General features: G+C 44.3%; 1 protein-coding gene across 1 annotated transcript; it reads left to right on the plus strand.

The window, feature by feature from the left end:
* The first annotated feature begins 7,374 nt into the window (after nucleotides 1-7,374).
* Nucleotides 7,375-56,842, plus strand: LOC126471116 (deoxyribonuclease CdiA-like). Its single transcript, XM_050099198.1, has 4 exons — nucleotides 7,375-7,549; nucleotides 20,445-21,736; nucleotides 49,945-50,067; nucleotides 56,810-56,842. The coding sequence occupies exons 1-4, from the start codon at nucleotides 7,375-7,377 to the stop codon at nucleotides 56,840-56,842; spliced, it is 1,623 nt and encodes a 540-aa protein (XP_049955155.1).
* Nucleotides 56,843-72,089: the final 15,247 nt, after the last annotated feature.

The following is a 72,089-nucleotide window of genomic DNA, read 5'->3' on the forward strand; positions in this document are numbered from 1 at the left end:
GGGTGATCTCATTCTGGAAGGTGCAATGGATCAACACAAATATGTATCTATCCTTGGAGACCATGTCCATCCATACATGTGGTTTGGTTTTCCTCGGCGCGATGGCATCTACCAGCAGGACAGTGCAACGTAACCCACAGCTCACAGAGTACGTGCATGGTTCGACGAACACCGTACACGCCTAGCCACCTAATTCTACGAATTTAAACCCAGTCAAGAATGTGTGAGGCCATCTCGATCTGGTTGTAGAAGGTGTTTATTCAGGCTTTTGACATGTGGTTACATTAGTGAAACTGGAAAATATAGTAGTACAGATAACGACTGTACTGCGGAACCTGTGAAAACTGAGTTCTCCGAATGCCTATTCGTAGCTACGATATATAACGGAGTCTCGGTTCGAAACTATGGAACCATGAAATACATTTTGAGGGACCAGAAATTCGACGTGAGTTTGTTTGTTCTCTTTTTGTTGTGCCCTGATCAAGGACAGTCTGCTGTAAGCTTAAGTGTGCTGTTACTATTCACAGGGCCGGCCGGAATGGCCGAGCGGTTCTAGGCGCTTCAGTCTGGAACCGCGCGACCGCTACAGTCGCACGGTCCAATCTTGCCTCGGGCATGGATGTGTGTGATGTCCTTAGGTTAATTACGTTGAAGTAGTTCTAAATTCTAGGGGACTGATGACCTCAGAAGTTAAGTCTCATAGTGCTCAGAGCCATTTTTAAAAAACTATTCACAGGGGCATTTCGTTTATGGGTCTGCCTTAAGCGAAATAACAACTTAGAGCTTTTTGTATTCTGAAACTGCAAAACATAAATATAAATACACTTTAATAACGAACAATGGGAATTAATCAGTGCCGGCCGGGGTGGCCGTGCGGTCCTAGGAGCTACAGTCTGGAACCGGGCGACCGCTACAGTCGCAGGTTCGAATCCTGCCTCGGGCGTGGATGTGTGTGATGTCCTTAGGTTAGTTAGGTTTAATTAGTTCTAAGTTCTAGGCGACTGATAACCTCAGAGCCATTTGAACCATTTTTTTTAATTAATCAGTTTCCAGCAGCGGACATCCTACATTAAAGAAGCCGATACTGATGTTTTCCGACGGAAAACACGTCCAAGGTATATCTGGGAGATGATCCAACTTACAGTGCACGAGCGACACACACACACACACACACACACACACACACACACACACACACACACACACACACACACAGTCTGTGTACAAATGCGGGATACACGATTATTTTGTAATTACACTTGTGTCCAAGAAGATAAGTGTATTCAGGAAAGAGGAAAATGGAAAAAGAAAACTTGAGCAAGCGCTCGAATCGATCGTCAAGATTTACCAACTAACGGAAAATTTTTTATCTGTAAAGAAAATATTTGTTTCCTGCTTCGAGTAGGTTGTACAACGCTCAAAATTATCCAAACGCTCTGAATTGCGTTCCGCCTGATTTGCAAGCAGCCCACATAACGTAACTGTCTTGCAGGTCCTCTAATCATTTCTACGTACAGTCTTTTGGCTACACAAAACGATTACCACAAGTGACCGCTAGAGAGCAATGACCTACACGGCTATATCTCCTCAAATAATTTCCACGATACTAAGAATACCATAAAACACCTTTTTATAGATATGACAGTTCTTTATGTTTGTGAACTGAAATTTTTTACAAAAGTAGCGTTTCTAAAAAGTTATCACTTTCATTATCTGAGACAACTCTACCACATCAACCGTTCCGTAATCCTTACTCAAATCAAAATTCATTTGCAAATAAGAAATTTTTCAAGAACGTCTGATTTAAAATTAAGTGATAATCTGAAATATTCTTGCTCTCTAGAAAGTCTGCCAAACACCTACTAACCATCATTAACTTGGCGAGTTGTTTTGCATAAGGTGGTTGATGAACTAACCAGGTAGAAAAACCATAATTACAAGCATCAAGCGGTCTGTCATCACCGTCAACAACCTATCAATAGTAATTTCACTGTATTCGTGATGCCATGTAAATCTGTGTACGGCTCTAAAGTCATCTATCATCCTTGATATCTAACACTAAGTATAATTTTAAAATATCTGTGTTATTCATGAGAAGCTATTTTTGCACTTGTTTGAACTTTAAATGACATAACGAACTGTTTTGTTCTGGATCTGGATCAAAACCCAGCTCTTATACGCAATTTTAATTAAAAACAGCTATTATGCCTGACCGAAACTTGAACACATGACTGATTTTCATTGCTGACTAGGCACAAGTAGGTGTGATATTGAAATTACATGCCAAAAATCTTCGTACTGCACTAGGTGTCCAGCAACTGTTTGCACTAACCAACCAAAAAAAATGTTAAATATGATTGTGTACACAAGTAACAAAGTTAAACTACGGGACGCAGAGTTTTTTGCTGGATGGGGATTCGAACTCATCACCTAATAGGTTTGTTATCTAAGCACAAGCAAATGTCACATATGTAACTGTCTCACAAATAACGGGATGTCCAAAACTGGAATGACTTGAGAAATGAATAATTTCTGTCTTCCCGGCATTCGAGTCAAGCACACGTTATTGCTGTTTTCAATGGACATTAAATATAGGTTTATTTCACCATTTCCGAGATGGGCGCATGTCTAAACTAAAAATAACGTGACGAAGAGTTCAATGCTGACTGGGAATCGAACGCTTCACATATCGTCCTTGACTGCATGCGAAGAGACGACAACTATTGAATTCTTTTTCACCATTTGCTGGGAATGGCATACTTGGAATCGAAATGAAGTGACCAAAAGTTCTGTGTCTCACTGAGACTCGAAACCGTCACGTATTTTTATTGCAATTAACGAACGTAGAAATATGGTTCAAATGGCTCTAAGCACTATGGGACTTAACAGCTGAGGTCATCAGTCCACTAAACTTCGAACTATTTAACCTAACTAACCTAAGGACATCACACACATCCATGCTCGAGGCAGGATTCGAACCTGCGACCGCAGCAGCCACGTGGTTCCGGACTGAAGGGCCTAGAACCGCTCGGCTACTGGAGCCGACCCTCAATTAGGGTTTCCACATCTTCGTAATGAGGTTGCAAAAGTGCTACAATATTTCGATCAACATCTATGTATGAAAGACTATTTTTATTATGAAACTAAGTCAGCCGTGATTATGTGGCAATCTGAGTGTAAAAATCTGTGAAATTGTCCATGTCTGTCCATATGCTGACTTATTGTTCGAGATAAAAGTTATGTCTTCGGTGCATCAAAAAAATTCAAATAATACTGAAAAAGATGTTTCATTTATTATCTGTGTTGCTGAGAAGTAACGGAGAGACGTTAGAAATCAACAGTTAGGTGCGCTCATGCTAGGGCTTGAAAGGACACGATGAAAACTTGAATGCTGAACCATGATTACAACCCAGACACGCATCTTATGCGGAGGCGTCGAGGAATTTGAAATCTTGATCAAACAATGACTTGACTGAATTGCATCGTCACGAAGGGATCAAGTCAAGCGAATGGGAAGTTCCGAGTCGCAATGTCTTTCCAGAAGCAACATATTCAATATCTCAAGCTCAAATAAAGGATGAAATAAGCGCCCTGTTACTTCAGATGGCGTTTGGTTCAGTAACTAAAATAGACTTATTTGCGCGATATAGGTTACCGGCGACAGACTTTCTACGTGCCGTGACTGCCGCCTCTGTCTTAGCCGAACGTGGCCTCCATTCGGAGGGAAGGGACATCATGTTTAATGTGAATTTCCAACTACGGTGCAATTGTACGTTCTCTGCATTACGGAACCAGAGTGAGCTGGCATCTTTTGTGCCTATTAAAACCCATCACCTGAAGTGGTGATAGAACACACGCCTCTGGTATAGTAGCCTGGTAGCAATCCACCAGACCACCGAAATGCACATTTAGCAGGGTCATGATTGTGTCGTAACGCAGGTGTGTTACACCTCATTCTCTGTCTCTCTGGAGTGAATTACAGCCTGTTCAATACATTCATTTCCTTGTACGGTCGAATCACCATTAACCAGCTGCCTTGGCTACCCAAGACGTACATTCAACTTCATTTTGTAATCACTTAAATAAGATCGTATAACGGTAATCTACACAAGCTGCAGCACTTTACGAGGGCCGGCCGGAGTGGCCGTGCGGTTCTAGGCGCTACAGTCTGGAGCCGAGCGACCGCTACGGTCGCAGGTTCGAATCCTGCCTCGGGCATGAATGTGTGTGGTGTCCTTAGGTTAGTTAGGTTTAATTAGTTCTAAGTTCTAGGCGACTGATGACCTCAGAAGTTAAGTCGCATTGAACTTTACGAGGCAGAGTTTCCACAGGGAGTGTTACCTTCCATTGCGCTACTCTGCTGCACAACCTGTCCATGTTAAACGTCTTGCATTACGAAAGAACAGCTGAGTTACTCTACTCGATTTTTCTGTAACTTAATAAACCGCACCACGTCTGGATGCTAATAGTATCAGTCTGTTGGAAGCTTAGAGAAAATTTACTTCATTTTCTAGCCCGCTAGGAATAGCAGAACCTTTTACAAACTTTTCCGTGAAAGAGCTCCTGCCTGTCTGTCTGTAACAGAACAGTTTCTGCTCGACCGATTTACGACCGCCCACGTAATCGCGACGCAATGCACCTTGAACTTTTGATCTACAGTGAATATTTCTGCACTCATATTGGCAAGCATAATATCACTGAATATTGTAGTTTGGTTTCCAGCGTGATAAACTTACAATAAACAATTCAGTCCCGAAATAGTGTTCCACGATCTCTCCAGATGCGAATACATCGGGAATCAATCTCCAGACTAACTAGTGACTCAACTGTGAAAAGAACATTGACCCCCTGTTCGACCGTCCAGGTGGCATGTTGTTGACTCCACTGTACACGTCCCCTTCTGTAAGGACGCGTCAGAGGTAGACATACTATAAGTCTCCGACTCACCGTTTGCCTCGATACAACACGTCCAGTGGATGCTGCGTGCTCACATGCCGTGCAGTACTAAGGGGGCACTGTCGTGCCCTTACAGCCGAATAATGGTCTTCTCTTCTGAAGTCACACGTGGTCGGCCCTACCCTGGTCTTTGGGATACAGCTACGAAACTGTCGCTACATCCGAGAAACAACAGAACAGTTCACATTAAGCCATCATGTCACATCAGTTTGCGACTGCCCTGCGTCTGCAGCTCGTGGTCGTGCGGTAGCGTTCTCGCTTCCCGCGCCCGGGTTACCGGGTTCGATTCCCGGCGGGGTCAGGGATTTTCTCTGCCTCGTGATGACTGGGTGTTGTGTGATGTCCTTCGGTTGGTTAGGTTTAAGTAGTTCTAGGGGACTGATGACCATAGATGTTAAGTCCCATAGTGCTCAGAGCCATTTGAACCATTTTTGACTTTCCTTCTTCCTTTCTTTCCATGGCTCTCCACCGCAGAAAGTCTGGTTTACTTCTTCTCTGTACATACTGCACCGTCTGTGACTCTGTATACAGCGACTGTAGATGTGGAACTACTCGGCAAACACTATTTCGTTTCATAGGTGACACCATCGCTGGCATGGTTGCCCGTTGGCCGGAATGCCATCTTCCGTGCAGAGCACGATCGTACGGACATCTGGTTGACAGTTCGTATGATTATATGGTGAATTAGACACAGGACGGGGAAATAGTGGTTTGTTGCTTTAATTTTCGGACACCAGTGTGTTTTACAATGTCTCTTCTCTCAGGCATGCATGCATCAAACATACATAGAGTATGTTACGATGGAGTACGGTTTCTGGTTTTATGTATGTGACATAAAAGAATGTAATGAACACAATATGTATGTAATATGTGACATAAAAAATGTGCTTGATAACTACTCACCCCCGAAATGAGCTAATAGCACGATTTTAATAAGGCACAATACAGTCGACAACGGACAATATTTTCTTTTATTAAAAATTTAAATGCTGTGGATATCCATGGAAGCAAAATTTCATAAAATATACAGGTAATGAAACATAAGAAAAGATCCTGAAATTTTGAAGTTTCCTTTTACAAAGACGGAACGAATGGCAAATACATCTGTCAACGGACCAATTCATGGAACTAACAGATACCCTACGAGAAAAATAGATTTTGATTTTAAAATATTGTACAGTGTAATTGTACTTGAATGATTGTATTTGTCACATTCTGTTAGTATATGTTTAATTTCCTCTTCAGTGAGGCATGAATCATAGCTTGGAGAGGGAATTAATTTTAACAGATGTCTCGTTTCTTTTGGGTTCTCGTAACCTATTCATAGTCTGTTAATAGTAAAAATTACTCTTTCCGTGTTCACCAATTTGGGAAACCGAGGGTGGCGTGGAATCTAGTGCTGAATCGTCAACAGCCTTCCTTTGACGTTATGGTCCATGTCCACTAAGTTTGTTTGTTCTGTCGTTTTTCTTGGCTGGCGAGTCTGCTAAAAAAATCACTGCATGGTAAGCGTATGACGATGGGAAGTAAATGCTGCACCATTTTCGCCGATTTCTCTACACGCTTGTCGCCCCAAATTTCAGGTGATCCCGGTGTCCATTGTAGATGAATCATTTGACGAGCTCCTTTGCTCGACTGAAACTTCTCAGTGTGTCGCGTTCCAACAGATTTCCATATTTTGTTTCGGCTGCCCTCGTAAGAGACTGTAGAGAACTCCTCGAGTCAGGATATATTAGTACTTTGTCGACTTATAACTTGACTTTGTAAGTAACAGCTTGATTAATTCCATAAACCTCCATAGTTCTTATCGACGCTTCTGCAGGACACGGGAAAGATTGTCCACATTCCGCTCGTTCACCGAAAATGCGATTCCTGTCAGACATAGATTTTGGAACCAGCCGCGTACAATTTGTACCAGTCATGCCAGTTAAGATTCAAGTCCGAGAATGCAGAGGTCCTCATTTCACTCGAGGTTACGGATAATATACAACACAGTGAATTCTTGAAGAAATATCGTTTGCTTGGGTGCGAAACTAATGTTAACATCAGGATGTCAGCTCTTCCAGGATTTCACTATATTATATGATGTTTTTATTAGGAGTCTGGATATCTTCGACCATATGACTTAATCTTTATCAGGTGTAGTAATCGAGGTAATCTGCAATGTAATGGATGATAGATTCAGGATATGACCCTCAACGCTGGACTGTTAATAAGGACACGCCCAATTCGACTTTCTGTTCCGTCGGCAATAACGTCGTCGTCGACGGTCCGTTAAGCCCCAGCTCTCTTTTTCTTCCTTTCCGAGGTGCTAAGTGTTGCTGCATGGGAAAGGAAATGCTTTGGTCTGTGGTTAAAGAGGCCGCAACTAGCGTACGCAGTTTCCCACGGAAACCAAATGAAAGGAAAGGGGTTGGGATGGAGGGGGCGGGCCTAACCACATGGATTAAGCAGGACGCTGGCATCCGTTCTTTAGACCGCAAGGGACCGCGCACAGCTGGCCCCCGGATGGAAGGGCTAGATGTGGAGTTTCATCATTGTGGACCACGATATGCAGATGAAATAGAGCACGCCCCCCTGCAGGCCTCACAAGGTATTCAGGACTGTGGATTGACTCTGAGACCAGCCAAAAGAAAACTATCCTCCATGGAGGAAAGGCTGACCATTTAATTGGCGCTCGAATGGAATCAGGTAGGAATGAAGAAAGAGGTTTAGCTTTTCGTCGACAACAATTTAATTAGAAGCGGAGCACAAGTTCAGACTGAAAAAGTATGAGCAAGGATTCCTACAGCGTCCTTTTCAAAGATGTAATCCCTGTAAGCGCCTTAATCGTTTCAGGGAAAACACAAAAACCTAGATCTTGATGGCTGGACCAGTAACACAACCGAGCGAAGTTGCCCTGTTGTGTAGGCGCTGGCGGACCACTTTTCAAATTCATGTCTAGTATTCCACTTTTAGGCTTCTCTTGGATTCTCTAAACTGATTACAGGGAATTCAAGGATGATTATTTGAAAGGGACGCAGGTAGTTTTCTTCGCAGCCCTTATTCAATTCATCCTACTACTTTTTTCCTTACGACCTCGTCGACGACGCGTCGTTAGGCTCCAATTTAATTTTCTTCCTACTTGGTAAATATCGTACTTTCTGCCACCTGTTGTAGGCTTTGATAGCGTCATGCGAGCTCTTTTTCCTCTGATTCTGATAAGATTCCTTTTTATTAGCATTCTCGTGTCCGTGTAATGTTTCTCAAACCATTCTAACACAATGTGATAATGCATGATGTTGCTGAAGGTGCAAGTCGGCCGGGAGGTGAACAAAATGGATACACATCACACAGGAGGTTTCTGTTCGTTCGTAAATTAGAGGAGTATGACAACCATTTGAGGGGCCCCATTTCATACCATGTTAACATATCCGGCACAAGTATGGATTCACCCGCCCGAAGTAGTATGCGTTGGCAAGTAGTATGCATCTCCTCATGTGACTTCCGATGTACTCATAACCTGCCGTCGACGACTAACATCGTGTAGTGTTATATAAATCATTCTCGGTTTTATTGCTGTGAGAAATCTGAGTGAAACCTAGAGCTTTCGACGAAATCCTCCATCGCCTTCGACAGGAATAACTGACTGCCGTGACTGTTTTGTGGCGACCGTGCATAGACCACAGAGAGCTTGTTAAGGCGTATTTCGTCATTACGTCATGCTGCTAGAGACGGTGACGCAACTGCTCTCGTAGGAACGTAAGCAATTCACCGCAGAATACCAAAGGCACATAAAAAATCGAGAACTTAAAGAAAATCATTAGTAACTGAGCAAGGTCTAAAAAATAAACACAGTATAATGTTTGGTGAAACAAAGTTTGTCCCACACTTCTACGTACTAGGCTTCTTGGAGATAACTGGTTCCAACGAGATACGGGCTATAGTTGTGCTCGGAAGCGAGCTCTCGTTTCTGAGAAGAGACAGAAAAGTATGCTGAAATGTTTACGTTTCTAAAAGAGCTGTGGCACCACTAGCAGACATGGACACAATTTCTGGCATAATGACGACGTACGCGGGCCAATCACAACCTGTCTATGGGTAATGGTCACTGCAAGAGCGGCGACGAAGACAATGGAGGGATTCGTCGAATGATCGGAGATGTTACTGAGATTTGACGTGACAATAACACGGAAAAGGCTTTATACGAGGATGACGTCGCGAGAAATTTCGGTCTCTTAACGTGTACTGTTACTCATAATTTTAGGCGACCTTTTGCTGTGCTTCCTGCACCTAAGCTAATTTCTGTGCCTTGTGATGCGCGTTGGGCAGAGGTATAGTTACAGGCTGTTAGCTTCTGTCCCCATACAAAAGAGAAGATTCTGCATTTTTTCAGCTCTGAATTATCACTGCTGAGCCCTCTGCCTGCTGTTAGAATCGATTATAGTGGACAATAAGTTTTGTCAGCCTTGTCCACGGCAGCCGGCCCTGGCCGTTGCGGCCGTCCCCAATTGTAGGTGCTCGCGGAAAAGTCTTGACTCACTGTCACCTAAAAAGCCCACTGTCTGGCGCATCTCGGAGATGGGATGTCCCATGCGTTGACCATTCACGACTTGTTGCGGTCAAGTGGACTACTAACACCGGGCGCCGTCCCCCTGTTGCGCTCGATTGCCACGGTGGTGTTCGGTACGAGCTTTCGCCATGGGTGCGGCGGCATGTTCGTTGCGTCTCTAACACCGTAGCTATCTCTAGTATAATTTTGGGTACACGGCCGTTTAACTCCTCTTTCGGACCCAGGGGTAAATTTTACGTGGTTTCCTCAAGTCGCTTAGAGGAATGCAATGTCGATTTTTCTTCACACTCCTACCCCTTTCCGAGTTTGTGCTCCGTCTCAGATGATCTTGTTATCGTCAAGCCATTAGACCATAATCTTCCTTTGTCTAGTATACTTGCTCATCAATGTAAAAGAATACAAACTGACACAGTGCTCTCTGAACTGTGCGTAGCAGCAGTTACCAATAACGCACACACCAGCAAGTTATAGGAGTAGATTTGCACCAAGCTCATACTAATGACAGCTACACTCTAAAGCATTACTTAATCAAATAGTGAAATGTTACTGCTTGAAGTCCAGAACTAAATTTGGACATGAGGGGCTTTTATCTTAACTGACATGACAAAAACAAATAAAGATGAATAATATCACAAATACAATGTTAAAGCTCCTCTACAAATAATCGTTTTCCTTGGCAACAGTAATAGTTTAATTATTTCCTAATAAGTGGAGAATACGATGGGGACCCAATAAACTAATATAGTTTCACTAGTCAACGCTCTCTGATTATTACAGTAGAAAAGACTAATTCAAAAAGCTAATCATTCACTTCACTTGGAGTAGTTCATAATTTACTTTGCAAGACAGGAAAATACAACACTGGGCTTAATTAACTTCGAAAAGGAACCATTCATGATAGAAATCAAAACCACACTATTTTTGAAAATGAAGTTAACGTATTTACCTTTTTATCACCTGTGAAGCAAGTATTCTAGACAATAATATTTACACAATTTTGTTCTGTAATCCTACAAAGCTATAGTTTATAATAAACTGAGGATACTTTAGCAAAAGCATATCCAACTTCACTTTTGTGGTTTTAACTTTAACTTTTATTACTACTCTTATATTAGACAAAAAAATCACTTTTAAACTCTTGAATGCAAGAATTGTTCATTTAAATCAGGATACTAGGTTTTAGTGGCACTTAGGTGAGGACCCTGCATAGGTTCGTGTTCAGGATTGAAAATATGGTTCCGGACACGTATTTATAATGTTATGATTATTATTAAAACAATACACAAATTGACTGGTCAGTGCCCATATACATTACTGAATGGATGAAGTTAGTGAAGCAGTGGCGAAGATTGGTGGCAAGCGACATGGCGGCTAACTGTACTCACGGTTCTTGATGTTAGAATGCTCTATAAAATCTCTTCTTGGCGTCGTATTTTCAACATATTGGAGCCATTTCTTTATGCCGAGAATACCAAATAATAGCCGGATCCAGATCCAAGGCAAATCCTTTGTAAAGCAACTTTCAATTGCCTCTCTTAGCACCGTCGAAGTGTACCGTGCTACGGCTAGCCACATAGTGCATACCGATCACACAAAGGAACAGCTCAGTTCGACCGCCAAAACCACCTTCTACATCGCGCCATTCCGCTTCCGTTGCGGGGGGACTTAAAAATGGGACAAATGGCTCTGAGCACTTTGGGACTAAACTTCTGAGGTCATCAGTCCCCTAGAACTTAGAACTACTTAAATCTAACTAACCTAAGGACATCACACACATCCATGCCCGAGGCAGGTTTCGAACCTGCGACCGTAGCGGTCGCGCAGTTCCAGACTGTAGCGTCTAGAACCGCTCGGCCACCCCGGCCAGCCAATGGGGAGGGGTGGGGGACTTACCTATAGCTTCTACATGTTACAAATACAAGTGCCCTAAGTATGAACCAGCTTTCAATAAACATTTTCTTTTGGTGAACATACACATATTATAATAATTTATCATTTTAACGTATCTTTTTGCTTTTTTCATATATACATTACAAAACTCTAGTTTTCTTGTCACATATTAAGGAGATTAAATAAATCAGAATCCACACTCCATAACTGCAGATACACAGTTACATAATAGAAACCTACTTCCAATCGATATAAGTGTTACATACGGAAAGAGACATCGAATAGGAGTAGAAAAGCTGGAATTCACCTACGTAAGGCAACGATTCTGAATCTCTCATTAGCGACGGAAAGTTTCCCGAAGATAAAAAAAGTAGAGATTTAATTTTATTTGAACCCACTTCGACTATTCTGGATCCGGGAAGGGAGGTTCCAGGTATTTGTGATTTCTGCAAATAAAATAAACTTAGTTGCCGTACTAAACTGCAAAACTGTATTTTGTATTTTATTACACATAGTGTATTGTCTGTCTCCTTACATCGTGTTTCTTGCCAAACATAGTTTGTTTTCTACATCTTCAATCCTCTACTATTTATTACCCGCCTATTTCCCTTCATTTTTCAAATTACTTTTTCACAAGATATAAGTTGTCAAGGTAAGCTACCTTTTCTATTCGTTTCGGTTTCGTGCATATGAATCATGCTGATAGTAAATTATGCTCACAAATATAAATTGTATTCCGTAATACTCCAATCTCCTGTAATTTCTGAGATACGAAAGTTGCGCCGACTATCGACGCTTGGTGCAAGGACTGGCAATTGACCTTCACCATCAAGAGAAGTTTCTTCATTTGTGGATTCACAGTCTACAAGTAATTTCGGAATGATGAGATCATTTGAAATACCTAGTGTACGCTGTCAAATTCTTTATAGACGACGACCTGTATTGCATCATTTATTACATTACATAAATGTCTCGTGTCGGCCACTGGCCATTTTAAAACGTCTGTAATAACAATATCAACAAAGTAAAAAGGTAAACCACTTGTTTGACAATTGTAAATAATCTATCAGCGATAAGTGGTTTACCGTCTTACTTTGTTGCTACTGTTCTTACAGGCATTTGAAAATGGTCACAGGCCGAAACGGGTCAGTTTTGTAAGTTAACACATGGCAAAATAAACGTCATCTTGTATAAAGTGCAGGCCGGAGTGGCCGAGCGATTCAAGGCCCTTCAGTCTGGAACCGAGCTACCGCTACGGTCGCAGGTTCGAATCCTGCCTCGGGCATGGATGTGTTTGATGTCCTTAGGTTTGTTAGGTTTAAGTAGGTCTAAGTTCTAGGGGACTGATGACCTCAGAAGTTAAGTCCCATAGTGCTCAGAGCCATTTGAACCGTTTTTTTATAAAGAATTTCACAGCCTACGGTGAATATTTAAATTGTTTTATCACTGGAATGAGATTTTCACTCTGCAGCGGAGTGTTTTATCACTCATTAACAAATGTAACGTACTGCGGATAGATAGGCAGAAAGACTCATTACTGTATGACAAGAAGAGTGCTGACGAGTCACAGGACGCTGTTACATCTATTAAATAACTGAAAGAATACGTAAGGGGTCATTTAAAATGGAATGACCACATAAAACTAGTATCATGTAAGGCAGATGCCAGACAGAGTCATTCGAAGAATCGACAGGAAATGAAGTCCATCCACGAAATCAGTAAGCTATAAAACCATCGTTGGACAAATACTTCAACATTGTTTGACAGTGTGGGATCCTTACGAGATAGAATCGATAAGAGAGAGACTGAAAGAAGAGAAACGCGTTCAGAGGTTCATTTAGTAAGGGCGAAAACGTCACTGAGATGCTTATCCAGATCGTGGCAGACTGGACAGGAGAGGCGTTGTGCTTCACGGTATGGTTTACTTTTAGAATTCCGAGAGCGTACAGTTGTAGAAGAGTCAGCTAGTATAGTGCTTCCTCTCACGTATACCTCACGTAAATACAACGAAGGTAAAAATCAGAGAGATTCGAACTCACACGGAGGATTGCCTACAGTCGAATTTCCCACAGTCCATTCTTTGCTGGAACGGGAAAGGAGGAAATTGGAGGACAAAGGTACGCAAAGTATCCTCCGCCCCACACCATAAGGTGGCTTTCGGATTATGGATGTAGAAGTAGACGTAGATGCATATTCGATACTGTAGCGATTACTTAAGAAACTTACTGGTATTTTGCTTCGTATTGTAGTAACTTAAGTTGTTCCTTCAAGTCGCTAGCCAACAAAGTGGTGTTCTTCAGGGGAGCTAAGAAAATGAGCCTTTTCTGTCATTCTTATTTGGACCTAGCCGGTGCTTCAATGTCCGTCCTTTTTGAGAAATCTGAATCATCCGCTTAGAAATCGATCGATTCAACATGATTCGATATCCGTATCAGAAAATGACGGAATTGTATCTGTGCAAAGGAAAGCGCATTAGACTACCTTCGGAGGCGCAGAGATCCTAGCATACCGGCTAGTGAGTTTTTGCGTCTGTTTTATACTGGTCTAGCCGGCTTAAAGAAATAACTGCTAGTGTATACTCGAGTTCAAGAAGGCGTCAGGAATATTGGGGTTTAATATCCAGTCAACTACGAGGTCTTTAGAGACGGTACTGACGTTTACAAATATCGATAGTACTTAAAAAGGTGATGTAGTCCACTTGGAACGACGCCTACATTCATTCTGTCTTTGTATTTATATTAAGGGTAGGTGAGGAAGAGTTCTTTTTATATAAAGTAGCTATAGTACGGATAACTGTAGCAAAAATCTAGCTACATTAGCGTGCATTCTACTCACGCTATGTGTTGAGATATTACGGTATATTTCAAGCACAAAATGGGCACCGGATACAGTATCATCATGATGATGATAATGAGCGAATGGCATTGGTGGCCGGGAGACCCCTCGCGGGGCGGTTCGGCCGCCGCTCCACAGGTTCTTAAACGCCACTACGGCGACTTGCGAGTGAATGAGGATGAAATGATGATGAAAGACGCACAACACCCAGTCATCTCGAGGCAGAGAAAATCCCTTACCCCGCCGGGAATCGAACCCGGGACCCCGTGAGAACGCTACCGCAAGACCACGAGCATCATCATGATCATGAACATGTGTATCCTGCGAGTAGGTCTTACTCTGGAAGCTCAACGTTTTAGATTTCTTAGTCTTTTTCCGCAATCATTTTCGATTTACCTTTTCTGTACTTAATCCTTTCGTCCACTCACAGTTCTTCTAAATGAGGCTCATCCAAGAATTGCGCCCGGCGGGCGCTGCCGCGACCGCGCCCCGCAGTCGCAAGTCAGTGTAGTTCAGCGCCCCGTATGCGATCGTGTGTCGCTAGTGTCGGCATAGCAGCGACAGAGACAGCTGCGGAGCAAGTGAGACCGCACACACTGCTCTGAGCTGGACTGTCCCGTGGTCAGAGCCAACGAAAACAAAGTAACAGAGGAAGCGCAGCTCTGTAAAAGTGGTCGATGAGCGGTAAAACAAGCAAACCATTTACTGTTTAGGTAACAATTAGCGTTCGTGTGGCAGAATTACTACCCAAAGCCTTAGAAGACAATATCCAAAACAACAATCGGAGAACAACTTAGTAGTTTTCTAACCCACAAATTGATTCTATTAGTATTTTACATGAGCACTCGTCATATGTACAGTAGGCGTCTTCTGTAAGATATCAATTTCTTAAAGTAACTAGTATCATAAATATTTTATTTTAGAAATAATTTTACCTAAGCGATATAGAGTCTCATTCTTACTGTTAGTAGTTATAAGTAAATATTTTTTTGTTGTACTTCGTGCTACAGCTTCTTGTATCCCTCTTCAGAGTTTAGACATCGGAGCCTTAGTTTGCTGTTTTGTAAGCAATGATTTTATTTGACCAAGTTTGAAAACTTACGAAAAATATATAATTAAGGTTATAAATACATTTAATCCCGCCGAGGGGAATTAGCCGAGCGGTCTATGGCGCTGCAGTCATGGACTGTGCGGCTGGTCCCGGCATAGGTTTGAGTCCTCCCTCGGGCATGGGTGTGTGTGTTTGTCCTTAGGATAATTTAGGTTTCGTAATGTGTAAGCTTAGGGACTGATGACCTTAGCAGTTAAGTCCCATAAGATTTCACACACATTTGAACATTTTTCATTTAATCCTTACAGTCAACATTGTAAAAGAAGACAATTTATTACACGTTTTCCTTATTCGAGGAAATGATTTTGTCTAGCTTTGGTATAATATTCCGGGAGACGGCTAACCTCAAAGAATTAGTCAAATTTTTATCGCTAAGTAGCGAACGGTTCCTAGTTTTAGCAATCTTTAAAAGGGAGAAAAAGCGCTCACAAATATACGTGGAACCAAACATTGAGAGAACTTTGGCCGCGTGCTTGTGCAAAGAAGGATACTTTTCTCGTGGAAAACAGCTGTAAAAGTCATCCGAAGTTTTACACAGAAAAAAGCGGTCCTTCAGGCGGATATCGCACTGCAGGTCAATCAACACTGCTTGAAACACTTCTGATACGTGCTCTGCACGAAGGGAAAACGGGCGAACAAATATATCTAAGGCCTGTTGAAGCCAATTTATCTCCAAAAATGTGTTTTCAAACTCTTCTTGTAATTCGCAAATGATTTGAACATAATCTGAAAATTCGACATCTTCTTTAACGCTGTCTAATGCACGTAAGTGTCTACAATTCTCCTCGCGCAAGTGTTGTTCCACAAAATAAGTTTTTTTCAATTACTTGAATCGTCTGCACTAAATCAACAACAGAGTGATTTTCCCCTTGGAGTGAAATGTTTGAAGTATTTAACTAATCATTTAGGTCACACAAAAGAGCCAAATTCGTCATCCACTTAGGATTACGAAGTAGTTCTTCTGGACGTCCTTTCATTTCCAAAAAGTTAGTGATTTCGTCCCGCAAGGAGAAAAACCGATGAAGCACCTTCCTCTGCTCAGCCGTCTTACTTCGGCGTGGTAGGGGATCTTCGGGTATTCCGCTTCGATATCATCCAGAAATTATTTAAATTGGCGATGTGAGAGTCCATGCGAGCAAAGATAATAAACCGTTCGGACAACTGTGTCCAAAACATTTTTTATGCTGACAATCTTCGCACAAAGTGCCTCCTGGTGTAACAGACAATGGACTGCCGCGAATACGGAACAGCCGACTTCAACCAATTTTGACCTGAAGTAACCCAGGAACCCAGTGCGTATCCCTCGTAGCGCAGGTGCTCCATCCATTGTTAGACTGGTCAGGCGTTCCCATTTTAAACCCGTTGACTCGAACACGTTTTCCACGGCTCTAAAAATATCCAAACCCGTGGTTGTGTCTTTTAATGGTATAAGGCCGAGAAATTCTTCGGTGAAGATTGTCGTCCACACCCCAAATGAATATGATGAGCTGAGATACGTGCACAACATCCGTGGAGTCATCAAGAGCGATAGAAAATGAAACGAAGTTTGCCGCTTTCTCCATTAATTACTGCTCCATATCTGAGGCCATATCTAGGCGAGCAACAGTTTGAGGCGAAACAGCTATTTTTTAAAATTTTTCCATGAGGTCTGCTGGACAAATACAATCCACCGTGTCGACCACGCAATCTTTGATGAGATTCCCTGCCGCAAAGGATTTCCCTGCTTTCGCAATTCTCAGCGAGCGTTTTTAACTTGCTCGCAAACCTAGTCCATCTGTTTCCTGCTCCTACCACGGCAAAAAAGAACCTCACAACTAATTTTATACAATCCTGTTTTTAAAAAATTGTTTCATTCATTGAAATCCAAATAAAAAATAACAAAAAAAGATTGGTTTTAGGTTAGTTTTCCCCCCAGTTTCTCTGAAAAGCGGTCATAGACGCTAGCAAGGACAGCGAAATGCCGGCCGGTGTGGCCGTGCGGTTCTAGACGCTTCAGTCTGGAACCATGTGACCACTACGGTCGTAGGTTCGAATCCTGCCTCGGGCATGGATGTGTGTGATGTCCTTAGGTTAGTTAGGTTTAAGTAGTTCTAAGTTCTAGGGGCTGATGACCACAGATGTTAAGTCCCATAGGACTCAGAGCCATTTGAACTATTTTTTTTGACAGCGAAATGTAGTACCAAAATATATTTTTATCTATTGGAATATTTGCGTTTTCATTAATTGAAAACACAGATAAAACTACAACATGTTTTCCCATCCATCAAAACACAAATACATGACTCTTAATGACACTTTGCTGACCGAGAGAGCGTTTGTGATGGCTACTGTAATAAAGTAAGTGGAAAAAATAACGCAGCTGAAACTCTTTCTTATGTCTGTGCGACCCAGATATAAAAATTAACCAAAAAGAAATGTTCCTTGTTGCTGACAATCTGATATGCGGTAACTGGCACATTGCCAAGTGATATATCAGATTATAAAATATAGTTTCTTTTATCATCTTTATAAATAATAAAGAGTCCTACGACAGGAAACACTTACTTCACTGTAATGCTGCTTGAAATTTTCTTTCAGTTCTTCAAGCTTTCACTGGCGGTCCTCTTGCGACACATTTTCGAACTGATCTTTGTCACAGGCATGAAAGTGCCGTTCAATCGAGTATTTTTTAAATACATGAGTTTCCGATGACATGCTAAATATTTGGCATGATTTTGGACAGCAGTACAAAAGAAATTAATTTCCCTCTCGGGTTTAAATAATGCGGACGCACCGCTCCTCCTTTTTTTTATTTTATTTATTTTTTGTCTTATGCTGTTCGATCCACTGTAGCTTTACGTCTGTTGACTAACGTCTTTGTGTCGTATCAAAGCATTTGACCTCTGCTGGCACGGCGGTCTGTCTTCCTTATTACAAAGCCCGCGTACAGCGGCACGGAGAGGCGCGGCGGGCGGACCGCACGGTCAGCTAAGCGACACGACTCGGCCACAGCAACAACATACAAATTCGCCCGGGACGCTGGCCTTGGACGATCGTGGGCGCTAGCGCTCCAGGAGCAGAGTTTGGACGAGCCTGTTCTAAATCATCTATATTGTTTCTGAACTGATCATCTCCTCCTCTTATGATGTCATCATCGATGGGACGTTTAACCTTAATCATCCTTCCCTCCTCGAATGCCTCAGACAATTTCTTTTCCTACGCTGGATCATCCTTATGAAACGTCTTCCTCGTTTACCTTTATTAGTTCCTCCACATTTATTGTTATATATTTCCAGATGCTGCGTGTAATATTTCTCGAAACCTACATTTCCTGCTGCTGCTCTCAGAACTTTCGCAGTGTCCATATTTCATCACCATATAAGTCAACATTCTCCAGCACACCAAAAACTTATTCATTAGCTACTTATCCAAGGGCTACAGCCCCACACTAAATATAGAAGTGATATCTGGCGTTCCGGTAGGTAGTGTCATAGGCCCTCTGCAGTTCCTGATTTATACAAATGATCTAAATGATAATCTGAGCAGCCCCCACTAGATAGTTTGCAGATGACGCTGTAATTTACCGTCTAGTAAAATCATCAGACGATCAATTCCAATTACAAAGTGATCAAGAGCGAATTTCTGTATGGTGCGAAAAGTGGCAATTAGCACTAAACAAAAAGTGCGAGGTCATCCACATGGGTACCAAAAGAAATCTGATAAATTTTTGGTATACGATAAATCGCACAAATGTAAGGGCTGTCAATTCGACTAAATATCTAGGAATTACAATTAGGAGAAACTTAAATTGGAAAGACCACATAGATAATATTGTGGGGTAGGCCAAACAAAGACTGCGCTTTATTGGTAGAACACTTAGAAGATACGACAAACCCACTAAAGAGACAGCCTACATTACACTTGTCTGTCCTCTACCGGAATATTGCTGCGCGCTATGGGATCCTTACCAGGTAGGATTGACGTAAAACATCGAAAAAGTGCAAAGAAGGGCAGCTCGTTTCGTGTTATCGTGCAATAGGGGTGAGAGTGTCACTGATATGATACGCGAGTTGGGGTGGCAGTCACTGCAACAAAGGCGGTTTTCTTTGCGGCGAGATCTATTTACGAAATTTCAATCACCAACTTTCTCTTCCGAATGCGTAAATATCTTGTCGGCACCCACCTACGTAAGGAGAAATGATCATCGTAATAAAATAAGAGGAATCAGAGCTGGAACGGAAAGATTTAGGTGTTCCTTTTTCCCACGCGCCATTCGAGAGTGGAATGGTAGAGAAGTAGTATGAAAATGGTTCGATGAAGCCTCTGGCAGGCACTTAAGTGTGAATTGCAAAGTAACCATGTAGAAGGAAATCAAATGTTTCCTTTTCCATCGTTTTTCTTGTTTTCACATCTTCGAATCTCATACTGCTGCTTATTATATGTCATTACTACTTAAAACTCTTTTCCTGCTCCTCCATTTCTGTCCAAAGTCTGACATTCATTTTCATTCCCACCCTGCCTATCACCCTTTCTTTTGTCTTTTAACATTTGTCTTCATAGCTTACTGTTCAAAGATTCTCCTTACTTCCTCCGAACTGCTGCGGACTGACTGCTCATCTTCAACTAACAGTGTAATTATCGGAAAATCTTATATACCTGGTCTTCTTTCCACTCACTTCCTTAACGCCAACGATTTATTAAAAGAAATTTCAATCTGCAGCAGAGAGTGCAGTGTTTTGCAACTTCCTGCCAGAGTGACACTGGCGGCAGTAAATTTGTGGGGGCTGGTTGGGAGTCTTAGTTGGACAGCTCAGTCGGTAAAGCATTTGCCCGCCATTGGCTAAGGTCCCAGGTTTGAGTCCCATACTGGAAATTTGTAGTAAGGCCTTATGGGACCAAACTGCTGAGATCGTGGGTCCCTAAGCTTACACACTACTTAATCTAACTTAAATTAACTTACGTTAAGGACAACAAAAACATCATACCCGCGAGAGGATTCGAACCTCCAACGGTGGCAGCCGCGCGGACCGTGAAAAGACGGTTCAGAGCGCGCGGCTACTCCGCGCGGCGGTCTCACTCTGGCAGGCAGTCTCACTCTGGCAGGCAGTCTCACTCTGGCAGGCAGTCTCACTCTGGCAGGCAGTCTCACTCTGGCAGGCAGTCTCACTCTGGCAGGCAGTCTCACTCTGGCAGGCAGTCTCACTCTGGCAGGCAGTCTCACTCTGGCAGGCAGTCTCACTCTGGCAGGCAGTCTCACTCTGGCAGGCAGTCTCACTCTGGCAGGCAGTCTCACTCTGGCAGGCAGTCTCACTCTGGCAGGCAGTCTCACTCTGGCAGGCAGTCTCACTCTGGCGGGCAGTCTCACTCTGGCGGGCAGTCTCACTCTGGCGGGCAGTCTCACTCTGGCGGGCAGTCTCACTCTGGCGGGCAGTCTCACTCTGGCGGGCAGTCTCACTCTGGCGGGCAGTCTCACTCTGGCGGGCAGTCTCACTCTGGCGGGCAGTCTCACTCTGGCGGGCAGTCTCACTCTGGCGGGCAGTCTCACTCTGGCGGGCAGTCTCACTCTGGCGGGCAGTCTCACTCTGGCGGGCAGTCTCACTCTGGCGGGCAGTCTCACTCTGGCGGGCAGTCTCACTCTGGCGGGCAGTCTCACTCTGGCGGGCAGTCTCACTCTGGCGGGCAGTCTCACTCTGGCGGGCAGTCTCACTCTGGCGGGCAGTCTCACTCTGGCGGGCAGTCTCACTCTGGCGGGCAGTCTCACTCTGGCGGGCAGTCTCACTCTGGCGGGCAGTCTCACTCTGGCGGGCAGTCTCACTCTGGCGGGCAGTCTCACTCTGGCGGGCAGTCTCACTCTGGCGGGCAGTCTCACTCTGGCGGGCAGTCTCACTCTGGCGGGCAGTCTCACTCTGGCGGGCAGTCTCACTCTGGCGGGCAGTCTCACTCTGGCGGGCAGTCTCACTCTGGCGGGCAGTCTCACTCTGGCGGGCAGTCTCACTCTGGCGGGCAGTCTCACTCTGGCGGGCAGTCTCACTCTGGCGGGCAGTCTCACTCTGGCGGGCAGTCTCACTCTGGCGGGCAGTCTCACTCTGGCGGGCAGTCTCACTCTGGCGGGCAGTCTCACTCTGGCGGGCAGTCTCACTCTGGCGGGCAGTCTCACTCTGGCGGGCAGTCTCACTCTGGCGGGCAGTCTCACTCTGGCGGGCAGTCTCACTCTGGCGGGCAGTCTCACTCTGGCGGGCAGTCTCACTCTGGCGGGCAGTCTCACTCTGGCGGGCAGTCTCACTCTGGCGGGCAGTCTCACTCTGGCGGGCAGTCTCACTCTGGCGGGCAGTCTCACTCTGGCGGGCAGTCTCACTCTGGCGGGCAGTCTCACTCTGGCGGGCAGTCTCACTCTGGCGGGCTGTCTCACTCTGGCAGGCTGTCTCACTCTGGCAGGCAGTCTCACTGTGGCAGGCAGTCTCACTCTGGCAGGCAGTCTCACTCTGGCAGGAAGGTTAAATTATTTACAGATATTTCTTACATAAATGTATAACGAGGTCGGTAACAGCCAATAACCTTGCCTCATACCCCTACTGATTATAATTATCTCTTCAGTCCTTCCTTTTATTTACTGCATCATAGGTAAATTACATAATAACTTTTTCTTTACAGTCAACGAAAATCTTGTGTAGCTCCTGCAATAGCTGTGTCTATTTGCCTGTCAACGCGTTTCCAGATACACCAATATAACACATACACGCTTGTCTTTCTTCAGTTATTTTTCACCATTTATTGTAATAAGTACAACTGCTTCACCCACAACTTCTCTTCGTTCAGTCCTCTTTCAGCTTCTGTTTGTAAACGTCGGCCGAGGATCCTTAGCAAAATTTTTGTCTCGCGAGACATCAGATTAATAGTTCTGTAATAGATGCGATTGTAATATTACTTTTCTTTCCGATATACATTTTCTAAAACTGATATAAATGAAAACGACAATTAGCTTTCAGTCATACCCTGGAAAACGTAATTCAGGTTGCAGCATGTCCGAAAAACTGGTGTATCTGCCTTTTCAAGCCGGTTTAGGTTCATGGTGGATCATCTATAAATGTTTATTACACATATGATTAGTTAATTATTTACATTTACTTTTCCGGAGTAGATGTAACTTTTCTTACAACCTGGGTCGGTCTTACGTAAATTGATACTGAAAGAAAGAGAAGAAATCTAAACACGTGTTGTTGAGAGAATAAAGTCTGAATTTTAAATTAACTCCTCCTGCCTTGCTGTACACTCTGTGATCAAAAGCATGCTGTCATCTCTATGTGACGCGGAGAAGACCATCAGATGTCACGAGAAGGGGATCCGCCGGTATAAAAGAAGGTGGGGATTATTTTGTTGTAAGTAGACAAGTTATAACAGAAGAATGACTCGGTTAGGAGAGTTCAGAGCCCTCTAACGTGGACTAGCCATTGGATGTCACCTGAGTAACAAATCCATCACGGACATTTCAGCTCTTCTGTAGGTGTCCAAGTCGACCTATGGTGATGTGGTTGTGAAATAGAAAAGTGAAGGGACAAGCACGGCTAAACCAAGACCAAGCAGACCCATGTAGTAACGGATATGAACCATCTAGCACTGCGGAAGGTTGTTGTAAAAAAGCGCATGAAACAAGCTGAAAGAATCAGTCGTGAGCTTCAAAGTGGTAACAGCTGTCCATCTAGCACAGTGGCTGAGGGTAGGAAGTTAAAAAGAGTGGGGTGCAGTGATCAGGCAGCTCCGCGTTTGCCACTCATTTATGTAGATAACGCTAAGCGACGCTTGAGTTGGTGTAAGGAACGGCGCCGGTGGACAGTGGATGACTGCAAACGATAACCTGGAGTGATGAATCACTTTGTAAACTGTGTCAATCTGATGGAAGGGTTTGATTTTGGTGAATGTCTGGACAACGTTGCCTGCTGTCATGTGTAGTGCCAACAGCAAAGTACGTAGGAGACATTATTACGGTATGGGGGTGTTTTTCCTGGTTGTGATGTCACCCCATTATTGCACTTAAGAAAACGCAACGTGAAGAAGCATACGAACACGATTAGCGGCACTGTGTGCTGCGTATAGTAGAGGAACAGTTGGGACACGATGATTGTTTGTATCATCTCTTGACAATGCACCCTGTCATTAAGCAGCATCTGTGATGCAGAGGTTTGTGAACAACAGCATTCCTGAAAGGGACTGGTCGCCCAGTGTTCCGAGTTCATCTTTGGGGTGACAGAACGTCGCCCTCGTTCTAGACCTCAGCATCCAACATTACTTTCTGTACCGAGCGAGGTGGTGCATTGGTTAGCACACTAAACTCAAATTCGGCGGGACGACTGTACAAACCCGCGCCCGGCCATCCTGATTTATGTTTTCCGTGATTTCCGTATATCACTTCAGGCAAATGCAGGGGCGCTTCCTTTGGATAGATACAGCCTATTTCCTTTTCCATCCTCCCCTAATCCGAGCTTGTGCTCCGTCTCTAATGACCTCGTTGTCGACGAGACGTTATATACTAATTTCCTCCTCCCCCACTACTCGCTGTGGTTTCGGCTGTTGAGGAAGAATGGGCTGCCATTATTCCACAGACATTCAGATAAAGTATCTAAACGAGAAAACAGGGACTCACGCAATAAATGTCTAAAATTTCGTGGAAGACCACCTAAAAAGCACCCTAGAGTCCCCGACCCTCGGCCCTAATCTGATGAAAGGATTGGAAATGGGATTTGCTCGCGTTAAAGTACATACAGCACATAAAGCACTCTGCATCCTAATGGGCTTCTATAAAGCTGCCGAGTGTCTGAAGTAAGTGGATTATAGCCTGCGCCGCAGCACGGGATATCAAGCTACCAACTGGGACAGGATGGCTGGCACCTGACCGCCTATCTTGTTGACTCAGATACCGGCCAGTTAAGTAGCCTCTGGAGTGACTTGGGAAAAAATTATGATTAAGTTCAAAGCTCTCTAACCGAGTGTCTGTGAAGCCATATCATCGCCGCAGCGTGAGACACGACTCGTGACCTTTAAGCGGGGAATGCAGACGCCGAATTATCGCCGTCATGTGATACGATACGCTGCCGACAGTGTTTATTGACTGACATTTCCCTCGCAGTGTGATCTCGAGTGGGACGTCCACGACATTCCCAAGGCAATATGTAGTCGCTGAAGCAAGGGGGGACGGGTTGCGTGCATACATAAGCTCCCAATAATATTTGCTTGGGTAAGAGATGGCCCACGTGGATGGGGTTTCGGCCTGACCAGCAGTACTATAGTCAGGTAATGCCGCACATTCACTGCTGTTAACATAAAATCCGACACGATTCGAAAGTCCACAGGTATAACTGGCGAACTACAGGAAGTTGAGCAAGGGACGGCAGAAAGGGAAGAATCTCCACCAAGGAAAATGTAGCAGCAAGAGGGACTTCAGCCGGACGGAGTGGCCGAGCGGTTCTAGGCGCTACAGTCTGGAACCGAGCGACCGCTACGGTCGCAGGTTCGAATCCTGCCTCGGGCATAGATGTGTGTGATGTCCTTCGGTTGGTTAGGTTTAAGTAGTTCTAAGTTCTAGGGGACTGATGACCTCAGAAGTTAAGTCCCGTAGTCCTCAGAGCCATTTTGGAACTCTTAATGAAATGCTGGTAATGATGAGTGCACAGTTCGAATTTGTATTGTGCAAATTATGACATCGTCAAAGTTATGATTGTTCGTTCTGTTATCGTCCTTAAATCAATTGCATGGGTGTGCTGAAAAGTAATGCCTCCGAATTTTTAATGTGAAAAATCTTAAAGCTTTTTAAGTAAAACGTACGTTATTAGTATTCTACATCATTATTCTTCATGTCTACATTACTTGCTGCCCTCTGCCTCTGGCGGGGGGGCTCCGAACTATAGCGTGTAGCATGGCTGTGTGTAACGAAACTACGGCGATGCGTAAGAAACAGCTTGCTGTAATAGAGTTTCGAATTCGAAGAGTTCTTCTACACATGGGACACCCTCTCCATCAGCATAACAATGCCCGAGTACACAAGAAAGCTGCGACATATGCAGCAATCCGAGGTCTGGGTTTCGCTGTCATCGATCATCCTCCGTACAGTCCGAACTTGACCCCATGCGATTTTCATACGTTTCCAAAACTTAAATAACTCCTTCGAGGAATTCACTTTGACAGTGATGAAGCGGTCCATGCCGAGGCGAGGATGTGGCTCCGTCAAAAACTGTCGAACATTCTACAGTGACGGTATCAACAAACTGGTCTCCCGTTGAGACATGTACGTTCGTCTCCAGGGTGGCTATGCTGAGGTGTAAATGTGTAGACGTGAAGAACTAAAATTTAGAATGTTAATAGCATTTGCATTACCTAAAAAGCCTTAAGAATTTTCACGTAATATCTGAGGCATTATAATTCAGATCACTCTGGTACTTTTCAAATTTTCGGAAGAATGCTCCTCTAAATTAAAATTTGAGGGACGTTATGCTAAAGCGCTGTACTAAGCACTAGGTTAACAGACAATATTATTATTATTATTATTATTATTATTATTATTATTATTATTATTATATTAAAACATTTAATATATTTGATTATTATTAAAATCGTAGGCTTCTGTTGTACGCTAAAAGTGAGTCATTGCAAGTTATATTTGGCAGGTGGTTGTAGGGTGTGTGAGTGGGTGAAGTAGTGCTAGTAAAAGGTGATCCTTTTCCTCCGTCCCACAGAACCGAACCATTGTTCTGCACATGGCAAAACACACACACACACACACACACACACACACACACACACACAGTAGCAATATACAGAACATTCTGGCTAAGATGAACCTTTCCAGTAGCATTAACACGATTCTAAATCGTATTTCTGTGATGATCATACAAGGGTTGAGGTATGATGAGAATGCCATACGTAACAATTTGAAATACGGAATCCCTGTGCGGGACGAATGGGTCGAAAATTGTAAGTGAAAATGAGAGAATTCCATATACAACCATCGTCTGCTGACGATGATAAGAATCCACGTGCAAATAGCTTTTTTAATATTTGTGTTTATTCTTACAACTGTCACGAGATTCTGTATTCACAGCAGTTGGTGAAAGGTGGAGGTTGGGTCCCTCATGTTTTATGTATGCGTCCAATCTTTGCACGGTGTTCTGTTGTACTCATTCCAGTAGCTTCGGGCTTGTTCGAACAAATCATTATAAAATTATTATAATGAGATCCCCTTCATTGTCCGCAGGCGCCTCATAAATAAGACATTTCACGTGACTCGACGAGATGAAATGGAGCCTGGTAAGTGTAAAATCACCCTATCAAACTTTCAGGGAAAGACAGATGCACCTGTGCAAAATGAGCCGGGGTACCTTCATCTTAGAACCACACACGTCCACGACAGTCATAAGACAATAGACTTACACTTTGGAGGAAGAAGATCCAAATCCCCACCTGTCCCTCTGGATTTAGATTTTGCACCGTTTCCCTAAATCGTTTAAGGTAAAACGGGGGTGGATCCTTTTAAAGAACACGGTAAATTTCCATCCCCCTCATCCCCCAGTCTGAGCTTTCGCTCCATTTCAGTGACCTCGGCGCCGATGACATTTTAAATCGTAATCTTGCTCCCTTCTTCGAGATGCAGTTGCGCGAGGAAGAAGCATATGCGGCCCTATTATCCAATCGTTGACTCAGGGTCGCATTTACGAGGAAGCTATCTAGGCTGTGGCCTAGAGGCCCGCACTCTAAAGTTTAAGTTATATGAAGAAATAATTGCAGGAGCTAACGTTTTACTTGAAACATATAATAATGACTTAGACGGACACTAGAAAATGAAATGTTTCAGTTAATGACGTTTTAACATGAGATTCAGAAAAATGATGAGGGAAATGAGTAAGTAATTAAGCAGGAGAGCTGGGTGTATAAACTCCAACTTAAAAAAAGAAAACAAACATGTCAAACGTGTTTTCATAATATCGAGATCGGTCAAAGAATATACCTGTCACTTCTCATCACTAACAGCTGTGGGGAAAACGTCATTTGCAGAACTGAAGTTTATCAAAAACAGGCTTCGAACATCGATGCTAGAACACAAGATCGTTGCTTCAGCTTCGCTCAGTACTGTAAGTGATAAAATGGTTCAAATGGCTCTGAGCACTATGGGACTTAACATCTGAGGTCATCAGTCCCCTAGAACTTAGAACTACTTAAACCTAACTAACCTGAGGACATCACACACATCCATGCCCGAGGCAGGATTCGAAACTGCGACCGTAACGGTGGCGCGGTTCCAGACTGAAGCGCCTAGAACCGCTCGGCCACTCTTGCCGGCTTGTAAGTGATATTTTAAGACAATTAAGTTATGGATATATTATAGGTGATTTCATTAGCCCGAAGTAACATTAAAAAGTAATTTCCGTGTTATTGCAACAGACCAAGTAACTTTTATTGAATGTTGTACTACACTTTAGCCGGCCTGAGTGGCCTAGCGGTTCTAGGCGCTTCAGTCTGAAACCGTACGACCACTACGGTCGCAGGTTCGAATCCTGCCTCGGGCATGGATGTGTGTGATGTCCTTATGTTAGTTAGGTTTAAGTAGTACTAAGTTCTAGAGGACTGATGACCTTAGAAGTTAAGTCCCATAGTGCTCAGAGCCATTTGAGCCACTACACTTTAAAGTGACACAAGATGATACTGATTTTCAACATTCGCACTGTAAACAACGATCTGAACGTTCTAACAAGCGTTCAGTTCCTCAGTGACATAAATTCGCTCCTTGTCTTACATATCCAACGAGGTTTGCCTCGTCCTTCCTGCTTGTAATTTTCATGAATCTTGGTGTATTTCATGTTGAGAAGTGATATATCTCGATGTTAGCGCAGTGCTCTCTCTCGCAGATGTGTTGATTTACTGAAATTCCAATCTTCCTGACGGACAGTTCGCAAGTTTTAATTATATTCTCTTCATGTTATCCACATCTAAAGGGTTGGAGGCGCGTCGTGTCAAGAGTGAGATGCAGATCCTCTATACTCCTGTTCCGTCCGCCCCAGTAGCTGAGTGGTCAGCGTGACGGATTGCCGTCCTCTGGGCCCGGGTTCGATTCCCGGCTGGGTCGGAGATTTTCTCCGCTCAGGGACTGGGTGTTGTGTTGTGTTCATCATCATTTCATCCCCATCCGGCGTGCAGGTCGCCCAATGTGGCGCCGAATGTAATAAGACCTGCGATATGGCGGCCGGACCTGCCCCGCGAGGGGCCTCCCGGCCAATGACGCCAAACGCTCATCATCATCATCATACCCCTGTTCCGCCAAATAGCAAAATTCAGCGTACACTCTTCAGAAATGATTTTGTTTCCTCGTTTTACTAGGCGGATAATGGAAGAGGAGAGAGATAGCATTAGGTGTCTTTTTTAAGGATTCGTCTCTGGTGTGATTGAGGGAAAACAGCAAAAATCATAATTCAGAATGAATTCACGGAGATTTCATTTCTTATCTTTTGTAGTCCATTGTCTGAAACACTGTGTCAGCTAATTTGGTAGCAAACTACTTACCGCGTGTGAATTTTGCCTTACTGCTACTGTTACTAGTTATTAATTAAGTATTCCTTGTTGTAAAATTAAGCAAAGCAAATACAGACCCGTTTTTAATTTCCTTTACTCAGTAGTTTCCAGTGCAGTAATTTTCACTTAAGTTTTTTCTGTAAAATTTGCAGAGGACAAAAAATGACGCTGAGCTTCGTATGCAGCTTACATGTAAATATAACGAATGTAAAAGGAAGCTATTGACAGCTTGTCCGATAAACGTGCAGAACTAATCAAAATAGCCAAAATAAAATTTGGGCTTACACGGTAAAAACATCACGTATTTGAATATACGGTAACAGATTTTGCAATCTCTGTACATGACGCAGAATAAAATCTCTGTGATTTAGTGACACTAACACACAGGTTCAATTGAAAAAAAAATTAATTATTTACCTACACCTCAAAACGCTAGACTTTTGGCTTTCAAAAAATAACATTGAGCTACAAACATTAGATTGTCAGGTCTCACTGTTTATGAAAAGTGCTTTACCGTTGGTGTTTGCATCAAACGAAATGTGTATTGTTTTCTGTAACGCGAGTAACAAATGGCCCCATCAATCAAGCGATGCGGTCTACGTCGAAAATTAGCAGAATCCTTCGATTTCTCAGAAGACTGGCTACTAAGTAATTTAGCTCTTTAATTCTACATCTTTTAGCAACTGATAACATTTTAAGGCCGGATATGTTAACGATGATAACTTAAGTTGACGTACAATTTATAAAAAAGTCAGGGCTGTAGACTTGATTTCTTTCATCGATTTTCTGCAATGTTCATTGTTACTTAGGCGATACTGCTAGTTACCTGAGGCGGTGCATTCACAGAAGAAACTGATACATGCGATTCATTACATTATCCCCCTTACTTAACCTAACTTAAAGTTCTTAAGTAGATGTCATCTTGAATGTTGTACACGTAAAAATATTCTTTGCTTGACATTCAGTGATAGGCTTCTTCAAGTCATGGGTAATAATGTATATGAACAGAATTTAAACCATTTTTTGACTGATTTTGGAACTCTGTGTTGCCTCGTCCACGTGAACGTCTCAGTTGTACCTGCTGCTGTTACGTTTGGATGTATGGAGCTTTACGCGTGGTTTCATTAGAATGAGCGTATAACTTTTCCTTTTATGTGTTAAGATATTATGTTAGATTCGACAGTAATCAATTCCTGAAGGATCTACCATTTATTTACAGCTTCATGTAACTCATCGTATTCATCTGATGCCGCTGTAAGGACGAAAACTAGCTTTGAGAAAGCTTAAAAATCACTTTTCTGTTTGCTGTTTTTATTCTGAATGTTAAGGGAATTAATAGAAATAATTATAGCAAGTGCACGCGTACTAAAATATCCTGTTCCTCTTGCAAACGTAGAACAAGTTCCAGTGTTTCATTAGCTCCTGTAGGTCTCTAACGGAAAGTTTTACTCTTTTTGATACTTCTCGTAGCATATATCAAGGATGTTATTATGAGTGAAAATCAGTTCCTTGTCCGCCTCGATAGCTGAGTGGTCAGCGCGGCAGAATGCCATGCAAAGGGGCCCGGGATCGATTCCCCGCTGGGTTGGAGACTTTCTCCGCTCAGGGTCTGGGTGTTGTGTTCACCATCATCTCATCCCCATCGATGAGCAAGTCGCCGAACTAGCGTCACCTAAAAAGACTTGCACCAGGTGACCGGTCTACCCGACGGGAGGCACTAGCCACACCAAATTTCATTTCAGTTCCTTAACATTGTAACGAAAGCGACTGAAGTGACCTTACAGAGGCCTCACCCTTCAAAAAGAACCTTTGTACTACTTCGATCCGGACTGAGTGACGAAAATCTACTTTATCGTATATTAAAAATTAAAGTATACTGAAACAGAGAAAAAAATGCTACTCCAACTTTCTCAAGATAATATCTTGAATTTTGTCAGGATGTCAAAGGGCAGCTAACGAAAATGGTTCTCTCCGAATGTTGTCCAGAAGATAGGCGCATGATTATTGATAGCTTCAGGCTTAGTTTGAAGTGTAACTGTACACAATGGAAAATGAATTGGCTCATACAACCAAAATGAAAGACGAAGAGGTCTGCGACAGCATTACGTATGACGAACACGAAGGGGTAATTTACATGGACTTAAAAATGCGGTAAATTTTCTTCTTAGACCAGAAGGTAACACAGTGAGTTTGGAATAGGAGGGGAAAAACAGTATCACTGGTTGACAAGAGTGTGGCTTTAGGGCAAAACATGAGTACTAGAGAAACAAGTGATGTTCACTAAACTTATTTGGAAGGAAAAATAACATCCTTGCTTCTATGAAACAGAATGTGAATGTCCTTGATGAGGATAGTTCACGTTTTACATGCATTTACAAAAAGTCCCTGGACTAAATACAGAAAAAATTAAGGCAGGAATTTTCGATGGCCCTCATATGAGACGGTGTATAAATGATCCTGGTATATGGTGCTAACTCCACAATACACAGTGAGGTGACAAAAGCCATGGGGTACCTCCTAACATCGTGCCGGCCCTCCTTTTGCCCGCCATAGTGCATCAACTCAACGTGGCATGAACTCAACAAGTCGTTGGGAGTCCCCTGCCGTTCTGCCTCTATAGCCGTCTATAACTGTGAAAAAGTTGCTGGTGAAGGATTTTGGAACAGACATCTCCATTATGTCCCTGGGCCGGCCTGAGTGGCCGAGCGGTTCTAGGCGCTTCAGTCTGGATCCGCGCGACCGCTACGGTCGCAGGTTCGAATCCTGCATCGGGCATGTATGTGTGTGATGTCCTTAGGTTAGTTAGGTTTAAGTAGTTCTAAGTCTAGGGGACTGATGACCTTAGAAGTTAAGTCCCATAGTGCTCAGAGCCATTTGAGCTATCATATCTCATAAGTGTTCAGTGGGATTCATGTCGGGCGATGTGAGTGACCAGATCATTAGCTCGAATTGCCGAGGATGTTCTTCAAACCAGTCGCGAACCGTTATGGCCCAGTGACATGGCGCATTGTCATCAATAAAAATTTCAACATTGTTTGTGAATATGAAGTCCAGGAATGGCAGCAAATGGTCTCCAAGTAGCCAAATATAACCTTTTCCAGTCAATTAACGGTTCATTCCATGTAAACACAGGCCACACTATTTTGGAGCTACCACCATCTTGCACGTTGGCTTGTTAACAACCTGGGATCATGGTTTCGTGGGTTCTGCACACTGGAATCCTGCCATCAGCTCTTAACAACTGAAATCGGGATTCATCTGACCAGGTCACTTACTTTCCAGGCGTCTAGGAACCAACCGATATGGTCACGAGCCGAGGAGGCACTCGTATCGTTCGTCTCCTGCCATAGCACATTAACGTTAAATTTTGCCGCACTGTCCTAACGGGTACGTTCGACATTGATTTCAGCAGTTATTTTACGCAGTGTTGCTTGTCTGCGAGCACTGACAGTTCTACGCAAAGGCCACTGCTCTCAGGATGTCGGCCACTGCGTTGTCTGTGGTGAGAGGTAATGCTTGAAATTTGGTATTCTCGGCTCATTCTTGACACTATGCCCCTCGGAATACTGAATTTCCTAACGATTTCCGAAATGGAATGTCCCATGCGTCTAACTCCAACTACCATTCAGCGTTCAGAGTCTGTTAATTCCCGTTGTGCGGCCGCAGTCACTTCGGAAACCCTTTCACTTGAGTGCAAATGACATCTCCACCAATGCATTGTCCTTTTATATCTCATGTGCGCGATACTATCGCCCTCTGTATCTGTACGTATCGCCACTCCATAACTTTCGTCACCTCAGTGTAGGATCCACGCGCCAGAAAAAGTCACCGCAGCTTTTAGGCATGTCAGCTGTTGAGGACGCTAGAGTCTCAATTGCGAACATCGGTCCACATAGCACAGACCAATAAGACAGCTGCTGTTTGCCGCTACGCTACTCGTCTTGGACATGTGCACAGGGCACTTTCTCTCCCTGTGCCCCTCTGGCATCGGACATCTCGTGTCGTGTCCACAGTGGCGTCGAAGTAATTCTCGTTTCAACTCTTGTGTGGTGTTCTTTTTACACGCTCTCTTTTTCTCCAGTTCTGACGATGTGCACGTTCTCTGGATAATCTCGATGGAAGCTGCACGGGCATATCTAGAGCACGGTGAAAGTCACAACTGACGTCTTAACTCGAAAAGTGCAGCGCGAAGAAAGCGCCAGACAATGCGGCCGTGTTATTGCGAAGCGGACACCTACCGCTACAGCCGTCATCTCGCGCCGCACACGTAAAACAGCGGAGCGGGAGGAGGGGGCGCGCTGCCTTTGTGCCCGCAGGCATTGTCCCGCCGGAAAAAATAGCAACAATGACGCGTCTGCGCTGCATCTGGAAATAAGCCCGCGCCAGCACGGCGTGCGTGTTATCGGCTTCTGTTAGTCGGGCTCGGCTGGGGCGGGATGTTCGTTGCCACTAATACTTGGTTATTAGTTACGTTGAAAGGCTGTATTAGTCACAGCGATGCAATCGTATAGGCACTTACAACGATTTCTCCGTCCCACCAGAAGTCAAACGATCCAATAGTCCACTTCAAAGTAGCTGGTATTTGACAGGTAGCGGGAAGGACTGCTCTTGCCACCAATACACCAATTGGAGCCTGGCGTTGTTAGCGCCCTCTGTGTCGCCATTTTCAGTGCTGAAAGGAATGTGCATGCCATTTCTCAAGTGGAAAACTGTTGCGGACGCGAAAAACCTACTAATTCGAGAGAGAGAGAGAGAGAGAGAGAGAGAGAGAGAGAAACAAAAAATAAAATATTAAAATTCAGAATAGACTTTTTTCGTTATTTCGAGACACTGTTGAGATCTATATCGTACGTCAATTACAGAGTTTTTATCTAAGTGTTGTCGGAACCGAAGACTTTACCGCTTTCGTAGTTGATGGGACACACATGTCCCAAGAATGTAATGCGTATTTTTGAGCGTTGGGACGTCCGTGTCCCAACACTGCATGGTGTTACCGTTACCTATAGAAAAATACTAGGAACCATTGGCGGCATAAATAAATGGCTGAGGGAGATAATATGAGGTGGCGTGTGTTTATAACTGCTTCAGGTGAATCAAAACCGACATCATCTCGGTTCCTAGACAGCTGAAAGTGATCAGCAGTGTTCCCTATACAAATAAAAATTGACCTTCGATAATCATAGGGTCTGACGAAAATCTGAACATGGTCAGTTTCGTGGCATTTGTGCATCCTACATCACTGATTGTCGAAGTCTGTTAACTTAAAAAAAATCGTTAATAAGAGTGTAATACTGGTCATCCTTTTCACCTTCTGTTTTTCAAATGTGTGTAACATTGATTTTAATCACGAAAGAGGAGTTGAGTGATGAGCGAAGCACTGTGGCGGTTGGCTGCAGACAGTATTTGTCACGATAACGTAGCAAATTTGCACTTTGAGCGTCAGGTGACAACTAAAATCAGACGACCATTCCTCACACACACACACACACACACACACACACACACACCAGGGAACGGCTAGCGGCTACTTTGGAGATACTTCTAATGGCTCTACGCTCTATGGGACTTAACATCTGTGGTCATCAGTCTCCTAACTTAGAACTACTTAAACCTAACTAACCTAAGGACATCACACACATCCATGCCCGAGGCATGAATCGAACCTGTGACCGTAGCAGCAGCGCGGTTCCGGACTGAATCGCATAGAACCGCTTGTCTACAGCGGCCGGCGCTGCTTTGGAGAGATACCGCTGCTGTCACCAAGCCGAATGGAGAAAATTGGCATGTCGAATTGCTAGGCTTTCATCAGTGTTATAACATTTCAATACACACAGTCGCGAACCTATTGAAGTTGTTTATTTTTTAGTTTTAGATGACCGGTTTCGATCTTCTGTGAGATCATCTTCACATCTTGCATTCCTCGACGACCGTAGGAATCTTTGGCGTGAAGCAGGTCCATTTGTGCAGGCGTGGAGACACAGAGATGGACCTGCTCCACGCCAATGGTTCCATGGTCATCAAGGAACGTAAGATCCGAAATGATCACACAGAAGATGGAAAACGTTAATCTAAAAGTAAAAATTAACATCTTAAATGCGATCACGACCTTGTGTATTGAAATAAGTTATAATATTATAACAATCGCTGGTTTTCCTGGAACAATGTTCCAAAAAAATTTTCTTCAGTGTATTTGGGAAAACTGCCACCGCCATCCACCTGCCGTGGGACAGGGGCAGGCGGGCCACAGAGCCGATTTCGCGCATCGGTTCGGTGTTGGACAACAATCTATGAGCAGCTATAGCTTCAAGAACTACTTCGACGGTATCCTACGGCTTACACGCACCAAACCAGGCCTGCAAACTTGAGAAAGCAAGCCCGTAGACCATTCCAACACATATCTATTCTGCGAAAGCTAGTGACAAATGAGATAAATCGAGTTGAATAACCAAAACCAAGACTGAATGTTCCCTGGATAGAGGAGCGCGAGCATTTCCGCCTTCATCAATTAATTTTTGGCGTAAATGAAAGCAATGGTCACTGTCAAGTATAACAAGGCTTAAGTTGACCTGCGTTGTCCCAGCTGAATGCAGGGACTCGTCGGAAAACTATTCCAGTATTCACCTGAAGTAATTTATTCTTTAGGTGAGGGTATTCACATCAGTGACATCAAGTAGTTAGATATTAGCAGTAGAGCTTGTAGGTGTGTGGGACATGTCGTCATTTGTTTGGCATCTGTGTGGCGGGAGCTCTGGTAATTTACTTCATATGAGGCTCTACTATCTATCAAGTACGGCCACTGGCGACTTACAACGGTTTGGTTGTCATAGATCCTTCCTAGTTACCGAATAAGTGGGTTTGTTGATCCTCTCGCCTAGAATTTTGCAACTGTCTTCATAAATATTTCCACGAATTCCAGCTCTTCGGCAGCTTCGTGAAAATAGCGTGCTGGGGAGTTAGCTGGCTCTATAGCGCCATATTTTGTAAGATCTGAAGCCTCTGTATGTGCTTTTTAGCTGGGTTTCGCCAAACAACTTTGACCGAGTCCATAACAAGCCGAAGGAGCATCCTGTAATTACTGAGTCCACAGTTAATAGAAAGTTCAAACATTGCGTTGAGGACTTAGTACAGTGTCCCACGACGATGAGATGAGATGTCTAGCTTTTAACTTCTTGTGTTTGTTGATGCCACATAAGTTGCCTGTCTAGGACGACTCCAAGATATTTCTTTGTGTCAGTCCAGTGGATCGGTCCTGCAAGAAGATGGACTTCTGTAATGGCTGGTTTGTGGCATTTTTTGATCATTATGGTCTGGCTGTTAGTAGCAATGAAGCCAATGTGCCATTGTGATGCCCCGGCCTCTAGCGTTTGACAGAGGACTTGAATTCTACGGTGTAGCGCTTCGGACCTCTTGCTTCTGATGATAATGGCTATGTTATGAGCGTAAGCCGCTCGCATCACTCGTGACATCAGACCAAGCACTGATCCCAGCGACACCTCGGCCTTAATCATTATCTGAGTAGCTGACTCGTACGACGAAATTCCACTTTTCAAAATAGATTTTCCGTAACATAACGTATGGATTGGAGAATCCCAACACGAAGAATTTATGTAGGAGCCCTTCGTGCCAAACGCTGTCGTAGGCACGTGATACATCGAGGAAGATAGCCCAGCAGAACTCCCGTTATTAAAGGCCAAAGTTGCTTGTTCTACGACGTGTAGAAGTTTTTGCGTTATAAAGTGGCCCTCTGTTAATCCAAATTGTTTTTCAGGAATGATGTTATCCTCTAGTTCATCTTGCCATCACCTGTTGCAGTGTTCGACGTCCGACGAATTTGTCTGCTTTTGTGGACAGTGACTCGCCGTTTCGCTAGAGGATCCCTTTAACTACTTTTTTTAAAATTTACTGGCTTCGGGACATGCTCATACAGCCATCTCAACCGCGCAGTGTCAGTTATGACGATATGAACGTAATGATAACACAGCAACCATTCCCCGAGCCGAGAAAATCTGGATAGGTACTTCTTGATGGTGCCGAGGAGCTAATGCTGTCGGTAATGAAAGTGTTAAGTCTCTCTATAGCGTCGTCCTCGTCGGGTGCATTGTCTTGATGGATTTCCGGTGTAGTAGGTGATTTGCAATACCTCTGTGGAACTTGTTCCAATCTTTCTTCTTCATATTAAGGCGTTGTACTGCTTGCGCTAGTTCCCCTTCCATTCGGAAGATTACAGGGAGACTGTCCGACGGAAGTGCACAGACAGTCTCTACAGCGATGTTGAAACCCTTCCAAAAGGCGATGTCGAGAACATCTGGCCTGTCTCTGAGGTGCTGATATATAGTTGGCTCTTCAGGACCACAAATTTTTTGCAAGGATCTGTTCAGTTGCCTGGAGGAGACGACGTCCACCCATGATAGTGGTTCTAGAGTTCTTGGCCTTGTGTTTCGCATTCAGCTCACGATCCACAAATACGTAGCTTCCCCAGGAGGTATAGAAAGTCTTGCGCGTCTTCTGAGTGAGGGTGTCCCCTCGGTGGTCGACACATTGCTGTGGAAGGTGAAAGGCTTGACGTGACCCCTTAAGTGGTATTTGACCGCGATGGCTGCTGCATCAATCGCGCAGAGGATTGGCGCCGGTACTGCGTTATGTCGAACTGAACTTCGGGTGCAACTCGCTGTGCCACCTCCAGCAATCATTCTGTCGTTCCTGTAGTAGACGTAATTTAATGTACTTGAGGTGAGTCTCCACGACTACGCAGATACCAGTGTTTTCCTACTGCAGGAAATGCCTGAATTCAAGCAGGTGATGGTAAACCTCACTAATATTCCAACCGCTATAGTGAGGTCTTCATTGTGTCTCATTCGACTTATTCTCAGGTTTATGCTACATCGCTGCTGAGGGTTGCCTTGACATCGGCTACGATGTTATCTGGAAGACTCTTAATGACGTTTTTTATTTTTACCGGAAGGAAGGAAGGATATTAGTGTTTAACGTCCCGTTGACAACGAGGTTAATAGAGACGGAGAGGAAGAAAATACGTCGTGCCCTTTCAAAGGAGCCATTCCGGCATTTGCCTCCAGAGAATTAGAGATATCACGGAAAACTTAAGTGAAGAAGGCTAGACGGAGATACGAATCGTCGTCTACCCGAATGCGAGTCCAGCGTGCTACCAACTGTGTTACCTCACTCGGTACTTCTGCCAGAGTCTGTGTGCCTATTTCCAGGGCTATTGTCATGTCGCATTATTCTCTCGTTGTCTACTGCGTGCTTATTCCCTTGTGTCGTGGTGTCCCATGGCTGATGTAGAAAGATAACTCCTGGTGGCACTAGAGGCCAGCATGTCTGTCTAAAAACTTTTAGTACCGGTTGGTTATAATTAAAGTGCAGTTACTCACAGAGGTCCAGTGTGGGCTGTAATAATCGTATGGCAACGAAACTTGGCAGATGCTCTTATGCCTTAACGCGGAAATGATTTAGGCTGAAAAAAAATAGTTCCAATTTTGGCCACCAGGTGCAAATATAGCGCTGTGAATTAAAGAAAGACGTATAGAAAAGTTTCCATATGTGATGGATTAGGAACGGGACGTGGGCAGGAAAGAACAAAAAAGTGAGAAACGCATAGTGTTGATGTTACTATTAACTGTCACTGACACAATTTATTCAGCATGGGCACCGGAGATGTCGATGAGATGCTGTACAGCGCCAATTTGCACCTGATGGCAAAAATTTGAACTCCTTTTTTTCCAGCGTGTATCGGTTCCGGATTAACGCTTTAGAATATCTACGAAGTTTGGGTGCCATACGATAATTACAGCCCACACTGTGCCAATGTTAGTAGCTGCACTTTAATTATAACCACCCAGTACATTGTTCGATGGTGATGCTTCAGCTCTTGGAGCTGAAGGAGGAACCTTGCCGCTGGTCTAGCGGTGGCAGATCCCTCACCTGTCTGTTGGCGCTCTAGTGTGATTGCACCCCTTGTAGCTGGCAGGGTCATTTCCGCCACATAGAGAGCACTGGCGGTAGCACCCTTCCGTAGATTGCACTGTCGACTGTCGTGGCCCGGGTCGTTTTTAACGCACCTGGCGACGTGAGATAAGTCCTGACAGTGACACTGATAACTTTGTGTAGATACACGGCTGGCTCTTAGCTTCTCTGCCGCAACTGCAAGTGAGAAACATCAAAATAGTTCGAAGATCTCGCGGTGTTCGTTAATGTCTGCAAGTGCGACCACTCTGTTGTGATCTGCGCCGCGAGGAGCTTCAAGTAGTCCACTGTGTTCGCGAAGAAGGGCAGATCTTCGAAGTCTTCTTTCACCTCTTCGTTCTTCGTGGTTGTCGGAATTCAACGAATGAAGTCTTTTAAGAAGTTTAGGGAAGGTGTAGCGTGGTATACCATTGTTGCTGTCTTGTTTATCCCCTTCGCATAGTCTTTCGAAGAGGTATGAGCAAGTTTTTTGTCCCTATTGGCTTGCTTTGTACATAAGTGGATACTTGCAGTTTTGTTTAAGCCAGTCGTGTAACTTCTTGTAGCTTTCAGAGTACTGTATTACGACAGGCGGAATCATCTGCTTTTCTTGCTACTGTGGTAATTCGACGTCGTAGACAGGATTACATTCTTGAACGATGCTGTATTGATTGGTCATTTCTATAGCGGGTGGTTGTGGTGCTCTTCTTGCCATTACCTGTTTCTTCCTAGGCGACGTGATAAATCCAGCTTCATTTGTACAGGAATGTTGAGTATCGCTTTTAGCAGTTGTAGGAACACTGGAGTTCCATTTTGCTTGCTACGTCTCTATATCATCATCACTTGAATATTCCTAAGTGTTAACCAAATCCGTATCCACGTCCATGTGCCTTATCGTCATACTTGTTATCCCTGCCTCCATAACTGTGATCGTCGTAATTGGAGTGGCAGATGGAGCCGCCGGCAGAGCAAACTCCGCGGGACAGCGATCGGCCGATACAGGAGTGCTCGAGGCGGCTGAATACCGCGCACTCGCTACACTTCTTCCTCCTCGGCATTACTCACTCGAATAATTTCCCACGCGCTGTCTGCTCCTTCTCTCTAAGCTACTAGCCTAGTCGCTGAATGGTATATTATTTTATGCAGCAGTGTTGGCTACTGTTATATTGTTAATTTTTGACGTTTATTTAGCTTAGCGTGTTCATGTGTCTCGTCATGTTGCAGTGGTAAACGGTTCCCCATTCGTTTCTGCTCTGTTTCTATTCATTCGTTACCGTGTCATGTGCCTGGAGCGCCACCAAATGAAATTCAGTGTCGCGGTGGGCAATAGTCATAATATTCTGTCCCATTAATGTAAACTTCCATCGGTTCTGCAGAGAACACTGTACCGGGCGAAGTGGTGTACTGATTCAGACTCTGACTCGCATTTGGGAAGCGATAGTTCAAAGCCCCGTCTGGTATGGTTTTTCATGGTTCCCTCTATGTAATTAAATCACTTAAGTCATATATTCTGAGATGGTCCTTTCTAAACGACGCTGTCAGTTCCCTTCCCCATCCTTTCCCAGTCCAAGGTTGTGCTCCGTCCCTACTGAACTTTTCGTCGGCTGCACGTTAAGTCCTATTATGCCTCTTTCCCTTTGATCAAAACATTTACGTCTCACTCATGACTCTTTATTCACAAAATTTACTATAAATTAATGGATGATCATATAGTCAAATGCGATGGATCTCAGTGTCGTTGAACTCCACCATCAGGCTCCTCACCAGACGCGACGAAAGCGTTGATGCCACACATACTTGTTCTGAAGCTCGAATGTATGTAAATCCAGTATATTTGATGTGCTGATTATCACCACCCAACGTCACGTACGTCAAAGTACACATGAAAAAAGGAAATGAGGTAGATTAGGCCTTCACATTCCACAGATATTACGTCATGAAAGTCGAGTTCGGATTGTGAAGGAAATCGGTTGTGGAGAGAAAAGAAAAAGGCATTTCCGTTAAGCGAGTTATGATGGAAACCTTAAATCTGGATGGTTTACTGGGATTTAACCACCGTCTAATGTGCTGACCATTGCGTCACTTCCATCGGGCTCGGTAATAAAACTGCTGTTTTGGTTCAAATGGCTCTGAGCACTATGGGACTTAACTTCTGAGGTCATCAGACCCCTAGAACTTAGAACTACTTAAACCTAACTAACCTAAGAACATCACACACATCCACGGCCGAGGCAGGATTCGAACCTGCGACCGTAGCAGCAGCGCGGTTCCAGATTGAAGCGCCTAGAATCGCTCGGCCACACCGGCCGGCGATAAATAGTTTTGAAAATAAAAAATATAAAATATTTACTTGGTTTACAAAATTATTAAAACGAAGATTTCATGTTTATGGTTTTTGTACAAGAAATATTGATAAAACTGCTCAGCACTTGGGCTGAAATGGGTAGGATCTTCAACTGGAGGGAATTATTTGAGAGGCGACGGGTTGAGGGGTTCTGATGGTGTAAACTGTGGGGTTTTAATGGAGGAAGAGGGTTGGTGTTTGCGAATGGGTGTAACGTGGAGGTATGGTTTGTGGGGACCATAGGATGTGGGATAGGTACAACTGGAATGGAGAATGGGGCATGCTGATGAGGAGGAAAAGTTGGAGAATGTTGGGCAGGGAACAGGGAAACCTGATTTGGGGAATGGTTGTTCGTGCATTAGAATTGATAGTAAGTGTCAGTGCGAAGGTGTGGACGACGTGTAGGATTAGAAATTAGTCGGCAAAAATGGGACTGTTGAACTCAAGTTTATGGGACGCACGGATTATGTTGAGGTGTTCAGCGTGTGGGGCGGTAGGGAAAATTTGGGGCTGCTAAATAATTTAGGTGAAGCTAATTCCCTGAGTACTAAGCGGATGTAATTAAGTGTTACTTTCGAGTGCGCATTGTAGCGATCACTGGAGTTGAAGGTTACAAAGGTTTAACGACTGTTGTGGTGTAAAAGTACTAACAGCTTCATTGCTTGACTCCTGTATCACCATCAGCATCAACACCACCTTGTGGATGCAAGATCTCGGAGTACGTAGTATAACAGGAGATGTTGGTCATCGCATCCCCAGCAGCCAGTGGTGTTTTAACCGATGATTTTTGGCTTCCACTGGGAATAGCTCGCCGTTTCCAACCGCATCTTCAAAATGGCTCTGAGCACTATGGGACTCAACTGCTGTGGTCATCAGTCCCCTAGAACTTAGAACTACTTAAACCTAACTAACCTAAGGACATCACACACATCCATGCCCGAGGCAGGAAACCGCATCTTCTTTCCATTTGATTTCCACAATACATCCACATTTCCCTAAGAAAATGAATTATGCAGCCTCTCTTTTAATTAATTACGAATACGTTCTTGAAGTGCTCTAGACCAAAAGGGAGAGAAGAGAAGCGGCGCTCGATGTTTTTCCTGGATGTTGGTATTCTGCTCAACGTTTGTGTCGATGAAAGTAATTTTAAAAGTGAAACTTCTTTCTTGAGAAAGTGGTCTGAAAAGTGAGAAACGACTGTATAGCCAAACATACAGTCTTGGCATCTACTTTATTGCATTTAAACTTAGTTTAAAGATTATAAATCGTCTGGGCCGTTATTGCACCATGTTATACAAGCAGATACCGTTTGAATAAAACGACGCCCCTCTTCCTTCACTTTGTCACTTTCTCTCACTTAGATCACCTGGACGTTCAGCATCTTCTAAAAAAGACGATTTCAACAGACACACAGTATTCTGAGTACAATTTTGGGCTATCACTTACAGCACTATAAGTTGTGGCAGTTACTCTCTTCTGCCTAAATGTTATGTATAAACGAATCCAAAGACACTGTTGGTCCTGGCTGTGCATACTCGTACATACGCTTTGCCATGGGAGATGCAGGACGATATAAATTGCCACGAGAAACATAGAATGTGACAGCAGAATTATCAGTAACTTCAGCTGCGCTTAAGTATTCTTTCTGAACCCCTGATTTGAAAACCATTGTACTCTCTTACTCTCAAGCAACACTACAATTACTTACATACCGATTCGTACTACACTAAAACGACATCCGTGGGGAGTAGTGGATGAAGGGGAGTACAAGAGCACTTCATGTTTACTCCTAATTACCCTCCTCACTCCCCAATTCCAAGATCGTGGATACAGTCCACTTGTCCAGACGCTGTTCGAGACATTATTGCCGGCCGGTGTGGCCGAGCGGTTCTAGGCGCTTCAGTCTGGAACCGCGCGACCGCTACGGTCGCAGGTTCGAATCCTGCCTCGGGCATGGATGTGTGTGATGTCCTTAAGTTAGTTAGGTTTAAGTAGTTCTAAGTTCTAGGGGACTGATGACCTTAGATGTTAAGTCCCATAGCGCTCAGAGCCATTTTTTGAGACATTGTTGGAAATTTGTAGCAAGCTCCTATGGGATCAAACTGCTGAGGTCATCGGTCTTTAGGCTTACATACTACACTACTTAATCTAACTTAAACTAACTTACGCTAAGGACAACACACACACACACACACACACACACACACACACACACACACACACACACACACACACACACACACGTCCATGCCTCGAGCCTCCGACGGGGGTGAGCCCCCGCGAACCGTGTCAAGGAGCATAGACTGCGCGGCTACCCCGCGCAGCGATATTTTTAGACTAGCAGTAGTGTGGAAACTTTTGAGTTCAATCCTTAGCATGTTTCATTTGTTAAAAATAGCGCAATTGGGCTACTACAGTAATGCCAGTCTATCTGTGTCGGTCTCAAGGGGTTCTGGTAGATCAATTACACTGGCAATAGTGTGGAAGTTTATGGGTTCGATCCTCATAATGTTTATTTTTCCTAAATTTAAACTGTTTTCCACGAATTTTGGTATTTGGGATGGTAAGATTATGACACAAGCTCAGACACTGCAGAGCACTGTCTATCGCCATTTTCTAATGACAGTCTGATAAATGTCTGTGTGAGCTATCTGAGTGTTAAAATATTTCTATGGTGGGATATTTCAACAGTTATTGTTGTTTGATAACTACTGATGTGTATCGGTTGATTCATAACGCAGACGTGGCTGGATGCATTCATTTTTGGCTATGTGTGTTTCAGGTGTCATTGTAGGCTAAGATGAAAGCAGTGGCATATAGTATTCAGGGAAGTTTCATTACAGTGGAGAAAGCTCACAGCAACAATCAATAGTTATTGTCAGTTCCAAACTTCATGTACAGCAATTAAATTCAGTTCCTCTCAGCATTTATTCTACATAATGCGCAACATAAAATTCCAAATTCAAGAACTGCAGTAGAAGGTGGTGCTACAAATCTTACAAAGTTGTGTCCAGTTTTCGAGTCTTATCTATCATTAGGGATGAGCTTCATTCCAAATGAGGAGCCATGTGCGATTCTGCTCTACGAGACAAGACACCGTTAAACCTATTTGCAAAGCTAACGTCTGGTTTATACATACATCATTGCTCCAGAGAACGAAAGATAACACTTATCAAATTACGCATCAGCAGCAGGGATCCTTAGGCTAAGTACGAAAGAAATATAAAGCATTTTATCGATGGAGACGGCAGTTTTTCCTACTGAGGATGCAAAGCTGGTAGTGTTGTTATTCATTGTATAGTTTCTCGGATTTTCAGCAACGGCTATTTACCGTTTTGACAAACGTTTTTGTCCTTCAACCTACCTTGTAAAGTAGTATTGACCAAACCGACGGACGACCTGCATCTACAACGAACATATAGACTGACAGTGAGATAAAATCAAATTCTGGTTGAATAGAATCTGCGTGTGCAGTTGTCGATCGGTGTTTATGAGTCCTACATCCGTTTTTGGGATTGGCTGGCTGGTTCTTCTTCTACGCCTCAAAACACCAACACTTAAACAAAACCGCATGGAACAAAGTATCATGTTTTTAGGGCATATGCGATATTTAATACCGACTGAGGTGTCGTAGTGTTTAAGACACTTCACCCGTATTCAGAGAGTGCATGGCTTAGATTCTTTATATTACTCCCAGCTGTTGGCGGAATGGTTACTTTGAGAAGATCACTGCTGATGTCCTTCTCAATCTGCCCTAGTGGTCCACCTCTAAACAACTCGACAAAGACGGGACGTATTTCCAAACCCTACTTTTCTTCATTTTCTAATTTGACACTGTTCAAAGACTCATCAATATTCTAACCTCGTAGTAGCGAAATTACAAGACAAAGAAAAAATTGAAAAACTCTGTTTGTATTGCCAACTACTTTTGCCATGGCATACGATGTTTGGTGCGGCATTCGCGGTTTCGTATTAGTCTCTGAAGTGCACAAGCCCTTCTATCAGCGTATGTCCTTTCCTCTCTCTCTCTCTCTCTCTCTCTCTCTCGACACGCACGCACGCATGCACGCACAGAATCCCTGCCTGGGCGTAGCTAGAGGAAATTCACTCAGTTACCCCGTCAGACTTGTGAAAGCGCACCCCGTTACGGTACGGAAACGAAAAGGTAACAGACCAAAAGCATTCTGTAGTGTAATACTGTACACGCATGACGCATAATAGCCTGCTCTGTGGAACAGTTTCAACTACTGGGTCGTAGAGGGTGTCGCGACTGCAGCTCATCACCAGAGTTAGAAGCACAAATTAGAGATGCAGCATATGTAACAGAGCAAATGAAATGCACGGATGGATCATTTTTCGAAGTCTTCTAACATTTGCAGCTTTTAACGTGTAGTTCGTCATAAATTTGTCTTATATTTGAAAAGTTGTTTATTTTACATAGCTGACTGGTATGTTGCATTTGGATTAAATCAATGGAATAAACCAGATATAAACGAAAGGATTGAGGAGCAGCTGAAATGAGATTATCGGCAAACTTAACGTAAAAAATTTAGGACAGTGTGGTGGTGGTGGTAGTAGTAGTAGTAGTAGTAGTAGTAGTAATCGTGGTGGTGATGGAGGGATTCCACTACGTTAGAAGTAAAATAACACGCAACGGAAGAAGCAAGGAGGATATAAGAAGCAGACTATCACTGGTAAAGAGAACGTTGCCCACCAAAACAAGTTTGTAATTATCAAGCATATGCTTTAACTTAGGAAAGAAATTTTTAGAATGCTCTCTTGACAGCACAAAAACAGGCCGTGGCTGAAATTTGAATTACCCGCCGTGTTGCGCAGGAACCGATGATATAAAGGATACGCAGATCTGCACATAAAAGTAAATAATACTTGTAGTTAGGAGTTAGTAGAAAGATTAACACCTTTTTGACACTTAGCATAAGAATGTACCCTCTAAAATACAAGCAAGAAAACTACGTCGCGTCATTTGTAGCACTGCGGGCCTAGTAAAGGCACTTCATTTCATGATGTGGAGTCAAGAGCGGTAAGAAGTATTGAAATGTTGGCAGACTTAGCATAAGGCTCTCGTAGCTATGTGGCGTACTCGGTGATCTAATAGGTAACCGCCCGGCGACAAGGTTTGGTTTGTATTTGGCTTAGTGTAATTTTTTGCATTGCTCCATTAATTTGTTTAAGTGGTATAAATCACGAAATAATTAGATCGAATAGTTCACGGTTCTTATTGAGATTTTTTCGGCCCTCAAAACGGCATAGCATGTGACTTCTTTGCCACTTAATATCCCGTCCAAAGGTCTTCAGCCTCAATGACTGGGTGCGGTCTGTGGGAAGGGGGTCTGCGAGGTTCTTAATAAATCTCTCATTTTCTACGAACTCCTTCCAGGCTGCTAAGGTGATGATCCAAAGCTTATCACGGGCTCTTGGCGCCAGTATTCTAGCATGGTACGTTTCGTCTCTGCCCATAGGTTTTCAACAGGTTTTAGGTATGGAGCAGGACAGTCGAGAACGGAAATATCATTCTATTCTACAAACGATTCCTGCACCAATGCTGACATATGTATAGGAGACAGATCCTGCCAGAAACAGATTACGCTCTCAGGAATAACTGATGGGACCATAATATTGCTCATAATATGGGTATAATGAGCAGCATCAAGTCGACCATCTATCCTGTGAAGCATTCCAAGCCCCAAACTGCCACAGTCGCAGGACCACACCGAGATGACACATGGATATACCTGAGGTCCAAACGGGTACCTTGGTGCCTTTGTGCTCGTACTGGACCATCATTCGTTGAGGACAATACCGATTCGTCGAGAAATACCACGTTCCGCCAGTCACGACTGACACTGACATCGGCTAACTCTAATCGGTGAGTCGATGTTCACCACGGAGTCTCTCCATGAAGGCAGCATGACTACTAAGTAGTCCGGCCTCCCAAAGTCGGGGCCGAACCGTATTCACCGACCTGCGAAACGCAATAGTATGTACCAACTCCGCTGAGTTTAAAGAAAAGAGTTTACTGCGACGTGATGGCAAGTTCATTATCCTGGACAGGTGTTGTTACACGCCAAAGTTCAGCTACCGCAAGCCCACTGGATTTTCCAGTATCTCGATAACGTTTTATTCATCGTCATGCAGCTCACTCAGGAACGCCCTGGCCTCCAACCCCTTTAAATTCCCTCCATCGACAAGAGCAATGAAGCGGGCACGAAGAACCTGTTGACGATGAGGCATATCGCATGAATAATGTGACCAGACTGAAAGCAATGTGGTGCAGGTATTCGACCTTGCTTGTGTACCATGACTGGTGTTACAGAACGAATGGTGCGCTTGCAGAACTAACTCGCCGCGATAGACTAAGTCTGTTACCGTGTTACACCAATGAAACTGTGAATAATTATCTCATAGTATGTGAGCAGTAGTAAATTTAATTTTTCAACTCCCGAGAGTTCATTCTCCACCATAAGTGACTCTCCTTGATTTATGGTCAAAATACTGAGAAGATCAATTACAAGTAACGTTTTAAGTACTATTTCCTCGTGGTCCCTCAGTTGTCCCGGCGACGGTGTAATTGCCCGACGTTGTAGCGACCGCTCTTGTTGTCTTGTTGTATAAGTAGGCGGTCCCTGATGTAAAGGCAGCTGGTTGGCTCTGGTCTGATATGCTTCGCAGCGTCTTGCATTTTCCGTGGCAGGTAACTCAGATTCACTCAGCTGTACCCGTAAATTATTTGCAGAGCAACAATATATACGGCCGGTCGGTGTGGCCGAGCGGTTCTAGGCGCTTCCGTCTGGAACCGCGCGACCACTACGGTCGCAGGTTCGAATCCTGCCTCGGGCATGGATATGTTTGATGTCCTTAGGTTAGTTAGGTTTAAGTAGTTCTAAGTTCTAGGGGACTAATGACCTTATACACTCCTGGAAATTGAAATAAGAACACCGTGAATTCATTGTCCCAGGAAGGGGAAACTTTATTGACACATTCCTGGGGTCAGATACATCACATGATCACACTCACAGAACCACAGGCACATAGACACAGGCAACAGAGCATGCACAATGTTGGCACTAGTACAGTGTATATCCACCTTTCGCAGCAATGCAGGCTGCTATTCTCCCATGGAGACGATCGTAGAGATGCTGGATGTAGTCCTGTGGAACGGCTTGCCATGCCATTTCCACCTGGCGCCTCAGTTGGACCAGCGTTCGTGCTGGACGTGCAGACCGCGTGAGACGACGCTTCATCCAGTCCCAAACATGCTCAATGGGGGACAGATCCGGAGATCTTGCTGGCCAGGGTAGTTGACTTACACCTTCTAGAGCACGTTGGGTGGCACGGGATACATGCGGACGTGCATTGTCCTGTTGGAACAGCAAGTTCCCTTGCCGGTCTAGGAATGGTAGAACGATGGGTTCGATGACGGTTTGGATGTACCGTGCACTATTCAGTGTCCCCTCGACGATCACCAGTGGTGTACGGCCAGTGTAGGAGATCGCTCCCCACACCATGATGCCGGGTGTTGGCCCTGTGTGCCTCGGTCGTATGCAGTCCTGATTGTGGCGCTCACCTGCACGGCGCCAAACACGCATACGACCATCATTGGCACCAAGGCAGAAGCGACTCTCATCGCTGAAGACGACACGTCTCCATTCGTCCCTCCATTCACGCCTGTCGCGACACTACTGGAGGCGGGCTGCACGATGTTGGGGCGTGAGCGGAAGACGGCCTAACGGTGTGCGGGACCGTAGCCCAGCTTCATGGAGACGGTTGCGAATGGTCCTCGTCGATACCCCAGGAGCAACAGTGTCCCTAATTTGCTGGGAAGTGGCGGTGCGGTCCCCTACGGCACTGCGTAGGATCCTACGGTCTTGGCGTGCATCCGTGCGTCGCTGCCGTCCGGTCCCAGGTCGACGGGCACGTGCACCTTCCGCCGACCACTGGCGACAACATCGATGTACTGTGGAGACCTCACGCCCCACGTGTTGAGCAATTCGGCGGTACGTCCACCCGGCCTCCCGCATGCCCACTATACGCCCTCGCTCAAAGTCCGTCAACTGCACATACGGTTCACGTCCACGCTGTCGCGGCATGCTACCAGTGTTAAAGACTGCGATGGAGCTCCGTATGCCACGGCAAACTGGCTGACACTGACGGCGGCGGTGCACAAATGCTGCGCAGCTAGCGCCATTCGACGGCCAACACCGCGGTTCCTGGTGTGTCTGCTGTGCCGTGCTTGTGATCATTGCTTGTACAGCCCTCTCGCAGTGTCCGGAGCAAGTATGGTGGGTCTGACACACCAGTGTCAATGTGTTCTTTTTTCCATTTCCAGGAGTGTATGTTAAGTCCGATAGTGCTCAGAGCCATTTGAACCATCTGTATGCCTTGTCTTTGTGGCTACATCTCACTCGGATAGTGAGCGGAAATAAAATACAAATGTCGTGAGGGAAAACATGGATGATCATACGCAAACGGCGTAGAAATTGTATTTCGTAAAATAGAAGACGAGAAAAGCAAATCAGAGACTTAGTGTTGATAATATACAAACTTGGGCACAACAGGAGTCGCTCACCTATTATATGGGGAGCGGAATATGCTCTGGAGAAGCGACATGCATACACGAAAATTGTAACAACAAACTAATTTTGGTAACAGAGCCGCGGTCGCAACACCAGCTCCGGGATTAGCGTCTGCTGCTGACGCTAGAGCCAGTCTCTGGCTGCGGCGCGTTAAATTTGCGCATGCGCGTAGCCGCCGCCTCCTCCTTCACCGCCGCCGCCGCCTCCTCCTCATGCTGCTGCAGCCTGGCGCGCTCGCGAGCGGAAGGGCTCGTACGCCGAGGAAATTCCCATCACCCGCCAGTCTAATGCTGGGGTGAGCATCATCGATTTCAGTCGGACAATCACAATCGTTTTGTCACGACACTGATGTTATGCAGAAGTACACGCATGGACGATCGAAAAGTCAGCCGATAATAAAACGTGAAGCGAGATAAAAAATTATCATCATGGACTGAGGAGGGTCTGTCATACAGTTCTGAAATACTGGGAGCGGATGTTTTGGGTCTAGTCGGACGATTGAATCGAATTTCTTGAAATCAGTGCAAGAGAATAATAATGAAATGTCATTGTGGACTTTGGTTTCAAATTTCAAATGAATAAAATTTAACTTCATTAAATGGGCAATACCTCATTAAGCTAACTAAAAGCCTTTCAGTACTTCAAGTACAGTTATGAACGACATTATTATTCGTGTTATGAGATCAAATAATTGCAAGTAACTTCTGTAAGCAGTTGACCGAAAATCTGGTGTATTTCCTATCTCAATTCTGCGTCTGACAGCCATTCAGAAGAATTTGCTTGAATTCCCGGTATCGCCAAGGATTTTTCCTTGGCGGAACAGGGTCTACTTAGCCTCGTGTGACATCTGAGGATCTACTTCAATGAGAAGTAGCATTTCCAAGTTCTGGAAAGCCTACAGTGACCGGGAGAGCGGTGCGCTGACCGCATGCCCTCCATACGGCGTCAGAATTACGGCTCCTTGGCAGAGGATGACGCTACAACCGGATGGCGTCCCGCAGTTCTCTAAACCTAATAGTGTTTTTTTTTCTTTTATGTGGTCTCACGTCTTCATATAATTACTGAATTGACCATTCACTTGTCTTACACACAGATATTTCATCCGGCATTTCTTCTATCTCAATTTTGTAAATATAGCGAAAATGTTTTCTACAACTTAAAAATCCATGTTTATATGAAATATCTGTGTTTAGATCGTCGATTCTGAGGTTGGTTCAATGCAGCTGTCCTCTTCATTTCAGCATAACTGCCGCCCCTCGCGTTATCGACAACGTACCATATGTAGTTATGCCTAGGTGTGTCCCTGTGATTCTATACATGTACCATCTCTTCAGCTGCTCTGTTCAGCAACGACTCGTGTCGTGACAAAAAGTAAAGTCATACGGCGGGGTTAGCTGGGAGACCCTGAAGATTTGGTACAACTGCCTAAGACTGCGTTCATAGTGGCACCAACAGCGATCGCCAGACACCGCCGAAGACATCTTGGTCACAGTGTGTCCGATCTCTTTCGACAGTTTTTAGGGGGATCAAGTAGATTAAAGTCTATTCTTTCAAGGAGGTTACGATCTGCTGGGGCCGAAAGATGACTCTGACTGTGGCGGAGGAATCGCCCATTTGTAGGTCGTAAAATGATGACACTTTCTCGCCTGGACTTGGGTCGTTGAGGCTGTGGTGACTGCAATCGAATAGCGACCCGATAATGATACATTCCTGTTTACAATAATCCTTTACTCATTTTGATAAAGAGACGGGATTTCAGCAAGCGGTAGACTGTTGCCCATCGATGAGGTAGGTTGGTGCCAGTGCCCCGCACAACGATGTCTGCCTGTTCGGTAGACAGCATGCATTAGCTGCGACGGTAGTTTCCGTCACCGATGTGTGTCAGGTTCAGCTCCTGGTAGCCTGTCTGTCTCGTGGGCGCTGCGAACCATACCAGAAAGTACGATGTTTAGACCGCAGTGTCTAGCATGTCCGAAGTCTAAGGCATATGGTCGCACTGGGCGGTGATCAGCAACGATGAAAACCATCAGGAACCGGTGAACAACAACAGCAAGACCGAGGAAGCCCTAGCAGGATCGAACATGCGATCTGTAAGGGAGGTGGTCGTCAGCCGAAGATAGTCACCCTGCAGGTGATCCGCAGTGCGAAGTCGCCAAGTCGTCTGCATGCAGCTTCCAGCTCAGGCAGGCACCTGCAGCTACTGCAGACGATGTCCTTGCAAGGTGACTGGATGCATCATCTGGCCCTGCAGTGCTCTTTGCTTCCAAGTTAACAGCTGATGAAGGTGCTCGTGTTCGGCATCACGTGCTCACCGAGATACCGTCATGTACAGAGAAAGTCGGCAAGCATTTGAGGACATCTAGGAGTGAGGGTCTCGTTTGGGGGGGGGGGGGGGGGTATTTATGAAAGTCTGCTGACCCGTACTTCTCTGACAGCAGCACCCCAAACCGGAAGGGACAACACGCTGAAGAGGCCGGGAGTTGTCAGTGAGAAGTGATAATTTAATTTGGTCTGATTTCCTTGTTTAGTCAGCTCCTTCAGCAGCCACCTACGGCTATAATACTATCCAGCTACACCCTTTAGAGGCGCTGGCTAGCTTCTTCCACTTCTTGAGCAAGCACTAGCCGCGCGGGATTAGCCGAGCGGTCTCAGGCGCTGCAGTCATGGACCGTGCGGCTGATCCTGGCGGAGGTGTGAGTCCTCCCTCGGGCATGGGTGTGTGTGTTTGTCCTTAGGATAATTTAGGTTAAGTAGTATGTAAGCTTAGGGACTGATGACCTTAGCAGTTAAGTAACATAAGATTTCACACACATTTGAACATTTTTTGAGTAAGCACTCTTTCATTCTGAATATGCCTTCTTGTGAAACTGTGTCTGGACTTCAGACTGACTCACGCATTCGTCTGTAAGACGTCGTTTTGCTAAACGTTACAGGAACAATTCATCGCAAGTGATGGAATCGAGGTGCAATAAACCTTTTCTAATTTTGCGAGTACTGTACACACTCCTGTTAGTTATTGGAATGCTGAAACAAGTTTTACGAATGTGTTAGATTAAGAGGAAATGTTGTATTACATGATTTGCATGATACTTGGAGAAACTGAAAAGCAAAATTACATAAACTCGGCACAACTTGAAATAAATTCAGCAAAACAGACACATGTCATTTAATCTCCAATGATTGTCAGTCACCGTACGTCTGAAAGACAAATATAAATTTTAGAATAAGATACTGTGAACACCTAAGGCACTGAAAAGTGGAAATACATACGCCACATTTGCAATGCACCTCATCTAACAGAATCACCACCCTCCTGGCATAAAAACCTACCACAGCTCGGTGAAGATCCGTTGTAGTAACTTTAAGCATCTAAATTGACCTAAATCACTTACCTCACTTGAACACACAGTTTTTTGAGATTATAATCTAGGAATAAAATTTCCAATAGAGATTTTTCCCGTGTTGCGTATGACATACTGCATTGTAAGTATAGACACGAGGTTGAAATGGCTAGAAAGCCACAGAACATGCATGATGTAATATAACATAAAGTTCAATTAACTGACATTAAATTTTTCAGTCTTTAAAAACCTGCGGTTTTCTACAGAGGAGCGATTTCAGACCATAGATTTCGAGACGTTATTTTTATATTTCTCATCCACAGGATGTCACAAACCCATTCTTTCTTTTACTAAACTTAAAAATTTGTCACCATCCATTTTTTGCGTATGGGGACGTCGGCCGTTTCTACAGCAGGTAATACTTACTTGAATTCCACCGAGCACAGTCTGAAGTTCGCAGGTTGGCGTACTGATGCCAAAGGATCGGGCCGGCCGAAGTGGCCGAGCGGTTAAAGGCGCTACAGTCTGGAACCGCACGACCGCGACGGTCGCAGGTTCGAATCCTGCCTCGGGCATGGATGTGTGTGATGTCCTTAGGTTAGTTAGGTTTAAGTAGTTCTAAGTTCTAGGGGACTTATGACCACAGCAGTTGAGTCCCATAGTGCTCAGAGCCATTTGAACCATTTTTGAAAGGATCGGTCATCTACGACCTATGTCGGTCATTTGCAGAATTTTCCGACCTCGGTGTCACTGTGACCACCGCCTAAATCATTGGTACGCCAAGGAACGCGGGGAACTTCCCTCAGCCGTCATGTAGAGACACATGGCTTAATTATACACATAATTTACAACTGATCCTCGATATATGAAAGTGAGCTGCTCATGAATTGGGATTTGTGAGGGCTGCGTGAGACGCAGCAAATTTTTATGATTACAGAGGCTCTGCGCCCCACAAGAGATGGATATTAATTCAGACTGGACCATCTGCCTCCGGGGGTGCTACGTTCGAGGCACATTCCAAGGCTGCAACGGTGGCCGAATCTATCCCTTATATCTCTCAGTTTTTTCTCTGCCAAAGTACGAACAAACAACAGACCACCTCTGTTATAAAAAATAACATGAATTACAAGACATGCATTCAGTCATTATCATTTGTATCTGGATCAACATTATACATTAACTGCATCAGAATTGTCGAATGTAGGAAAGCACATGATTGATATATTAAGGAATATGTAAACGGGGCGAAACACAAGACTAAATTTAAGTGGCACATACTCTTCCCATACTCTGCTTCAATCCGGCAATTTGCCTAACCTCGTTATTGGAAATGGCCGGGAGGCCCCTTACGGGGCTGGTCCGGCCGCCTTGGTACAGGTCTTATTATATTCGACGCCACATTGGGCGACCTGGGCGCCGGCTGGGGCTGAAATGATGATGAAGACAGCACAATACCCAGTCCCTGAGCGGAGAAAATCCCCGACCCAGCCGGGAATCGAACCCGGCCCCTTAGGACGGCAATCCGTCACGCTGACAACCCAGCTATCGAGGCGGACACTTTGTTATTGTCTAATGTATACATCAGGTGGCTTCCTGCAGTCTACAATTTTAAGGTAGTTATAACACTGATCTAGATGCAAATGACAATGACTGGACAGATTTCATACAATTATTGTCGCTTGTTTTTAAAATCCGAGTATGGCCTGCGTTTGACAGAAACTGGCAGTTTTAATCAAGTGAAATACAGCTGTTGTGCCAAATAACGTTCTTTAAAGAGTATTTAAAAGCCGTAAGTCATCACTTATTAAAATAATAAGTAAAATTATTTTCAGAAATGTTAGAGTGATAACATTCTGCCACACGGTTTGACATTGGATGGATTGAAATCTCTCTTTGTTGTGTTTTATATTACTGCGCAGATTGGCTGCAATGTCACTGTCAGATATTGGTGTTGTATAACCCATCATAACTGATGCACTCGGATTAGAGTACAAGCACTTACGAAATCAAACAATGGTACTCACATAGGTCGTTGGCTGCACTTCACAATGAAAGACGAGACACCAGGTACATTGCAAGTAGTCTGCTACGTCACTGCTGTTGAAGATACACCTGGTGTCTCGTCTATAGTTAGTGCGAAACTCAGCCAATTCCTTAAGTTTTTACCATAATGTAATTTGATGGGTGTACGCACTCTAACCCAAGTAAGTCCATTTTGATGGATTATACTATACAATTATTTGAAAATGGCTTCATAGCCGAAAGTGGGCAATATTCAAAGCAAAACAATGAGGTACTTTAACCCATCCAATGGCAACCATTGTGGCAGGATGTTATCAATTAGACATTTTGTGGGCGCTGTAGACTCTGTTCGAACCAAATTATGTTCGAAAAGTCGCTAAAATAAAACTATAATAAAAATGAGAAGAGAAAGTTAGTCCATCTGCATGAGGTCGGCCGCTAGCACCGTTGCGTGCATCAGCAGCTGTAACCCTTTCAGGAAACCCTTCAGAAACATGGGCAGATGTACAGCAGTCTCAGTACATTTTTCTTTATGACGTCAGTCTTAATCAGTGACAGTTCAGATACAACAGTATATTTCGTAAATTTAGTAACAGAAAGAGGAATCATCTGCACTCTCTACTAAAATTATCAAGGCGCAGAATAGAGTGAAGAATGCATCTCTTTCAGGATGGTATTTTTGGCACCACGAGGAGAAGTAAAATTTTTGTAAACATGTGACCAAATCCTCATCTGCTTCGAGATGATAGTTTCATGAACACCTTTGGCACAGAGATAACATGCACGAGGAAAACCTTATCAAGAAGCACGCATGAGGGTGTCAGGTCCATGTGAAGTTCATTTAATAATCGTACGCGACAAGTGTGTGGTTCACTGGCTAAGTTAAAAGTGCCTGACTACAAATCCATATGTCTAGGATTCAATACGCAGTCGTTCTTAAGATATTTTCGACACTCGCCGCTTATTTTGTCGTCCTCTGTAGCTGAGTGGTCAGCGCGTCTAACCACCATACGGAGACACGGGTTCGATTGCCAGTACTGCAACGTGGTCCACTCAGCATCGCGAGGCCAGCTGAGGACTACTTGAATGAGAAGTTGTGTCTCCAAGGTTTGGAAAACTGACAACAGCCGTGAGAGTGGTGTGCTAAACCTCGTGCACTTGCATACTGCACCCGAACGATGCCATATGCAGAGGATTATTCGGCCACCAGTTCTTATCCAGTAGCGTGCTGGTCCTGATAGCAGAGCTCAGTTCATTTTAGCTTTCACCTCTGAAATGATATTTATATGTGAACAATTTCAAGTTACACAGTGGTTCAGAGTCGAGGTTAAATCGTAGAGTTCAATATAACTGAGTAATTCAGTTTAGAGGTATGAGGAGTGTAAGAGCATAACAGTTTCCATAGGACAGGGTCTAGCAAAGTACGGTTGTGTTTCACCAGCCCTAGAGTCACGACAGCTACAGGTCCCCACTGCCCTTACTTCGGTCAAGTACCCCGTGTAAATGTATGTCCACGTTAATGAAGGAAAGAGACTGATGCTCCGTCATGCGTCATACGAGAGACAGTGAATATGAAAAGTAGTACAATAAACATGTGCAGTGGAATATTGCCTAGCAAGTCTAACCATCACGTTGATATCTGTAGTAAGATAATTACTGCTCTCTCAACCGCAGGCAGAAGGACCAGGTATAACACCATCAGCTTAGACTGGGTTACTGTGATCGACCGGCTTGGTTAGTGCAGTCTGTTCTTACTGGCTATATTCTTTCTAAGGGACCAATCCATTTATTCAGCTTAAGCTATTGAGGAAGGCCACGCAAAATTTAAAACGGCGCAGCCGGACATGGATTTGAAGCAGATTTCTCACAAATACGAGTGCAGTCGATGCCTGCTTTGCTTCCAGAATTCCCCAGTATTGTAAAGTTATTTATCCGACAGTCTGGATATTTGTGTGCGCTTTTTCTGCCACATTAAGCCTTTAGTGACGATGTCATGTCGTAAGGTAAATGGCGTTAAGGGCAACTACGCAATGTCCAGATTGTAAACACGTAAGAACTTGCTTGATGTGTCTGAGTAACTGATTTCATAGCATCTTCCTTCATAGCGACTGCCATGCATTAGATCCATGTAACATGCATCCAACCAAGCCAGACTAACAACCGGAAAGACATGGCGTAAGCCACTGAAAGATGCTTGTCGCTCCCGAAACTGGTGTAACGGAATGAAGAAAGGAAGGTAGGTTAAGGTTAATTGTTGCACCAGATTATACTGATTTACTTAAAATGCCTTTGACGTAACACAAAACATTCCCTCAGTCGGTCTAAGGCGCTGCAGTCACGGACTGTGCGGCTGGTCCCGGCGGAGGTTCGCGTCCTCCCTCGGGCATGGGTGTGTGTGTTTCTCCTTGGGATAATTTAGGTTTCGTAATGTGTAAGCTTAGGGACTGATGACCTTAGCAGTTAAGTCCCATAAGATTTCACACATTCTCTCAGTCTTTAATTTACTGTTTAATGAATTAAGTACAATCTCGCTGTATGTGTAACTTGCCTTCACATTATTGGAAGCCTAATTATTTGTAGTCGGATTATTAAGAAGACGCTTATACATATTATCTTTTCTAAAATTTAAAAAATGTTAGAAAAATGTGAAACTAGATGGAAATTTGATGGTATTTCTTTATCTCCTTTCTTATACAGAGCCTTAGCTTCAGCATATCGGGAAATGTTCTAGTGATAAATGACTGGTCACAGAAATAATTTAATATTTTACTAAATTCGTGAGAAAACTCCGTAATAAACTTTATTTTGTTGTGAACACTACTTCTCCTGGTGCAGTGAGTGTAATATTTATGTTTGTGAAATTATTTTGTAATGACTGGTTAGAGATATTCCATGGCAGCATCTTCTGGTGCCGACAGCCCTATATTTTCAGTAAGAGATGTGAAACGCTTGTTAAAAGTTTTGCAGCACTGCACCGGGAGAAAAACTACCATTCCTGTTCGGTTCAAGGAAGCCATAGAGATTCAGAAACACGACAGTAGCTTCAACAAGAAAGAGGAAAGTCTGAGGATATCCGGAGCACGGATTCCCTCGCTGCAGCGAAAGATCGTTGCATGTAACAAGGGGAGGAGCACATAGGTAATGATCAGGGAATAGTCCTCTGCCGTTGGCGAGACAAGTACACACAACCTCCGGCCGTGGGCTCGACTCCAGTTTGTCATCACAATACAAGGTGAAATCGTGACAATACTAACTACTCGTTCCAGCGAAACGTCAGGAAAACCACAAAACACCTTTATACTGCAGACTCCGAGACGATCACCAACTGACCACACGCCAGGCAAGGACGATGTTTTAGTTGAACGAAAATTGGGGGGACGACTCGGCCACTCTGTATACCACAATCCGACGCACTCTGATCTATATCTCAGGGCACAGCGTTTCCACCATCCACAGCAGAAGAGAGCTGTTTTAAATACATTAACATACATAAAGCTACCGCTTTATGCGACTACAATCACTTGGATTCCGAGATCAATCATCTGAAATACGTGTTCTGAAAAGATGGCTGTGGGATTAGAGGTACAAAGTTAGAGCACTATAAGAAAAGAAAATGAAAAAATCTTGAAAAGGCGTAAGAAAAAATGGCTCTGAGCACTATGGGACTTAAAATCTGAGGTCATCAGTCCCCTAGAACTTAGAACTACTTAAACCTAATTAACCTAACGACATCATACACATCCATTCCCGACGCAGGATTCGAACCTGCGACCGTAGTGGTCGCGCGGTTCCAGACTGAAGCGCCTAGAACCGCTCGACCACACCGACCGGCCGAGGCGTAAGACCCTGTTAAAAACAGTCTGGATCTCAGTCACTGGAGTTCATGAGATGGCTTATGAGTGCCGAAGCAACTACTACAGTCTATCCGTACCGTTACTGACCGCTGTGCAAAACACCAAACGCACATTACAAATGGAGAACATAAGAAATGAATAGTTGCTGAGCAAGGTCTCACAAATAAACACAGAATAACGTTTGATGGAAGTGAACCATTGTCCCATGCGTCTACATAAGGAGATTTTTTTGTTAAAGATGCAGTATAAATTAGAACTTGTGAAAATTGCGTCAACCGGGAGAGCGGCTCCAATCTTTATGGTGCACGGAAGCGAATTCTCGACGCTTGGAAGACGAAGAAAAATGCACTGAATTGTTTTCGGTCCTGCGAGAGCAGGGCCGTCGCCATTGACAACATCGACAAGACCTCCGTTGGTACGACGCAACACTTGTTTTAATTAATTTAGATAAACTGCGGAAAAAAATCCTTAACTTTCGAGTCCATGTCTTCGTGAGTGTTAATCCAGTGTGCCACCTCGCTCGGTGGATTAGTGGAATAACATATTCAGTAGTTAGTGTCTGGTTCTCTATCATTACTCGGACAAGCTGGCCCAGAAGCAGTCACGGAGTTGCAGCTATAAAACAGTGATGTGGGCCTGCTGTCGGTGTGTCATACCGGCGGGGGAAGCCGCAGGTCGTTACCTTGCTGGTACAGCGTACGGCCATTAGCGAGCTGCGCTGTGTTTTGCGCCGGCGAGACCCTCCCATCGATTCGACGGCTCGTCGCGTCGCCCACCGCCCACGCGAGCACATCTTACGCCGCGATTATGCACCCCCACTGCCGAGTGTGCGAGCTGCGTTTCCGCTCTCACCCGCCACCAACGTGGAAGTGATTCTGAAGACTCAAAAGTTACACAGTCCCATCTACACTCGTCTGAAATGTGATTTGCACATATATCTGTAAGCAAGAGCGCACCCAGGATCCGAGCTAGGATGGGAGGGGCAGGGAGGGGGGGGGGGGCGGAGGAGGAGGAGGAGGAGGAGGAGGAGGAGGAGGAGGAGGAGAGTCCTCGGTGGTGGCAAGTCGTATTAATTTTGCAGTGAATGGCGAAATATTTTTGAGATTTTACTTTAAATGATCCTGGAAGCACTTGCTGCTAGTCAGCATCCATTATAAACTCCAACTTTCTTCAAACTGATAATGAACTGACGTCTGTCTTAGTGCTACACGGAAAGTGTTCATATTTATACGTTGGGCGTATAACTATTTCCAGATTTCTCAGCCAACTTTAGAATAATAAAGCAGCGCGGAAGGTACGAGTCTCGCAAAATTCCAAAGATTCTAGAAAATTACAAGCTATGTTTAACACAAGATACTTTCCAGATGCAGAAACGAAGGAAGGGCTTTGCCGAGAGACCGGCAGCAGATTACACTTCAGACAGATAAACGCACCCATTCTCAGGCTGACCCTACGTATTACCAAAAGCGAATTTGACATACAAAGGCAAGAAAGAATGGGGAAGACCGTTCACTAACAAAAACATAAATAAGATTGTATTCCCGTTTAGTATAGGGTCTGTTGAACTCAACTGATTTGGTGAAGACTGCCAGTCTCGCTAGCGGGATGAAAGGAGAGCTCACCATCTGCAGCATCGTCGACAGGACTGACTGCGGACCTTTGGTACAGAGCCGAGTGGAGGGTCTGAATCAGAGGCTCAGACGGTTCTGCGACCGTGTGGGCTGCAGATTCCTCGACTTGCGCCATAGGGTGGTGGGGTTTCGGGTTCCGCTGGATAGGTCAGGAGTCCACTACACGCAACAAGCGGCTACACGGGTAGCAGGGGTTGTGTGGCGTGGACTGGGCGGTTTTTTAGGTTAGATGGCCTTGTGCAAGTACAGAAAGGGCAACAGCCTCAACGGGTGCGGGGCAAAGTCAGGACATGCGGGGACCAAGCAGCAATCGGAATTGTAATTGTCAACTGTCGAAGCTGCGTTGGTAAAGTACCAGAACTTCAAGCGCTGATAGAAAACACCGAAGCTGAAATCGTTATAGGTACAGAAAGCTGGCTTAAGCCAGAGATAAATTCTGCCGAAATTTTTACAAAGGTACAGACGGTGTTTAGAAAGGATAGATTGCATGCAACCGGTGGTGGAGTGTTCGTCGCTGTTAGTAGTAGTTTATCCTGTAGTGAAGTAGAAGTGGATAGTTCCTGTGAATTATTATGGGTGGAGGTTACACTCAACAACCGAACTAGGTTAATAATTGGCTCCTTTTACCGACCTCCCGACTCAGCAGCATTAGTGGCAGAACAACTGAGAGAAAATTTGGAATACATTTCACATAAATTTTCTCAGCATGTTATAGTCTTAGGTGGAGATTTCAATTTACCAGACACAGACTGGGACACTCAGATGTTTAGGACGGGTGGTAGGGACAGAGCATCGAGTGACATTATACTGAGTGCACTATCCGAAAATTACCTCGAGCAATTAAACAGAGAACCGACTCGTGGAGATAACATCTTGGACCTACTGATAACAAACATACCCGAACTTTTCGACTCTGTATGTACAGAACAGGGAATCAGTGATCATAAGGCCGTTGCAGCATCCCTGAATATGGAAGTTAATAGGAATATAAAAAAAGGGAGGAAGGTTTATCTGTTTAGCAAGAGTAATAGAAGGCAGATTTCAGACTACCTAACAGATCAAAACGAAAATTTCTGTTCCGACACTGACAATGTTGAGTGTTTATGGAAAAAGTTCAAGGCAATCGTAAAATGCGTTTTAGACAGGTACGTGCCGAGTAAAACTGTGAGGGACGGGAAAAACCCACCGTGGTACAACAACAAAGTTAAAAAACTACTGCGAAAGCAAAGAGAGCTCCACTCCAAGTTTAAACGCAGCCAAAACCTCTCAGACAAACAGAAGCTAAACGATGTCAAAGTTAGCGTAAGGAGGGCTATGCGTGAAGCGTTCAGTGAATTCGAAAGTAAAATTCTGTGTACCGACTTGACAGAAAATCCTAGGAAGTTCTGGTCTTACGTTAAATCAGTAAGTGGCTCGAAACAGCATATCCAGACACTCCGGGATGATGATGGCATTGAAACAGAGGATGACACGCGTAAAGCTGAAATACTAAACACCTTTTTCCAAAGCTGTTTCACAGAGGAAGACCGCACTGCAGTTCCTTCTCTAAATCCTCGCACAAACGAAAAAATGGCTGACATCGAAATAAGTGTCCAAGGAATAGAAAAGCAACTGGAATCACTCAATAGAGGAAAGTCCACTGGACCTGACGGGATACCAATTCGATTCTACACAGAGTACGCGAAAGAACTTGCCCCCCTTCTAACAGCCGTGTACCGCAAGTCTCTAGAGGAACGGAGGGTTCCAAATGATTGGAAAAGAGCACAGATAGTCCCAGTCTTCAAGAAGGGTCGTCGAGCAGATGCGAAAACTATAGACCTATATCTCTGACGTCGATCTGTTGTAGAATTTTAGAACATGTTTTTTGCTCGAGTATCATGTCGTTTTTGGAAACCCAGAATCTACTATGTAGGAATCAACATGGATTCCGGAAACAGCGATCGTGTGAGACCCAACTCGCTTTATTTGTTCATGAGACCCAGAAAATATTAGATACAGGCTCCCAGGTAGATGCTATTTTTCTTGACTTCCGGAAGGCGTTCGATACAGTTCCGCACTGTCGCCTGATAAACAAAGTAAGAGCCTACGGAATATCAGACCAGCTGTGTGGCTGGATTGAAGAGTTTTTAGCAAACAGAACACAGCATGTTGTTATCAATGGAGAGACGTCTACAGACGTTAAAGTAACCTCTGGCGTGCCACAGGGGAGTGTTATGGGACCATTGCTTTTCACAATATATATAAATGACCTAGTAGATAGTGTCGGAAGTTCCATGCGGCTTTTCGCGGATGATGCTGTAGTATACAGAGAAGTTGCAGCATTAGAAAATTGTAGGGAAGTGCAGGAAGATCTGCAGCGGATAGGCACTTGGTGCAGGGAGTGGCAACTGACCCTTAACATAGACAAATGTAATGTATTGCGAATACATAGAAAGAAGGATCCTTTATTGTATGATTATATGATAGCGGAACAAACACTGGTAGCAGTTACTTCTGTAAAATATCTGGGAGTATGCGTGCGGAACGATTTGAAGTGGAATGATCATATAAAATTAATTGTTGGTAAGGCGGGTACCAGGTTGAGATTCATTGGGAGAGTGCTTAGAAAATTTAGTCCGTCAACAAAGGAGGTGGCTTACAAAACACTCGTTCGACCTATACTTGAGTATTGCTCGTCAGTGTGGGATCCGTACCAGATCGGTCCGACGGAGGAGATAGAGAAGATCCAAAGAAGAGCGGCGCGTTTCGTCACAGGGTTATTTGGTAACCGTGATAGCGTTACGGAGATGTTTAATAAACTCAAGTGGCAGACTCTGCAAGAGAGGCGCTCTGCATCGCGGTGTAGCTTGCTCGCCAGGTTTCGAGAGGGTGCGTTTCTGGATGAGGTATCGAATATATTGCTTCCCCCTACTTATACCTCCCGAGGAGATCACGAATGTAAAATTAGAGAGATTAGAGCCCGCACGGAGGCTTTCAGACAGTCGTTCTTCCCGCGAACCATACGCGACTGGAACAGGAAAGGGAAGTAATGACAGTGGCACGTAAAGTGCCCTCCGCCACACACCGTTGGGTGGCTTGCGGAGTATAAATGTAGATGTAGAAGATTTGATCTAAACAAATTATCATTGTTATATTAGAACGTTTTATATACAGGCTGGTTATAATTAAACTTGTACTACTTAAGAGGGCCCCATGACATTCAAGCGATCGCAGGACAACGAAACTTTGCGTAAACACTTGTAAGGATTTGCGGAAGGGAAATACATACTTATTGTAAAAATGAACTTATGTCCTACCTCTCCTTCTAAACCACTGGACCGATTTCAACTAAACTTGGTCCACATATCACTTATTGTCAGGAAAGATTCGCTATCAAACGGGTGGGGGTGAAGAAGTGTAGCCTACGCGCGAATACCCTGACATCGTTCGTCCAGTATTTCAGAATGAGAGCATTTAGTGACTTACAACAAACTTTACACATGATTTCAAAACTTAACGAAACCTCTTCTCGCTGATAGCCGCCACAAAATGATGAAGAGAAGACAGGTTATTGCTTACTACATGTTCGCTCTTCATGCAGTCAGACTGCCGCATCAAGCATGACGTTTTAATTTATCACCTCTTCACTGCTAACTGTACAAGCGCCACTTTTTTTGCAGACAGCATTCACATATAACACTGAATGTATCTGCAAAATTATATCAATGTGCGGTACACGGTTCAGGAGAGAGACGTCATAAATACCAAAATGCCTGATAAACTGACGTATCATGCATAACGTTACTTAGCCACCAACAGTTTCCACAAGAAGTCTCGCGCTGTTCGCCTCGGTAGCCGTGCGGTCACCACGCCAAATTGCTAAGCGGATGGGCTCGATTCCCAGCTAGGTCTGAGATTTTCTGCGCTCGGGCGCTGGGTGCTTGGTTGTCCTTACATTTTTATAGTCATCATTGACATTGCTATTGAGATAGCTGAATGGAAAAAAGGGTGTGTGTGATGTCCTTGGGTTAGTTAGGTTTAAGTAGTTCTAAGTTATAGGGGACTGATGACCTCAGAAGTTAAGTCCCATAGTGCTCAGAGCCATTTTGAACCATTTTTGAGATACCACTTCATAAACATAGAGCTACATGAAAACGTAACTGCAGAGCGAAATTCGCTAGATATACACATGAACTCTGTGTACAAATATGTGAGGAAATATGTAAAATATGTATGACGTGTGTACGCGGGCAAACCCACGGGTAAAAAGTTTCTCCCAAACCCCGGGATCAGTTTCAACCAAACTTGGCACACATACTGCTTTCTATCTGGAAGAAAGTAACGCTGGATAAGAACCAGCAACCTCTTATTTGGATAGAGATGGTAACGTGGAGAGAGAAGGGGGAAGGAGAAGATGGGCCAGATAGGGTGAGGAGGACATGGACGGAGAGAGGGGGAGGAGAAATGGACAGAAATGGAAGAAGAAGAGATGGCAGAGAGAGTCGGAAGGCGGATACGTACTGATACAATAACTAGAATAAGTACATGCCCGGGCAGTTCTCACATCATAACAAATAAACCATTGAAATAAACACAGTTTAACTTTAACGTGAGAGGGTAACATTTGTTAATTGCGTACCACGTTTGCGTTCCAGGTGACAAACGTTGCTCAGTGTGGCGACCATCTGCGTCCACGGCAGATCGGAACCGCACTACAGATTGCTGTACTGCTTCCCGAAACATCTCAGTTGGACTATGGAATGTTCATCTGTTGTTACATGGCTCGTGAACTACTTCAAGATCGCACATTGCATCCTGCATTCTCAGCCTAGCAACAGTGACTTCTTCAATAATTTGTGGCGCAATTGGCGGTCTTCCTATCCCAAGAGCAATTCTCAAATCGTCAGTTAACTTGAACTTCGGAATCACGATCTTCAACCCAAGTGCGAAACGAGGACCTCTGCGTGTTCCTTTAATAAGTCGATCCTCTCGAGGAGTAGCTGCTCTGTTTCTGATGTTTTGATAAAACAGCTTTACGAGTAAAGCCCTGCTCACCTAGTCCAGATCCCTGTTCATTGTAACTGTATGTACGCTGATGCTTGCGTTTCAACTCTACGTCGCCGTACCAGTACCGGCGACTGACGGCAGGTCATAAAACTTAACATTACGAACAACGCAAATCCTGCAGCCCACAGTCTGAACATCATTCCAATAGAGTTGGGTATCCATACGGCGCTACGGTCGCAGGTTGGAATCCTGCCTCGGGCATAGAGGTGTGTGATGTCCTTAGGTTAGTTATGTTTAAGTAGTTCTAAGTTCTAGGGGACTGATGGCCTCGGAAGTTAAGTCCCATAGTTCTCAGAGCCAATTGAACCATATCCATACGGTAAATAGTTTTCTGTCTACACTGCTCAAGAAACGGAAGTTTAATTAAAACCACCCTGTATTTCACTGACAAACTTCTTGTGATTGTGGTCACAGTAATGCAATTTTTTTGTAATAGACATCGTAGTCGTCACTGAGTGCAGCTACGGCCTGATGGCAGTTATCGAGTGGTATACTGCTAGGACTGTGCTTTAAACTATAACAAAAATAAAAAACTTCTGACATGTAATCATGTCATCGTCATACCGATGTTAACAACTTTGACATGAATCCCACCAAATCACTACTTTTGTACGCTGTTTACTCTCTGACGGAAGTGAAGAAAATACGACCTGTGGATATGTTTTCCCGTCATCTAAAAATGGTTCAAATGGCTCTGAGCACTATGCGACTTAACTTCTGAGGTAATCAGTCCCCTAGAACTTAGAACTAATTAAACCTAACTAACCTGAGGACATCACACACGTCCATGCCCGAGGCAGGATTAGAACCTGCGACCGTAGTGGTCGCTCGGCTCCAGACTGTAGCGCCTAGAACCGCACGGCCACTCCGGCCGGCTTTCCCGTTATCTGCTTCAGTTATTATGTGTACTGCAGAAGAATAGTGATTCGGTGGCGTTCATGCCGACATCTTTAACATCGATACGTCGAGGACATGATTACACGTCAAAAGGTTTTTATACATGTGCTGGAACACAGTCCTTTGCAGAATACAGCTTGATAATTATTACGTAAACTGAAGATGGAGGGGGAGAAAGGCAACGAAAGGAAAGTGAAGGAATTGATGATATCAGCTGCAACGGGACTTTATACGGGATCGTTTTTTTACACACAGGGAGTAGCCCTGGACTGTGCAGTCCTCTGACCGAACACGCTGAGCTACCGTGTCGACGATAATGTGTGCTGGACTGGAACTCGAACCCGGGACCTCCTGCTTACTAGGCAGTCGCGTCAACCACTGAGCCATCCGGGCACAATGTTCAGCGCAAATCCACGGACTATCTCTGCACGCTCCCCGGGCCGACCCACATTCCCACCTATCGCCACCTATCCGCAGTCCCCGTCCATATCCTCCACCCCTGCCAATTTTAGATTCCCGCTGGAGGCCGAACGATTCACTGTAGGTTGTGGATTCTTTCCCCTTTGAGACGAATCAATTTTATGAACGCGTGGTGTCTGTTCTTTCGGCCATGTCTTAAAGAAGAGACACCACGTATTCATATACCTGATGATTGTCGTATGTCTGATATTGCAGTAGTTTATACACAACATCTGCAGTCAATCGTGAAAGAAAAAAAAGGCATCTGTGGCATGTTAAAAAGTGAAGTGGGTAGGGGGAGGCTGGGAGAAAGAGTAGTGAACTGTGTGCCCGCACCCCACCCCTTTAGGTACGCCTACGTCTTTAGGTAATTAAAAAGCCTGCACCAACTACGATACTAGGCGTATTAAAAGAGTAATGGTCATTGAGTCACAAAAACGTATTCTATAGGAAAAGATTTTACTGGCGGTTTAAGTTTCGTACAAACCTACTTACACATTTTGGGTTAATCGCCGTTCATACTAAGTACTTTTCAGGACATCGTTCTGGCTTCTTGAGCTCCTACGTATAGAAATTCTCCACCCTTAGAATCGAACCAGTATGAGGGGAAGCAAGTGCGGCTTCCTAAACATAACAGAGGTGCTACTGAGTCTCGGGACTTCGTCGTACTGCGCGTAACAGCCAGCGCTAGAGGTGGGATTGCGTTTGCTGATATTGAGTGCGTTACCAGAAGTAATTGGTATATGGTCTGTGTGAAATTTTATCATATTCAGAGTAGAATTATGAGGAACTGAATATTATTAAGTTAGACGTAAATTTATTAAATGTTTTGTAGTTATTACTTTTTATGTACATTTTAATACCTCTGCAAACGTAACCTACAATTTGAAATTTCTGGGGGATGTTTATTTTAACATAAAAATTCCGTTCTGAATCCCATTTAAATTATTTTCATTATTTTCCAAATTACTGATTAAAATGTGCTTTCCTACCGTACATCTTAGAAACATGGTAGATTAATTAATCGTTAGAACTGGGATACAGCGTGTGAATCACAGGCCTACTTTCAACTAAGAAATGAATGAAGCTGTATGATATGTGACAGTTGTAAGAACAATATTTTAGGATGTAGTAAGTTTTAAACGTAATGTATTGGAGGTGAAAGCAACAGTTTAAATTTTTACTTGTTATATTTATTAAAAAATATTATATTGAAGTTACCTACAGATAGTTTTATATTCATTGTCTGCAACTGAGGAACTTCCATAGCCTTTCAATTACAAGACCGCCAAGGAGCTGTTAGAGAAAAATCTGCAAAAGGGTTTGTCTGAATTTGGATAGTTTCCACTCAGTAATGCCAGCCGGGGTGGCAGAGCGGTTCTTGGTGCTACAGTCTGGAACCGCGCGACCGCTACGGTCGCAGGTTCGAACCCTGCCTCGGGCATGGATGTGTGTGATGTCAGTGCTCGGAGCCATTTGAACCATTCAGTACAGAATTGTTAAAACGAGGAGTAGAGACATTTTTTTTTATCCAAATGAAGTTGTTTCTTACTCCTAATACGGGTTTAAGTGCATTTGGTTTTCTTCTTCTTGGAACAGCAGTTAATTTTTCAGTACAGTAGGTAAGATTTCAGGAACTGGACATAAAATAGCAGATAATCAGTTTTGGTTATTTTCTCTCATTTCCAAAAGTGGTCAGTTGGTCCCTGTTAAGTGGATGGAAGGAACAACGGACAGTCACTAAATTTAAAAGCCGGCGACAGAGACGCCCCACGAGTTGACAATGTCTGTCTTGAGTTTCTCGTCATTTTCAAACAATTAGCCAAATCATTGTTTCAAGCGCAAGAAGAGCTAATAGTCATGAGGAGTGGGGACTTCCCTTTAGCGTAGTTAGTCGAATAGCTCTCGCCGCAAATTCTGACCGGCACCGTGATGCAGCTAGCTGTGGGTGGAGAGGCGTTGTGGACGACGACTATCCCAGACTACAGTTATGCGTGCCGCCGAATTTGAATAGCAGATCTCAGTGACATTTTTCGGTTTTGGCGAAACTGAATTGCGCTACTGCATTGACTGTTGTTTTTTTCTTGTGTCTGTGCAGGATACCCACTTATCGCCAGCCGTAACAATATGGAGAAACAAGGAACCTATCATCTCCCTCTTGTCGAAACCGGTCCATAAACGCTTTACATTATTTGCCCTTTGTGTAGTTCGGTATGCATTTCTAGTACTCAACTTGCACACAATTTGCGATATACGATCTTTTCCGTGACAATCGTGTAAAACAGTGGTGTATCCAGAATAAGGGAATTCATCAGCCAGATCACAAATCGTCTCTCGTCAATTACATTGCTGTGTTCGGTCCACTTATTGCACAACGTCATTGGTCTGAATACTGGGCCTACCACTCTGCTCTTCACCATCCACATTTATACGTCCATTTTTGAGGTCTCAACACCACTGTCTAACCTATCCTCCACTCACTACTTGTAGTCCTATAAATTAGGCACAATTAGAGACAACTTTGATCACCTGTAGATCCTTTTTCACACAAAAATCGAATTACACCACGCACTTCGCAATTGGCGGAAGCAACAATTTTCCTTTTTGATTATTACAGAATTGTCAAATTCCGCAGACTGCTGTTACCCCTTAAAGGAGAAATTCCTAGCTTTAAGTTCATTCTACAAGCATTTCAGTGTGTCATATAAAGAACATTGTACGAGGAATCGTTTTATTTTGTGAATTTCTGTTTCAGTTATGTTGTGGATCACATATAACGTTGATCCACTGTCTGGGAACAATAGTAACGAAATTTACTGCTCTCCTTTTGCAGGTGAGGAACGTTGAAAAAGTTTGTTTACCGAAGAATGAAAATGCAGTGGCCATACAGCGTACCGCACGGACCGTAAGTGTGTGTGTGTGTGTGTGTGTGTGTGTGTGTGTGTGTGTGTGTGTGTGTGTGTGTGAGAGAGAGAGAGAGAGAGAGAGAGAGAGAACACACCTTCACTGCACGTGGATCTAGAAGCAGCACTCCTGCAACAAGGTAAGGAGAAAATTGCCATACTTCAATTTACATTAGTGTCACATACATTCGATAAATTTCGGTTTACTGCCGCTACTTACCTTTACGCTAGGACTGACAGTGATTGATTTGCTTCCGAACATTGGTTAGACATTGACACAGTTTTCCGGGTCGACGATCTATTCCAGATATCTCATTTCTTGACCATTTTCAGGTCTACCTATTGAACTATCCAATCTTCACACAGTTGTCAGAAAATCATCTACAAAAGACTGAGATCACTTTCCCATATCCAGTCCATATCACAGATTTAATCAGCCGTACTCTGTCACGTCAGAAGTATCCGGACACCTCTACGTAAAGTGAGGCGAACCTGCCAGTGCAACAGGAGGCCAGCAGTGTTGTGTAATCAGTAGAATTAAGTCGAGTGCGCGATGTCAAGCAAACAGAACGGTGTTTCCGTGCCCGGCCGAGAGAGCCACCCCGACCGCACCGGAGTCGGCCGTTTGCCGTTCGGCAGGGCTTGTCCTGCCGGCGGCCTCGGCAGCCGCTTCACAGACAATCTTGGCCACGGCAACAGAGCCACCGAGTAACGATGGATCGGCGAACGACAACGAACAACGAGTGGATTATCGAATCAGATTCATCCAGCGAAGAAATTCGTCCCTCCTACATCACAGTGTAGATGAAAACTAGATACTCTAACGACTGAAACAAAAGTCGTCTGTAAATACCGATGGGCAATGTATTAAGCCTCCAAAGAAAAAGCAATCCAAGGAGAAACTCGCCGTACAAACAGCGACTAGCAACTTCTATAGTGCCATTGAAGACTGTGAACAGGAGGCTGTCACTGACGACCCTTCGCAGCAACAAAAAGATCAACAGGGAAAACAGAAGATACCAGCGATCGAACTTCAGTATGAAGACAATTATTGGAAACTAATGACTAGTTGAAGCAGAACTGAACCAGTCCTTTCACCGAGAAGAAAGCTGGAGAGTACAAATTGAAACCGGTCAGCCGGCCGGAGTGGCCGAGCGGTTCTAGGCGCTATAGTCTGGAACCGCGCGACAGTTACGGTCGCAGGTTCGAATCCTGCCTCGGGCATGGATGTGTGTGATGTCCTTAGGTTAGTTAGGTTTAAGTAGTTCTAAGTTCTAGGGGACTTATGACCACAGCAGTTGAGTCCCATAGTGCTCAGAGCCATTTGAACCATTTTTTTTTTTAACCGGTCCTCACCACAGATGACTGATAGCAAGAGTATTCCCTGCTACACATTTCTAACGTGAACGCAGAACGGAGACATTGAAGAAGAACTCGAATAAATGGAGTTTGCATCCCCTGTCGCGAACATGAAGACACCAGGGACCCAGAAGAAAAATCTACTGAGGGTTATTGTGCTGTCTGACCCAGTGGATCACGTCACGAGAGTCTGTGCACTGGCAGTCGAAATCGAGAAGCCTCGCAGTCTGGCCCTGCCCAGCACTGCACAGTGCCCCCGCGCTGTGTCAAGTACGGGGGCACTTTGCAGTCGAAAATGTGATTTCGACAGGAATATGCCAGCGACGTGTTGCCATGTTCCGAGCAACATCCCTATCATGAATTTTCATCAAGTCAGCTAGCACAAGAAAGCGCGATCTGCCACCATTAGATGACAAGAAGAGCCGGTAGAAGACAACTGCGAAACAAGCCGATGCCTCTGATCAGCAGTAGCCACCTGGTGCAATTCTCAGACCGTCTCTTACGGAGCGACGAGCCGCACGCCAGCGCCGACATGTTAGCTTCAGAGCAGCGGCATCGCCGTCAGCAGCACCGTTAGTCACCAGCCCAATGCAAAGTCTCGCCGAGCATCTGGACCACTGCCACCCACACGTACAGAGTTCCCCGGAATTGTTGATCTGATGAAGTAAGCAGCGAATACGTTAATTGAAGGCACTGGAGCACTTGGTAACCTGCTGCATCTCATCACCACCACTATTTACCAGGCCATTAGATGCACCAATCAGCACAGTGACGTCCTCCCAGCGCACCATGGGCAGAACTACAC

Source organism: Schistocerca serialis, chromosome 3 (assembly GCF_023864345.2).
Source record: "Schistocerca serialis cubense isolate TAMUIC-IGC-003099 chromosome 3, iqSchSeri2.2, whole genome shotgun sequence".
NCBI lineage: Eukaryota > Metazoa > Arthropoda > Insecta > Orthoptera > Acrididae > Schistocerca > Schistocerca serialis.

Bases quoted from the DNA above. Each gene is read 5' to 3' on its own strand.
- LOC126471116 (XM_050099198.1), top strand. From the start codon at position 7,375: ATGGAGGGGGCGGGCCTAACCACATGGATTAAGCAGGACGCTGGCATC. The intron at 21,737-49,944 runs GCAGGCTGTCTC...GCATGCGCGTAG, and splicing joins TGGCGGGCTGTCTCACTCTG to CCGCCGCCTCCTCCTTCACC. The intron at 50,068-56,809 runs GTGAGCATCATC...TCTCAACCGCAG, and splicing joins CCCGCCAGTCTAATGCTGGG to GCAGAAGGACCAGGTATAAC.